The sequence below is a fragment of the Rhipicephalus sanguineus genome, chromosome 8 (genome assembly GCF_013339695.2).
Source record: "Rhipicephalus sanguineus isolate Rsan-2018 chromosome 8, BIME_Rsan_1.4, whole genome shotgun sequence".
NCBI classification, from domain to species: Eukaryota; Metazoa; Arthropoda; class Arachnida; order Ixodida; family Ixodidae; genus Rhipicephalus; species Rhipicephalus sanguineus.
In genome coordinates, this window is record NC_051183.1 from 83,801,591 (window position 1) to 83,873,679 (window position 72,089).

The 72,089-nt window shown below is 44.7% G+C and overlaps 1 long non-coding RNA gene across 1 annotated transcript; it reads right to left on the minus strand.

Annotated features, from left to right (window-relative positions):
• Window positions 1-14,483: 14,483 nt before the first annotated feature.
• Window positions 14,484-31,455, minus strand: LOC119402862 (uncharacterized). The gene is made up of 5 exons (XR_005185973.2): window positions 31,350-31,455; window positions 27,217-27,320; window positions 22,953-23,021; window positions 17,272-17,328; window positions 14,484-15,023 (listed from the first exon to the last, which is right to left on the minus strand). It is a non-coding gene; the product is annotated as an uncharacterized LOC119402862 (long non-coding RNA).
• Window positions 31,456-72,089: the final 40,634 nt, after the last annotated feature.

The window sequence follows — 72,089 nt, forward strand, 5'->3', positions numbered from 1 at the left end:
TGCTGAAGATACGTGCTTAGTATTTATTAGAACCTTTGAGTTGATTTCATCTACACCTGAAGAAGTACACAGTTTGCTTTTTTCAATGATTGACAGTATACCATCAGTAGAAAAGATAACGGGTGGCATCTGCGATGTTGTGTTAGTGAGCATCAGAACGAGTGGGGTGTTAGTTTCTTTCGTAAATACAGAAAAAAAATGCTGCATTGAAGATATCGGCACACTCGGCATCCGACGCTGTTGCGCCTTCTGTATTAGTTAAACTGATAGACCGGGTTTCCTGGGGATTTAAAACGCGCCAGAACTGCCGAGGATTACGAGTAAGTAGCTGGGGCAAGTCAATGTTAAAAAATGTTTTTTTAGCAGTTCGAACGGCAGTCAAGTAATTGTCATCCGCCATGTAGTAGTTTGACCATGCCTCGGTGCTTCCAAGACGCGTGGCTAAACAGAAGCGACGCTTCTTTTTATTTTCAAGAGTCTAACAAATATAACACATATACAAATATATATATAACACATATAACAAATATAACAAAATATCAAATATTTCACTGCTGTAGCCACCGACGTATGTTGTGTATAGAATTACCGCATGAATAAAATGTAAAAAAATCTCCGTATCTCATGCACGTGAAAAGTGAACACGAAACGTGTTAGTTCTCTAAGAAGTACGTGCTGATAGCAGGTATTTTGTTGAATGTCCTTCCGACATGTCCTCGTAAATAAGACGATACGCCAAGCACATTCGCGTTCACATGGTCGCTCTCGGGGCCTGCTGGCGCCTTACAATTTAAGCCTGTTTAAGCAAGACAATTTTGCGTCGTCGACTGAATGCTTGCGAAAACACTTCAGCGCGTTGGCGCGCTAACGGTCGAATGTGATGCATTTCCCGGAACAGCATTTTTTCCAGCTTCATATGTAAAGTGCCACGCACTTGATGCACAATCGAAAATAAAGTACAAACAACACGTTCCAGCGCAATAGATTCATTCGCTGAGAATTAATGACGCCCACCAGCTACATGTCTAACATGTAATTTTTATCGCAATGTAATAGACAAAGTAATGTTGTCTACAGCAGTGCAGATATGCGGGAGTAGCCGCAATGAAGCTTTGTTTCTCGTACACAGAGGCGGTTTGTTCGTGCCTGCAAGCACACAGAGCGAAAACACTTTCGTTCCGGCAAGACCTGAAAAAGTTATCTCTGATGAGTGGCGATATTGACATGACCTGCATCTATTCAACATGGCGAACGCAAACACGGCGTTAGTCATAGGCAGTTACCGGGGCACCGGAAAGATACTGGTCCTCGTCAGCCGCGAGGAAATATAATAACATCGAGTTTAGTTTTTAGCAAACCTTTTTTCAGCCTCCCGATTTCCTCAGTCTGCTCAGCACCACGGCACACGAAAATATGTTGGCACTGCCGTTCCCATCAGCCGGCACATGTTTATACGTTTGCTCCGTGTGTGCACATCTGTTTTCCGAACGCCATTAGCAACCATGCATCGCGGAGAAGCTGCGACTTGGGCTAATTTTTGTATTTCTATACGCCGCCACTGCAGCAAATTGGATTGACATCAGACATCGACAGTTAAATTAATCACCAGTCTTCGACATGCCAAACATGTCGATCGGTGAAATGGCAGGCATGTCGCCTGTAAGAACGGAGAGCGGCTTCGCCGCATAACTGTCGTTGCTTGCCAGACCGATGCGCAACTCTGCTTCCCAAAGGTAGCATATACAGTAACTCTACATAAGGTATGTTCGTACAGCTTGCCGTCATTGCAACCGCAACATTAAAGCAATAGTAAGCGTAAGCAAACAGTCCTTTGTGAAGTCCTCTTAGAAAAAGAATTTCAAGCAGGGACAACGTCCATAAGTTGGTGTGCCCCAAAACTTAAACGTCATTATCGTTCTCCAAGGGTGTACTACAATGGCGTAGTGTGTCGTCTTCGCAGCACACCAATGGGATAACGGTGGTCACTCTCGCAACGACGTCCCCAGAAGGGCGCTACCATTCACCGGTGTGCTCGGCACGCAAAATTTAAATCTGCAGAGCAAAACTTTCTGCAGTTTTAGAGCGCAGGCCTTGGGAGCACGTTCCTGCGTTTAGCGCAGTTGCCGTCGCCGTTGCCGTTGCCGTCGGTGGCGTCGAAAAGAAAATGAGGAAACATTACCAAGGATCAAATGGGATTTGTACACAGGACGCTCTGCGTGACAGTCAAGTATTCTACCGCAGAGCCACGTTGGTGCTAGGAACTCTATTGCAAAAGGAACCTATACAGGCGTCATGCCGGGCAAGGAGTCAAGTTAACCTATGCAATATAGCAGGACAGAAGAGTAAAATAACCACCAGTCATCGCATGATGCTAATTGGGCAAGCTGTGTGTGATTCAGTGCTTCCTACCCACTGCAAAGTGCTCAGCCGCAATTCATCATCGTCTTCAGCCAGATGCAGCATCAAATAAAGAACACAATACCTTACAGATGTGTAGCGCGCACATCGCTTATCCGCAGAAAGACCAATAATGGCGTAGTGGGTGCTGTACTACTTCAGAAAAATTGCGATTCATGGCGTAGTCGATACCTTGCGAAAAGCCGACACTTCATAAACAGTTGGCCTTGCCCCAACACGAAACTGTGCTCAGAATATACAATAGGCAGTATCGTAATCGCCGGTGAACTTTTGAGTAATATAGTCACATAACACAAATGAAAGTAAAACTGTTTGGAATATATAACAATTAAACACATTGGGATGCATTGTTGCAATAAATAAGCTGCATCTGCGTCACTTGGGCTTGCACAATTCATATCGTAGAAGAGCGACCCGAATATTCTGCATGCTTACTATTTTGATTGCCAAAGGATTAAAAAGCACGTGCTATGCATTGCATGCATATGCATGGCTGCCTACCTACCCCACTTGAAGTTATGCGGCGAAACACACGGTGGCGTCCAGAAAGATAACGTTAACAGCATCGGGTGAGTTGCACGACCACCCCTCACCTGCATCAGCCAACAGAGTAGTCGCATGGTTATGGACAGAAAAAATATAACGCTGAATGGCGACTGCTGCTGCGTTTTTCAGAGATTTTACTCCTGAAAGAGGCACCAAAGCGCTGGAATGCAGCTAAATGCAGCGCGATGTATTCTGGGTGTAGGATGTATCCTATGCGAATAAGCCCGTAATTCCAATCGGAGTGCAAAAATTAGAATTCATCAGGCTTACGGAAACACCGAGTCTTCCAGGCACCCGGAAAAATTCGCTGACGCGTTGAAACAGACGGCAGCAATCAACGAGTTCTACCCGTTCACCCGAGATCAACGCGGCAACTACACCTACTGATTTCGGTGGCTTTGGAGCTCCGCTTACCATAAATTACTTCAGGGTGCAGCCACAGATGACGACACAGTAGTACGGTGTGCTCTGGCACCGCATTAGGGAGAGAACTACAGCGCAAATAAAGTAACTAACAATGTTGAAAAAAAGCAAATCTGCTTGCTCATTTGAACTCCTGCCACAACGGTGCTCCGCGATTTCGCGTGACGTTGATTCTCGGCAGAAGCAATAATGAACATGCCCGGCTTGCCTTGGAAGCATACCACATTAATAAAAAGAGAGGTGATTGCATCAGTGATACCTCCATTTCTTTGTACTCCTCAGAATATGAATTTATGCATGATCATCTTGGTTAGAAATCTGCATTTACGTGTGCGATACGTCTTGATACATGTGCGCATGCAAGAATTGTGGTTGCGGCATATAAATGCGGTGCTGAGAGAAGAATAAAGCAGTTATTAGTAAGCGCCAGTGCTCGTCTCTTTTGTTCTTTGTGGTCCGTCTTGATTTGCGCCGAAGTTCTATCCTTAAATGTTATCTACCAACTAGGCCTAACAAAAGTTTTACTGAAGTTCTCTGGCACCGCTGGGTGTCATCGCAAAAAGCGCCATGTTTTCGCCGCCAGACTACACACTGCCATATTCTAGTACACAAAAGTTCTGCTTCAATACTGGCATAGCAACTATATGGGTAAACCAGGCGCATTATTGCCCTCTTCGTCAGTGCGCCTTGAGGTATGATGTAAAGTCCGAGGTGGGCGACAGCGCCTCACGCGTAGTATGTTCCGTTGCAAGTAAAAGTAAGCGAGGGCAGCAGACTTTTACGACTCGACGGTTGAGTAAACGCGGCGGACAAACATTTACAAAATGAAGAGCATCTCGTACGGAGCAAAATACAGGCTAGCTGCCTAATGGTTCTCTTGGCACTGCTTACTCGTAGATGATGGAGAAACTACCTTTGGTCACATACAAATGTAGTCCACAGTTTAAAGATCATGAAGTCTGACAAAGCATGAAATTTCTCAGCAATTTTTTACTGGTATCACTTCTACTACGCGAAAAAATATATTTTTACGCGTTTCAGAAGGAGCCGGAAATATAGGTTGAAGGCTGCCTGCTGAAACAGATAGAATATTCATTTTTCTTTTTCTTAAATCTTCCGCTCAAATTTGTAACGCTAACTGTAAGCAAATATTTTCCCTATTCCCTAAATTTCAGCAGCAAGGCTTAAGCCTACTTAAGGCAGATATAGACGTATGAAAAAAACGTTTTGAGTGGAAGAAGACGTCTTTCGAGCCATCTCGACACATTCACTATTTTCTTCCGCGGATTCTTCTTTGCTGAGCATGTGTTTCTTCAGTGTACCGTTCGCATTATCGCAAATTGTCGATATTGTTAGCAGTGAGCGCCGATATACCAAGGAGTAACACATCATCTAAAAGCGCTGCCATAACGTCGATTCTATGGCATTCTCATTGAGCTGAGTGAGCTACTCGACACGGTTGTCTTGGAATTGTGGTGCTCGACGACCCGGAGGTAGCGGGATCGAATCTCGGCTGCGGCGGCAGCATTTCAAAGAGGCAAAATGCTAGAGGCCCGTGTACTTAGATTCATGTGCACACTAAATAACCTCAAGTAGTGGAGATTTCCAAGCCCAACACTATATAAGGGGCCCCTTTATAATAATATAGTCATTTTGGGACGGAAAACCTCAGCAATTACTAATAGCTGAGCTAGTTCGGCCCAGCGAAAACGCTCCCCACTTTCGCACATTCACTGACCATGATCCACAGGTTAGATAAGAAAATCGTGCGCGAGCACAGAAGGCCATATTTATAACATCGGGAAAATGTTCCTGGTTGGTGCCCGCGCTTTCGTTGGCAGTGATATCAGTTTCACATCAGGTAAAGTTGGATAGAAAGAGAACGCAATATTTGTACGTTTTACGGCCAATGAAGTCTGAAAGGGCCCTTCAGCAGCCTCTGAAAATAAAAACAATGAACGCGTTATTCTCTCCTGGCGTTTCACGTCTTTCTGGCGCACTTCATGGCACAAGAACGGTGATTCACGTGGCGTCATTACGAGGGTACCCTCCATTCGTCCATATATGCAAAATATCAGTTGGGAATAGTATCCTTCACTGCTTTGCCATGCAGCCGCCTACCCATTATTCCTTCTCTTGCAAGACTATCGTGCACGATCAACTAATATCACTTCATTTTGTGTGATTCCGAATGCGCAAGCGGGGATAATAGCATGTAGAACACAAGCATGAAATCCTGACAGGCTAAACATTTAGTGCTAACAGTTTACACGTGTATTTAAAAAATAAGCGACAACGAGGAGATATTGTCTTCCTATTCTTTGAACGCGGGGTGGCTAGGGGCCATTTAAACATTGCGGTCAGGTCACGCTATCCTGTGTTCTTAAGGGGAAATGCTACTCGAAGACACTTTTTTTTTAATATTCAGCCTAGTGAAGTGAAACTTGAGCAGTTTGTGGACATTTTTATGGTGGTTTCAAGTATTTATTTAGTTGTGTTGTAGGTTGCATACTTTTTGTTCTGCACTATGACATATGTGAAAAACACAGGCCTTGTAGCCCCCCTTTTCGACCCTTAAACTTCTATAATTTTGAAAATTGATGGCTCAGATATTGCTCCAGCAACTGCAGAGTACGGAAAACTATCCAGGAAGTGCACACAAAATATTTACTAGAGGTGAAAAATTCAAACATGGCAAGTCCATATTACCCATACCCCAGTAATAATTTACTTGCAAACATTCTAATATACATAACCAATATTGCGATTTGGAGTAGACAACTGCACTTCTCGCACCTTAGAAAAAGTTTGGGCAAAATTGCATGCTAATCTGAGCATTACAAGTGCTAAAAACTATAGGGCTAGGCCCAAAGAGTTGTCATAAAGTGTGTTTCGAGAAAAACGAAATTTCAAGATAAAAGTGAATGCTTATTTATGAAATAGGTCAGGAAATGCGACCAAAATTGTACGCAAGAGAGGCAAATTGTTCTTCTAGTAGCCGCTGCCATTGAAATCAGCCGGAGCCATAAGTTTCTCCCTCACAGATCTTTCGAGCAGGCTCCTCTACGAGAGATTTCCTTTCAGCGTACGCAGTTGTACTCTTGTGAGGATGGTAAAGTCAATGAACGATTAATCGATTAATCGAATAAAAGCACGCCGCAAATTGTTTATTCGTAATTGATTTTCGCCTTTCTGTTCTTCAAATTATTCGATTAAAGCTGTTCTATTATTCGATTACGGCCCCTCTTCGCACCCCCACCCCCAACGCCACCCCTTGGCCGGAGCGCATGATTGCGAAGCGAGCGTTGCCGAGACGCAGAAGTCGAGTGCATTTCATCCTTTTGACTACAGCTCGTATTTGTAGGCTAGGATAATGAGCCTGGAGCCAGCGGTGGACCCAATAGATAGAAATGAACTCGCCCTGATCTCCGTCGCCCAAGGCGTTCACCTCCAAGCCCTCCCCAAGGCTTCAAGCCCGGGCAGGAGGCGGCCCCAACCGGACGAGGGGCAGAAATGCGCTTGTCCGCTTCTCCGCTCACAGCCTACTGCCTTCACCTCGTCATGCCCTCTTTCTTCTATCGTGTGCTGGTTAACAGTCGGCAAAGTGCATGTGGGGTTTGTGTGCTTTATTGCGTTATTAATACATTTTGGTGAATATACTAGCTGTTTCCTTAGTCATGTCATAATGGCGAGCAATCGCTAAAGGAGCGAGGTGTGGAAGTTGTTCGCATAAGATTCGAAAACGAAGACTGCGAAGTGGGATAAATTTCGTAAGCAGTACTTGAAGCTGGCGACGGAAACTCCTAAGATATCACCTGCTGCACGTTCACTTTTTAAAGGTGTCAAATAGTCATCCTCCAAAGAAAGGTGGTCATGACGAAAATGACTATGTTGAAGGCCCATTTCCTGAAGGCACGAATCCGCCTCTTCAGGTAACTTATCAGTATCTCACTATTTAGCCAAACGCTATCCACATTGGTGTAATTCATCTGGAAAATGACGTGGCTTTTCAATTACGTAAGTCATGCTCATTTCAAAATGGTGGATTGTGGATAATTCATATTCGTTGAAAAAGCTGGGTCCTCTTCACAGGGACCTCTTCTTTGGTGCCTGTTTTTTCGTCGCTATGGCTTCATTGAACGAAAGCAGCAAGGCGGTGCGTCAACAGTCAACAATAAAGTTGGTCCTTTTCTGTGAATTTCAGACGTGCGAGCGCATCGTGTTGTTGCTTTGTTTGTTCGTGTTCGTTCTTAGCGCAGTGCTGTTTCATCGTGCTGCCGCACAAACTCAGCTCTTCTTGTCTTTATTGAACCAACGGTTTTCGTCGCCTACATTTTCTATTGCAACATTTTTGTCATTCTATTTAACCCTGATATTTTACTTTTTCTATGTGTGTGTGTAACTGCACTATATAGTGGTCCAAGATGTCGCACATTGTAATATGCGTTGATTATTTCTTGTCTGGTTCCCAGGGCCGTTAACTTCTACTCCTTAGAAAATGAAAGATAATTGCTTATCAATGACAGAAAGAGAAAAAAAACGCCAGCCCTGCGCGGAAAGCACAGCACAGTCACAGCAAAAGTTGGAAGACCGGCATTTCTAGAGCCCGTTATAAACTCCCTTGGGGCGAGTACATTAGCAACGTACCCACTACGCCACAAATAACAATTTTTGTGAAGTTGGGAAGCACCCACTGCGTCATTATTCGTCATTCTGCGGAGAACCGCGGTGCCATCTGGAAAGCATTATGTGCACTTTCTTGATGCGATGGCTGATGAAAATGAAGAATAATGGCTGAGTCCTTTGTAATGGCTTGGAAGCTTTAAACGACCCACTAGTTCCGTAATCATCATTGTGTGACGCCCGGTCCTTATTTTCCTGTCCCACAACGCTATATAACATAAGTTAACGTGAGAAAGAATTAAAAATAGAGGGAAAGAACTTTATTGAGACCCTGAGGAAATGTATCACGGGTGCCTTATTGGCACCCCTTGGTAACCAATAGAATGCACTTGCGAGACGCTAGGAAAAATCATAATTTTTGTAAATTAGAGAAGCAGCCACCATGCCATTTTTCGTCATTCTGCGGAGAACCATGGTACCCATTAAAGGGACTGTCTACCGTCTTTCATCGTTTTCTGCTTTGTACCGCAATAGAAGCGTAGCGTCTGAAGTGTCCAACTTTGCAGTGGTTTCTCTGGAAAGTGAGTAGAAATTTTTATAACAGAATTTTTCGATCTGCGTTCGGTCTTCTTCCATTGGCGTGAAACATGCCTACAACACTGGTTGGTGGATGCGATGACGATTGTAGTGGCAGTAAAAATTAAAACCGAAAGCACATGTGATTTCTGTAGGATTACTTTATTTTCGCTGAACACTATTGTAATAAATGTAACAGTCGTTTTCAGCGCGCTAGCGGTTAAATGAAGCCTTAATATACGGTTACGGAACACTTGTATTGCTGTAAGCGCAGTCTATGTGTTTATTTAGCACTGCTGCCGTAATCCAAGCCAAGTCGCTTCATCAAAAAGAGATTGGAAATGCGCGCCTTCACATCGTAGCAAATGTGAGACATCCTAACAGCAATACAGCGGTACAGTACGACCAACGCAGAGACCCGCATGGCATAGCGCATGAGTTGAAGCAGATGAAATCAAAGACGGCGCCGCAAGCAGCGCCACCGGGCGCCTTTTTGGATGCGTTAGAAAAAAGAAAGCAAAAAAAATTACTGTCTGAAGCAACCGAAACGTTGCTCAAGTGCGTAAAATGGAATTTCAAGTAATACTTGTTTGTTTTTAAGCAAAATGAGTCTACCTGCGAGGCTTTCCTGTCATACCAGTAGATTGAACCACATCGCCGTTGGGTGACGCTGCGGTCATCTTTCACGATTTTCAACATCAAATTAAATATATAATGCCTTTTTCATGGGGCAAAAGCATGCTCGTTGCCGCCGGTGTGACGAACGATCTTATTTTCAGCACAATCTAAAAATTTATCGAAGCGGTGGACAGTCCTTTTAAACAAATGTAAGGCATGATGTGTTGTTTGTTGATAATGTGGCTGATGGCGATGAAGAATTATGGCAGATCCCTTTGTAATGGGTTGAGCGCATTCAACAACCCACTCGTTGCGCAATTCGCATTGTGCGACACCTATATGTTATTCAATCCTTTTACCACGCTACACTACATAGGCTAATATGGTCGCCTCCAACATGCAGCCTGTATAGGGTCTTTTATGCAAAGCAGTGACAAGCACCGGCATGGCCCTGAGGTAGACTACTGGGCTACAAAGCAAAGGGCCCAGGTTAGAACCCCATTCCTTCCTGGAAACTATCGTGCGATAGCGGTTACAGATACCGGCGGCGGCAGCGGACAACTACGGCACCAAAAACGGCCCTTTTTGTGATCTCATAAAAGTTTTCGCTATCAAATTCGGCAGATCCCAAGCCTTGCTGGAATTGGTTTCATGCGAAGCAGTCAGCGAGTTGTTCTAAGCTAATTCTAAGCCAAGCGTTACGAGGTGGATCGATGTATTTTTGTAAGTGTAGTAGTTGTGGGCACATCGTGGGCTTACCAGGCACGTCGTCAGCACTGACGTTTAAAGGGTAACTTATGGTCTGGCGATATATCAGCGCTCACGTTTGATCGCATACGTCAGTATTATCGAACCGAAGAGCACTTTATGGTGCGATGATATGAATTTTACAAGTAACTTTCGTTAGCCTATTTCTCCGGGGCCGAGCAATGCTTGAATATAGATTGCTGAATCATAGGAATACGAATGTAATGTTTATTAGACTGCTATAAAAGTGTAGCCAACATGTACAGGAACCATAATTGACGTTAACCCGACATAACGCCTCTTTCGTAGGAGTACACATTAAGTGCTTATTGCTTTGTTATAAAATTAGATAGCCAGCATTACCACCACAACTGACGTTGCAGTGGTATTACAGCAGCAAAGGGTGTTTTTCCAAAGCAGTCTGTAGATGTGACGTGGTTCTGTGGTAGAATAGCTGACTGCTCCGCAGAATGCTTGGGTTTGGGTCCTGCTGGGATCCTATTTTTATTCTTTGCATTCATCAGTTCAAAGCTGCCGATTTCTGTTTTTCTTAACGATCTCGCATTTAAGTTACTAATGTGTGTTCTCGCCGTTCCTGGATAGATATAAGCTGTCAATCACCTGTGGCGTATACCCGTATACCGCGGCCCGTGGTAAGCAGATATGTGGCACACGGGTCTAGAGGAAAGGTTTCGACGACGTACGTGACAGGATTTTCACGTTATTCATGTTATGACCCAACAGCCATATTCGTCAAGCCGTCTAACTTTCCCATGCTAGTTTTGGTCTACATGAAATTAAGGCGGGGATTTCACGAAATCACCCAGACGTAGGCGGATAGATAGATAGATAGATAGATAGATAGATAGATAGATAGATAGATAGATAGATAGATAGATAGATAGATAGATAGATAGATAGATAGATAGATAGATAGATAGATAGATAGATAGATAGATAGATAGATAGATAGATAGATAGATAGATAAACACGTCCGAAGTGCCTTGGGTTCGCTAAGAACTGCTACATCTGTCTACATGAAATTAAGGCGGGGATTTCACGAAATCACCCAGACGTAGGCGGATAGATAGATAGATAGATAGATAGATAGATAGATAGATAGATAGATAGATAGACAGACAGACAGACAGACAGACAGACAGACAGACAGACAGACAGACAGACAGACAGACAGATAGACAGACAGACAGACAGACAGACAGACAGACAGACAGACAGACAGACAGACAGACAGACAGACAGACAGATAGATAGATAGATAGATAGATAGATAGATAGATAGATAGATAGATAGATAGATAGATAGATAGATAGATAGATAGATAGATAGATAGATAGATAGATAGATAAACACGTCCGAAGTGTCTTGGGTTCGCTAAGAACTGCTTCGTATTTAATATATTGGAAAGTAGAGAGGGTGGCCAGAGCTACTATGCCCCAGCCTGCTGCTGGGCACTGGGGTAAACGCAACGGTGGAAAGAAAGTGATGAATATTGTGATGGTGAGAGGAATAAGTGATTTGATTCGTCTAGAAAAAGTGCCCGTTGCATTTTCCTATCCTTGTTTCCCCATATTTTTGTCTTTGTCCCTCACTTGCATTTAATTTATTTCATTTCTCTTTGATTCACGTCCGACTTCAAGGTGACGTGGTTAAACCCTTTGCAAATAATAGTCCCTGTGTGCCCTGTATTTGATTATAGAGAAAGCATGCATTTTTCTGTGACAAGGTTTCACTTGGCACAACTCCTGCCTTGTCCCTTCATTACACTCCGCATTGGTTGTCTGACATGGTCTGTCGTTGAATAAGTCTTAAAATCCAAGAAATCCATCAACGCTATCTCAACCGCTTTTCATACAAAAAGACGGCAATAATACCAACGCGCATTCAGAAAAAGAACCCACATTTCCCCGAAGGGGAGTATGAGGAAGTGCGAAGCACGGGGTGATGCTATGAGGGGGCGCGCGCGACTAAACTGCAGAGCCGAGCGAAGGAGACGGCAGCGACAGAGCACGCGCCAGCCGACCCACGGAGGTCTGGCCGTTTTTAAGTGCAAAGCACTTTTACTGATGATGATGATCTGTCTTCCCAACTCGTTCCAAAGAACCCGCAACGCGTTCAACTTGTTGGCGGCGTTGCGCACGCCCGAGATGGGGCTCAGGTTGTTGTCGAACCACAGTCGATCGCACACCGCGCAGCTATATCCGAAGCTGCGGTCCAGGAAGTCTCGCTTGAAGCGCGCGTCCGGCCGATCGAATTCGAGGGCCCGCGCTCCCTCACGCATCGCGCGTCCCCGCGCCAGATCGGCTTCGGGGTGCTCGGCTCGCTTCGCACGCTTTCGTTCGGCGTCTCGCCGCCGGCCTTCATCACCACAGGCAATGCGCTGGGCGCGCGCAGCCACGGAGCGGGGGGCGGAGCGCGCGCAGTCACGTGGGGCGTGACGTCGCTGCGCCGTTGCTACAGACGCTCCTCTCCGCTCCTGGCGCCGTTGCTATGGGACGGCGGATTCAGGGTCGCTTATAAAGTGCATTCGCACTTAATATCGTGTGATCATCTGTCAACAAACCTCAATGAAATATCAAACGATTTAACCATTTCTTATAGGAACATGTCTGAAATAAAAAATTGTATTACCTAAAGTACAACAATCATGACAAGGTGCAGTTAAATTTAATTCCCCGAGAAGAGACCAGAAGAGGAATGCCATCACGAATTTGCCGACTTTTCCTCAATTTTAACACTGCTGTATTATTTAGCACAACTCGGACTGTGAACACCTTGAAGGGCGTAGTGTCCGGGAATGACCTAGTGGAGCTGTGTGAAGAATTCTAGGGTGAAGGGAGAAAAAAGTGAAACCCATGTGCAACGCATCACAATCAAATGTGATGGTACTAAAATCACGACAGAACCTTGAAAACTCACAACTCGCTGTACCACTCAACCCAATACCTTAAAAATCGAAATGACTTCTTTTGGGGTGAGTTGCTGCTTACCTTCCGTATGCTTGACTTCGGCACGAAATACATTTTATAGCGCTTCACTTTTTTCTCTTCCCTGCCACCAGTTTTCAAGAAATGCATAGTTTGCCACAGACAAGCATACCCAAGCAACTTAAAAACCAGCTACATTACAATTCATGTAACACGTCAAATCCCCAATTACCCACGTAATCAATGCACTGCGCGTTCTAAGACGCATATTGAATTTCCGTGAACAATCATACAGGCCCGTAAAATATCCTTCTGTACTTTATTTTTCTCTTCTCTTCATAACTGTGCAACATCTTTTTTTTTGAGTTTGTGAGGCTTTAAGTTCCAGAATCATCAGATGAATCTGAGGCACGCAGTACTGGAAGACGTTGGGAATTTAAACCATGTGATGTTCTTCATCGTGCCCTGACAACGCACAGTACACGGGCCTCTAGCCGAACTCCACAACCAGTGTACCGCAGCGGTGGAAGCCGTGATATCAGTACATGTCTCGTTCTACGCCAGCTTCCTGACTCTTACGGAGCTTATCAGCAATTCGCGGGCACCATTTAGGGTCGAACGCTTTTAGTGCCAGTTTTCAGTGACATTTAAGTCATCTTGAGCCAAATTTAAGGTCTTTTATAAGGGTACTCACACAATGCATTCTGGCAACCAGTCAAAAGTTAGGAAAATGTGGTATCTGGCCCCCAATTCTTTGTACAGGACTACATATCATGCGCTATTTAGTGCCCTTAACAAGCTACGAAGAATATTGGATCGTGTTCTTCTTAATTTTTGGTCACAATATTCCTCAAGCGTTAATTCATAATAGGTTAAAGTTTTATTAGTGATTTCCAATAGTGACGCTCAAAAGGCTGACGCAGGGCAGCATACAATGAAACCCCAACTTTTGGGCCCAAACACAAGGCTGTCTCTGCTCTTTACAACGCTAACGGCCCATGACTTATGCGGAACCGGTTGTGCGTAGCTTCCGTCGGGAACTGCCTGGCCATGCAGGCAGCGTCCGGCTCGCTGCGTGTGGTGTTTAGCTTGGACAATACTTGTGACGAGGTTCAGCCCAATACAATTTAATTGAGGCATAGTAAGAATGCATGGGTGCAACGCGTAAAGACAGCCTATTAAATGCATCACCTCCAACAAATCTGCTTTACCGGTAGTGCATTATGCGTCATTATTCGTTCAATGTATGCTTTGTAGACCTGTCTCTCGGACAAGCCACCAGCCATCGGGTGGTGGCTTGATTACTCGCCATTGCAGAGAATCGGTGAACACGGCAAAACTCGGTTCTTATAACTGGACCCTGTACCTTTGCATTCGTGATGTACTCTGTTAGTTTTAAGACTTTATATCGATACACTCCGAGCCCTGGTGCTTAAACACTACGTCAAGTTGCACCACCCCACATTATTTGGCAGAATGTAAATAAAGGTGTCTAATGAAGTTAAATGTCTTTGATAATCATGTCCAGTGTTTATGTACTATGTAACAGTACGAAGGAAGGTAGCAGTGGAGAAAATAGTTTTCTTCGGACAATTTATTAGGCCCTTCATGACAAGGAACAGACAAGCAGTTTTAACAGTGTGCCGAAGCAACGATGTGCATATTGTACTTGCACGAGCGCTTATTCAGGCTCAAAGAATTCGCGAATATTGTACAAAGCGTAGAAAAACTAAGACATCTCCCAGGCGTATTTTGTCGTTGTCACTTCAATGCACCCACCTATGCATTAGTTTGGCTAGACTATCTTTTTTTCGTTTCGTCTAACTGACAGTGTCTCCACAAGCGCGCTCTTAATTGTCGAATTGAACCACGTTCACCAGCAGCCAAATTAATGCCTGGACACCAACCCCTGGCAAGCCTTGTCGACGAGTGCTAGCACGGTTTCTATTAGGTTAACTTCTCTGGTGCTCTTATGGCTTCTGAGCTAGAAGGCATATAATGGCACTAGGTGCACCCGGCGGATTGTCGCACCATCTGGTCCTTGCTATCAGCAACTGTCCAACTTGCTCTCAGTTCCACAGGAGACTGGTATGACTTTGTCGCCAGCGCTATTACCCTGTCCCTAAAATAAAAAAAGGCAGACAGCAATGAGTAGAGAGATTCTCGTGTAAAGAGATTGGCAAATACTGTTTTCAACCTAACAGGAAAACTGTAAAATGTTACATCTACCGCGCTGCAATATAAAATGTTTTCCTAACGAATGCTGTCCGCTTTCTTTTGCATAGAACCTAGCATGCTTTAGTGATTCTCGCGAGTACATAACCCAATCTCATCCTATAGAACCTCGAGTGAGGTGTTTCTTGGATTAAAAACGCGAACACGTATTATTCGATAACGAATACTTTTTAAATATGACCGGTAACATACTTTCAAAATAAATTTTGTCACGAATTAAAAATAACTCTCAGATTATCAAACTCAACTGCCTTCAACAGCAGATGGAGACCTCGTGACCTAGAACCTACACTGCATCTGAATGTGAAAAAAATCAAAATAGTTTATTATTTGCGATCATTTGTTCGTCTAAAATGTAGAAGGAACACATTGAATTTTCAGCATCTGTTTCAGTTAAAGAAATTGGCTTATTTCTTGTAGATGGTCACCTTAACAATCGGATCGATTTTCTATATTGTTCCGACCCGTTTAGAATACGCAACCAGCAGGCACTAGTTCAGATTTTGATATTATGAAATTCCGGCTGTTTAATTTCGTTTATGGTCAACGTTAAATACATTTATTCGTCATCATCATCACCACCACATTTGCCTTCTCATTTCTTTACCACTTCCAGTGCCTCGCTACCTATCGCAAAGCGTTGGTCTCTTCCGAAATATTTGAACATATGTTTAGTTTTACCCATAATAATTTTCAGACCTATCGGATTGGTTTCCCTGTGTAAGTTAGCGATCGTGACTTTTAGTAGTATGTACCCAACGAGCAATTGTGCAATAATGAACATGTTAAAGAAAAAGTGTGGGTGATAGTATTCATGAAAAATAGTGTTGGAAATGACTGCATGGAAATCATTTCCTCGCTAATAAGATCTATGCTTGTTAGATGGAGATGTCTTACCCTGCTAAAATCAGGAATTTCCGTTGTCTCTAAACATCTCCTTACAGATTTAAATTTTGCGTTAGAGAGAATGATAAAAGTTAGAGAGTGCGTTAGGTGAGTGCTATGACATTTCGTTATATGAGTAGCTATTTATTTGTTGTGGTATGTTGCAAGTGTATTAGTTTAAATTACGTGGGAGGGGTTCAAGTTTACTAAATTGTATCCCAGTGATGTAATACCAAAACTGGCTACTATCTTGGTGCTTCAGAAAAACGGTGTGTCTTGGTGCATTTACAATTTTTCGCGCTTGAAAGCTCCTTCACACCGAAAATTAAGAGGAATACTCGCAATACATATTTTAAAAAATAAACATATTTTTTTTTCATTCATGGAGATGAGCATTATTGTAGCGATGAGAGTGGTGTAAGAAAATTTGTGAAACTACAAATGTGCATGTCTTTGGGGCTGTATGCAGTATATGGAAATTATTTGTTCTCATGAATAGGGATACCACTTATCCGAACAATCCGCTCGAGCTCAATGCGACGTTTTAAATAAAAGCAAGCGCAAAGCCTTCTTGTGCATGGTGAATGTAGTCTTAGACCTGCCAGACTTACAAATATCTTCCATGCTATTTGATCTCTATGGACTAAAACAAAACTCTGGCCCAATGATCATTTTTGTAGCTTAGACACCATACCTAAATAGAACAAAATAGAAATTCACAGTCAAAGACTTCAAGGGACAAATTCATGTATGTTATGTATCATGCGTCATGTGTATCAATTTCATATCTGTTAGTGACATATAAAGAAAATAGGCCAGGCATCACGTGCACATGACACAATAAGAAGATTCAACGTTGTCTACAAGTTATGCGGGAATTCGGGCGGCTGGCACAACACAACGATGGTGAATCTGAAGTGAATGGGCGTAGTGTGTAGCAAAAGTAAATTGACTTCATGTAACGTGCAACGGCTCTCAGTAGTACACATTGGGAAGTTAGCATGAAAGTTTTTTCACCATTTGCACCTTTGCTCTGGAATACAGTATTTTCGGCATTTGTACAGAAACAATGTAACGTGCAGCTGACTGATGAAACCGCCTGCATAATAAATGTCACAGATCTTTAGGGACACCAAGGCGGCTTAAACGAGCTTCGTTGCTTTTAGCTTTCACGCATCATCTTGCGAACGAAGTAAATTTACCAAGAGACGTAGCTTTTATAAAGACTCGTATGTGAGCCAGATACCTACTCCGATATATCAGAGGGAACATAACTTTCGGTGGTCCTTGACCTGGCTTCCTTGTTCCTGAGAGAGAATGAGTTGGTCATATAATGTTGCAATACATGCAATTTATAATTCACGAAGTGCCGCGGCACCGCGTCCGAAACAGGAAATACGAGAAACGGTACAAACAAAACCAAATACCTGGACACGAATGAAAAATAGGTCTCGCATTACGAAGCAGCTTCCTATATTATTTCTGAGGCTTTGCAAGGATATACACTCTAATGCGGATCGGAGACGTGCGAGCGAAGCTTCATAATGTGGTGCATGCTTACGCTGAAGGATGAGGAACAGAAATTCTTTATTATACCGCGTTGTAGCCACTTTTCGGGGTAGAAGATGACCAATAGCGTTTACAAAGGGGGGGGGGGGGGGGCTAATATCAGCTAATGGCTTGGCGCAGCAATGCAATGTATAGTGGTTGGTCACTTGGAAAGGTGGTAACATCTAATCATATTTACACAGTACACCGTGTTCACAGCTAAAATGCCGAACAAGTTATTGCCGAACTATACAGGCTACGTTATTGTGAGATAAGCATTATATTATTAGTGATTATGAGCCTAGATCTCTATGCACATATAAGCATAGGTATAGTCAGCAATGTCAGCAATGAAGGGCCGCATCACGTTCTAATATCTGTTCAAATGATACGTAATAAGCGACTCTGGAGTTCCTCAATACGACGCGAGCACAGATGGTGTCATGAGGACAGAGAGGAGAAAAAACATGGCTGATCCCTCCGTCATAGGAATCGGTATAACACGAAAGTGAAACGCGTCTTCACAGAAGTAGTGCTTATTGTGTACCGATATATGAGAACTTGTACAATGTCTATTCGTGTTTGGTAGCTATAGCACCGTTTGACGTGAATGCACCCATGTTGACGGCATGTCTCTATCGCGACTACTAACGCCCATGATCATGATTAAACCGTTGTGGTAGCTGACGGTGTGAACATATATTTGGACACAGCGAATCGTGAATCCCGCGTACGGATGATATCAACAAGCTCATAATCAACACTGGTACCCGGTATGCACTTCTTCAAAGCGTCGTCATATAAGGAGAGAAACGGCACGGTGTGCGCTTTCTAGTAATGGGTAGCCGACGCCTGTGCTGATGCATACATAACACACACTGTGCTTCAGCAACACGGGAGGTAGAGGTTCGTAGCCTGAGCCGCAACCCGTGCGTCCCGCTGGCCTCTGTCTCGCAGGCGCTGCTCTCGCTCCACCAAGGCACGACATTCGCCCGTCGAAATCGCGTCCTTTCTGCAACGCATATTGCAGCAGTTTTGTTAGTCGGTGCTCTCGCAATTGAAGCAGTCGGCGGCGGAGAAATCCCGTTGGTGCACGTGGAAGCTGCCCTACTCCGATGAGCCGACGCATGCTAACACGAAGCCAAAGGCAAAGAACGTAACTGCGTCAAGGGTGCCTTAACCATGACTTCCGATATCGCCCGCAATCTCGGAGTAAGCGCTAGTAAGTGTCGATCGTGAAGCAGTACTTCTTTTCACATCTCACAGACGGCGGCACCGCCCCGCTCCGCCCGCCGCGAAAGAGAATGTGTGAAAGATATAAGGCGCGTTCGCGCTGTATCTATCGCTTCTCGAGTTAGCTTAGTCGGTAGAGCGTCGGGCGCTTGCCGTCGCGGCCGCACCGTCGTGGGTTCGATTCCCAGCCGGGTATCTTTTTCTTGGTTTTTTTCTTTCTCACTCGTTGGCGTCCATTTTATCAACGTCATATCCGTGACGGATGTACTTGGTGGACCCCGGCATAAAACACTTTCGTGTTAAAAAACGGAAGGACAGGGAGGTTAACCAGTTCTCAGAGCAGCTGGCTACCATGTGCTGAAATTCCCTTAGCCGATGGACAAGAACAAAGTGCGGTGATTTCTTGGCGTGTGTGCCCACTACCAACGCATCTTGCCAAAGAATTCTGTCATCATCACGCCTAGCGCAGTATCGACGACATCGGACGCCGGTTTCAACTGGAAAATGGTGCATTTTGAAGCATCTCGTTACCTAAGGCGAGGCCTGCACACGCTGCTGGTTCTTTCGCATTTCAACGCACAAGCCGATAACGAAATTCCCACTGAATCTTGCAGCGTTACAGGCGGGATAACGCTCGTACTCTAAAAATGATATTGAAAATATTTAATGAGGCTAGCTAGTCCTTAGCAAATCTAAATGAAACTTTTCATTGATGAAAAAGGAATAATGTGTAGTTAATTCAGCAGCGTTGAACTTTAGCACTTTTCCTTTCATGCAGCCATTTTCAAGGATAAAGTGACCACAACGTCTTGTGTTAGCTTGCAAACCTCCAGTGCCTTTCACGTGGGCACGCGCGGTGGAGAATTATACTCCACAGATTTGGGATCACCATGGTGTAAAAGTCCTGATTAAAACAGCATGACGCTCACTGACCCGCAATTGCAAGGTGAGCAGGATCAACACGCCATTCTGGGAAGTCTAATGGCAGCCAATTTCGTCTAACACCAGCGGACCTACATAGATCTGCGATGCCTTGTGGAGTACTTAGAAGGCACGCAATAATTTTCCCTAAATTTCCCAGGCAGGGATTGCTTGTGATGCTTAAAAAAAGGCGTCCTTATAAGGCAAACTCGCCAGTGCCACCCAACTCCCTTTATGACCTCAGTACTGCATCCAGAATATCTTCAAGCCCTTGCGTGACGAAGCAACCGCTGGTCATTTTGGTTTGTGACATGCTCTCTCTAGGATTCAAGAGAAGTGTTACTCTCCGTGGGCGAACGATGACGTCGCTCAATACGTAGAAAAAGTTCAGGATTGTAAGCGATGCAAGACACCACTGACAAAGCACGAGTAATTCCTTAATCAAGTCTTACTGGTGCCCTGTCCAAAGTTATCATTCGGCGCTATTTCATAGTCGTGGCTACAGGCTACTTGACGGGCTACAACCGATAGAACCATCTTTGCAAGAAGCGCAAAACTACACACAGGGACAGCAAGAAAGCGCTTGTGTTGTGTCTTTCTTTCTTGCTGTCCCTGTGTGTAGTTGTGCGCTTCTTACAAATATGGATCTATACCAACTAGCCCGGTACACTTGTTTAATAAATAAACCGATAGAAGACCCGTTCAATGGTAGTGCAGCCGAGGTAGCCAATTGTGTTAAAAACATACTGCTACGACATGGTGTAACGGAGGGCACGTTTCCTTCGCACCGACGGGGTTTATGGTGGAGCTAACTCAAGCCATTGTGCGATGCAAGAGAAGCCTTCACAAGACGACCAGTCACAACACACGAAAGGACGACTTTAAAACATTTGCTGATATGATAACACACGTATCATTTGAACAGAAGTCTTGGGGTTGTATTACCGTGTATGCAACTTCACGTATATACCAAACGGCACAGAAAAAAAAAACACCGACGATGTCATGCAATCTTATTTAGGGAACGCGGCAACTATTCTTGTCGACATGCTTCTAGCCGTCACCAACGAAGACACACTCTTCATCGTCGTTGTTTATCTGCAGTGCACTGCAAAGGAAAGGTCAACTCATCCGTCCGCGCAATAATAAGCAGCAAAGAACGAAGTCCTCTATACAGCTTTCGCTAACGCATTGTGGAACACCAACGGGACGACCATGTTTTGGTCTGGACAGCGATACGCCTATGTGGCCATAGCTACAGGCGTCTGCGAGGACACTTATGGCATTACAAGACAATTCGACGCTGCGGTGCATTATAATATGATGTTTCACATGATGGCATGGCACAACCACTGTGGTTATGTGCATGAACTGGAGATGTAGGAATATTGCACCGTAAAGGAACATTGAACACTACCGTGAGTAATTTTATGATCATAGGTTTCTGTAAGACGATGAAACACAGGTTAGGATTTCCCTTCTAAAATTCCCTCCAGAGAAACCACACGTGATTTTCAGTGTGACGGCTCGAATATTAAAACATTTGTTTTCGTACTCTTGCCACATTGCGTCAACAATATATATTGATGTTGGTTGTCGGACCGCTTAGATGAAAAACTGTTTAGTTTTTGCTGGTTGAGTACGATGTAGGCTCTGAGAGACGTCAGCGAAATCTGCTGACGTCTCTCAGACGTCAGCAGATTTCGTAAAGGTAGCGTCGCCCTCTTTTTTTTGCGTTTTTTTTTTCACTTACCAGAAGTCCTGTAGCGGTCGATAAAGCGGCGAGCCTGATTTTTTACAAGGATTTTTTACTAATGCGACAAAATTCACATTTCTCTCTAGTGCATCTAAAGAATTTTACGTGTGCCTACGACGACTTGGAGCATTAGCTCTGGCATGTTTTTCGTTTTAAATATGCTCCGCTGAAATGACCTAATTTCTGGTGACCGAAAAAATATATTAGGACGAAGATGATTCCAATACTTTCGTTGTGTGTGCAGACAAAATGTTTTATTTGTGTGAGCTGCAACCGTATATATATATATATATATATATATATATATATATATATATATATATATATATATATATATATATATATATATATATATATATATATTATATATTGCCCGGCTGAGGTTTTCAAACGGTTGCAGCTATATATATATATATATATATATATATATATATATATATATGTGTGTGTGTGTATGTATATATATATATATATATTTACAGTCCTTAAGACGGTGTTGGAATATTTACGTATGCGCTGCTCAAGTCCCACTGACAAAGTGCGGTGATTTTACAGCGTAAAAATATGCGTTTTTTTTTCCATATTTGTTCCGCGCTAAACCCTAAGTTGCGGTAATGTTCTCTAATTCTGAGGTTAAATGTTATAAACGCCACTTTTTTTCTGGAATTAGTAAATTTGCAATAATTTCAAACTATATAACACTTGGCTAAAATTAGAAGCACGCATCATACAGTCACTTTATGTAAGCTTTCCTGTTAAATAGAGTGCTTATTTGAAATGGTCGTTGAAATTTGAATTGACTTCCTTACTCACATGAATCGCTGCAGGGGTGCCCGAGCTAATGCTAGGAGAATTGCTGATTGGGCGTGTTCGTTCAGCATATTTTCAAGTGCAAGCTGCGGCTACGACTTAGGACAAAGCGAGATTCCTAAGCACGCACCTAGCGCCGTGCGTGTGCATCTCTGTCCCTTTGTTCGTTACACTTAAGATATACTAAAGCTGCTAAGTTATATCAACAAGGTATGGAACCCCGATACTCATTACTGGCAGTTTTATTCCATAGCCCGTATCGCCCCTGTGTCGTATGGCAAAAATTCTGCTTTATAAGATGGCTATATGAGAAATGAGAATTTTGACCACGCTGGAGAACGTGATTGTCGCTGCCTTACAGTAAAGCTTACAGTAATGCTTGAAACTTTACAGCGTATGGCTCCCGAGTTTATATTTACTGTGCAGTTGCGAAGTCATAAGTATTTCGCAGTGACCTAGAATTAATCTAGCAAGCCGTCGTCTTTCTTTTTTATTCTGTCAAATACAATATAGGGGACTTCACACACGTAAAAAGATATTAGTGTCGAATAGTAATCTAAATCGTTTGCTTATCTCAGCGTAACCCTTCGAGTAAGGGTTACTTTGATTACGATGCTTTTGGCTGCGGTGTTATTTTAGCAAGGGCAGGGATTCAATACCTACCAGAGTTTCCGGGGCGAGGAGTGCCGCTATTTGGTTTTTGCGGACCACCTTTAGAACCCTGGCCGCGCACTGAAAATAAAACGACGGATATTATTATTTGCCTTAAAAACCTAAGCCTACTGTTAAAATGACCCAAATTTACAGTAGGAGGATCCCGAGGGCTTAGATATGTAAGGAACACGGAAGTTAAAGGCAAAATTTTAGTGTACATCAAAGTAAAACCACACCTAAATGTGGCCTGAGAAATTCTAGAACCTAATGGTGATTTTTGTCGTCACCATATGTTCATTCACAGGAGCGAAACGCGCAAAGTTATGTGTCGTCTCAAAAGTTCATGTATGGTCATCAGTGCAATATCTCTGATTTACGAGTGCTCCGAGCGGAGCTTCTGTGAGTTACATATATTGGCGGTGGCGGCCTAATTCGCGATAAACCCGGCGCTGGCAAGTGTACGGAAATGTCGGCGTGCACAAATAGGCGCCTGAAGGTGCGCTGGTCACATGAGTATTTTTATGCGGCGTTGTCCAACAAGTGCTGCTCTCTCTATCGTGAACATGTGGGCGATCAGCCGTTTATGATATGCAAATCTGATGTTTTATTGCGGTCACTTGTCAATTCGCGTTGCCGCATTTTTTCATGGCGGTAACAAATACATGACACTCTCGATGTGTTTTTGTTGTCACTGTCACCGTCATGTTCCTTATAAAGTCCAAATCGATAACATCCCCCCGCACGCGTGCGGCGGCGGTGAACGCGGCTGAAGCAGATTCGAAACGAACCGACCCAACTCCTTCGCGCGGAGTGGGCATGCGATAACACCAACCCGCGTGCGATGCTTGCCGTCGATTGCTGCTCAAGTAGACAAGAAACGCCCGGCCCGTCTTGCAGGAGAACGCGGGATGGGGAGGAGGGTTGTGTTTCTCGAGCAGCAATTGTGAACGTTGATTATAAGGGCGCAGTCGCGAACTCTGGCGCGCGCGAACTCAGCAGGCATCAACAGACGCTTCGTATACCCTTCTACATGCTGTGCTCTCAGCACAAAGAGACTGTGGAAAACCGCTTCTCTCCCTCGAGCGGCCGTATTCTCTGACACCATCCATTTGTGAGCCACGCAACAGCGGACCCAAAAGAGTTAGCTGCCATCCTTACATCGAAAAACATTGCAATTTGTTCATATCGCATATTGCTTCGCCCTTGCGATGAACCTTTTTTATGTTGTATTTTACTGTTTCACGCGTAACCGTTCATTTTGCCTTCACCAACAGAAATGCTGCGCTGCTACGCACGTGGGTGAAATTGCAATTTCCGACAGAAAAAGTTCCTGTAAGTTGCCACGTTGAATTTCTTCGTGTTTTTATAAACGTAACCTTGTATTTTCACTACTCATCGAATCCGCGAATGGCCTGCTTGCGACAGGTTCTGTCTGATGGTGCTCAAGAACATCCCCATTAGCGATACGATTCACAAGAATGCCACCTTTCTGAGCCAGCTGAAAGCGATGAGAACCTCAAAACATAATACGTTTTGCCAATTCGTTGTTATGTTAGGAAGAGAGCAATTCGTGTTAGGAAGAGAGCAGAGTGGGTCAGGGAACAAACGGGGGTTAAGGATATCATAGTTGAAATTAAGAAGAAGAAATGGATATGGGCCGGCCACGTAGCACGTCGGCAGGATAACCGGTGGTCATTAAGGGTAACTGACTGGATTCCAAGAGAGGGCAAACGCGTGAGGGGAAGACAGAAAATGAGGTGGGCAGATGAGATTAAGAAGTTTGCAGGTATAACGTGGCAACAGAAAGCACAGGACCGGGTTGATTGGCGGAACATGGGAGAGGCCTTTGCCCTGCAGTGGGCGTAGACAGGCTGATGATGATGATGATGATGATGATGTTATGTCACACACTATAAGAAAAAATCGAGCATTTAGGAAGTATTTCTGCCACACAACTATACCTATCATCCACCTAGCGCATTTTCCTAGCTTATCACCGCGATCCCGGCACTTTCCGATAACGAACGGCGCGCGAGTTGTCAGCATGACATAGCATTCTTGATAGGATAGGGGCGAGAGCCGGGTTTTCAAGAATGGAAACGCGAGCAATCCAGATGAGGATTATTGTTGTGTGGCAGAAATACTCCCCAAATCCTCGATTTAGAGTGCATGTCACGAGATTTTCTTCTAGCACTCTCAGCATGATAACTTGACCACCTGTTTATTGACGCCAAAGCAGCATCACAATCGACTTTAATGACAGTATTCACTTTGTCTCGGACCATGATCTATTTGATGCCGGTCTTAGTTTGTCTTCGCCTGACACGCTTTGCTCAACCTTACTATCTACCTCCTTTTCACTCCATTCCTATTATATGCGGCTGGAGAGCGAAACACGTCGCAATGGCGCAACCATGAAAGCAGCTGCATGTTATCATATTCGGGGCATCGGTCATCGGTTACTGCCGCAGCCGCTGGGCTAGTCGACCCGCAGTTCTTTTGCCGACCAGGACAGTCCGTATACTTCGTAATGTCAATTCGCTTCCTGTTAGCCTAATTGACATGGTCTTCTAGCACCCCTCCATCAAGAGCTCGCTACGCCTGGTTATTTTTATCGACGCGCAGCGATTGTATTTGACTCTCTCACAGCGCGCTTCTACCCTGATGTATTTACGGCGTTCCTGGCGTCAAACTAAGCAAAGCGGCTTGTGGCAGTTGAACTGCATTAGAGACGTCGTTGAGAAACCCTCACTTGACATTACCCACTGCGTGAATCTCTCGGACATCTTTAACACGAAAGTGTTCCGGGGTGCCGAATACTTCACTAACATCATCACCGTCACGGGTGTGGCGTCTGTAAAATGCACAGCAAGAGATGGCAAAAACAAGCGAGGCGCAGTGGTTTCGTTCATTTTGATGACCTGGAAATCTCACTCACGACCTCTCCGTCGGCGATGATAATAGCTGGGCGCTTCACCCACTGCGCTACCGACGCTCATGCATCAGCCTTTACAAACGCGCCTTATATCTTTCGCACCTTGACCGTTTCACAGTGACCAATGTTGGCGTGGCGCGATGTCACCGTCTTGGAGAAGTGAACCGAAGTACTGCGTCATGACCCTAACGAGCGCTGACAGGAGACACTTCCGTAGCCTCAGCGGAGCGAAAGCTGCCGTCCCGATTTCCGTCCATTTCGCTTCAATACAGCATGAGTGAGTCCTTTGTTTCGGTGAGAGACACGTCAGCGGGCAGCTGGACGCCTGCGCGCGCTCACGGCTCAAGCTACGAGCTCTGCCTCACGCGTTCCTGAAGTGCTGAGCGTAGTGTACGCTTGACCGGAAGTGTAGGTAACCCAATTCCTGGAGAGCGCACACCATGCCGTTTCTCTCCTCAAATGACGACGCTTTCCATTAGCGTATATCGAGTACTAGTGGGTGTGTGCACGTTGTTGCATCTTTGTGGGGGATTCCTCATAAGCTGTGTCCGAGTTTATGTTAACTACTTCAGCTACCACAATAGTTTATTCATGATCATTGAGGTTAGTCGTTAGGATGGACATGCGACACCAGGATCAACGTACGTGCATCCACGTCAAACGGCGCTGTAGCCAACAAACAACAGGCATTGTGCCGGAGCTCATTTTTCAATGTACAAAGAACACCGAACGATTTTCCAAACACGCGTTTCACTTTTGTGTTATACCAATTCCTATGACGGAGGGGTCAACAACTTTTGTTTTCAAATCCTTTATCAATTTCTTTTGTGTGTGTGTGTGGCAATGTTCGTCTTAGTGGCTTGACTGACACCGGGAGTGTGCGTCAAATTCCAGTTCGGCTGTTCACTGTCGCTCTTGAAAGCTCTTGCGCTTGCACCGAAACCGCGCCGTACGGGTCGCAGACGTAGGGCATGTCGCTCTTGGTGCCACGCATTCTTCCCGAGTCATCAACACTGATAGAAACTCCGTCTTTCATTTCACCGTTATCGAGCGTTGACCCGGCGAGCACAATTGTGTTTATTTTCAAGGCACTCATTCTGCTTCCACTGAATCTTCGATTGGCTTTCGTCGCTTTACTTCCTTCTCGTTTCGCACGCTATTGACACACCTCAAAACCGTCTAAGCTCCGTTCCTTATATTTGCCTCCCTACTCAATCTGTGAGAAACATTTGCTTGTTATGCTGTTATGACGTAGTTATGCTGTTATGACGATTTTACCTGTACATTGTGCTTCAACTTACGACTGCGGTGTTACCATGTAAACAACAAGCTACCTACCCATTTGACCTTGCACACACGTTGGTTCCAACGTGAAAAGGAGGAAGGATAAGGCCAGCGTCAATAAAATGCCTTGGCGTAAAAACTCCATCCTCGTATTTCACCTGAAAAGCAAGCCACCATAGTTATACTTATTCAGTCGGTAGCTCCAATATGTCTGCCTAGAAAAACGTGAAACGGCGGTAGATTTCACATCCTCAATACATCTTCGTTGCTTCGCATTCCCTATGCTTTCATTCCTCTGATTACTCAATGACAATGCAATTGTTAACCAGTTGATGGCTTTCAACTGTTGTGCCGGGCTGGAAAACGATGAAGTATCCCTCGATAAAATGATCAGGCATAATATACAGTTAACCCAGCAATGTTTCGCGCCTTTGTAAGTTGTTGCTGCAATTTCGCGGAATATTATGCTAGATCTTGAAGTTGTTATGCCAACATACGCTATTTAATCCAAGCAAATGTCATTTATCTTGGGCTGCGCTCTCTAGCGCCTCTACGGGGGCGTCCTCTTTGGTTTGTCCTGAAAAAACGCCGCTCGCGCTGAGAGTCCGCGCTTTGCCTTGACTGCCGCAACTGCGTATTGTCGCTGAGTGCCGTCAAATAAACACCTTAACACTTTCAATAAATTCAAATATTCTATGAACCAGTATGTAATAAATAAATTAAAATGGCAACATTCGCATCTAGGTGAACAAAGCGTTCTCCATAAGCTTCCGTATAGCCCGCATACCTGGCCACAACCCTAGCAAAGCAATAACAACCTTATGCAGAAGCACTTTTTGCTATATGTTGTTATTAACATTTGAAAGCGAAGACTACAGTTACGCGCCGATGTACTACGTGGACAAAAGACTTGGTTCTAAACTATTTGCGTCGTAAAGGTGGTTATTTGTTGTTTTCACAGGATTATAAGTGCAGCACAACAGACCCAAGGTGATGATACTTTTTACGTGACTCATCTATCAGTTCCGTCGGCATTAGCGCTTCAGTTTTTAAGCCACATCTAACATAAATACATTGCACTGTTGTTTACGTATTTCTAACATACCATGAACATGACTAACTTGGTGACTTGAATACATTTGTGTAGTAAATGGACACTGCATATACCGCCGTTGTATTACCAACCTTAGTAGCGCTATTTCAATTAGCACTGAGCACTGAGCTTCACTTTCAGTCTCATGTGCATAGTTCGGGGTCACATTTTAAGGAAAAAGGCTATATGTCTCATGATTGGATGCAGAAAAACTGAGTGAGAAACCTTGTCAAAGGTCATATGAGCTCTGCTCAACAAGACGTGACAAATTGCCAGATCTTGTGGCGACATCAGGATGATTCCGAAGGCAGTGCAGCAGCACGTGAGCTGCAGAAAGCTTCAGCGTGCGGAAGAGATCGACACAATGCACTAAGGAGAAAGGGAAAAACAGTATGATGCATTTCGCCTACGAGTCGTGTTAGGCCAATGTATAAGTCACTGTGTGACTTGTTATGAAAACATCAAGTGGCAGAGTGAGCCAGAATGTTTGCATGTTCGCAGGTGGTTAAATAAGTTTGTCGACTGATAGCTTCGTGTTGCTTGCTTTTGGAAAGGACGAGGCCGTTGGTTTGCAAAAATGCAAGTTTATTGAATGTCTTCGTTTCGATGAAGACAAGGAGAACTCTACGCGCCTCAACTACATGCCGCAAGGCATAAATGTGTTGCGATTCAAGAGAACACATAGACGCAGCTCTGTGACGTGAACGCAGTTGGCGTGAACGCGCAGTGATCGTAAATGCAGACTGCGCCTTTGGAGGTGGCGGCACGAAAGACTCACCTTAAGCTGTGGCCTCCGCGCTTAGCATCGGCAACCTGCGCTAATCGCGGAGGCCACGCTTGAGCAGCTGTTATTTTGCGTTAACGCGCCACACGTGTGTTTCTCTGAAGCTCCTTCACCGGCGTTGATCTTTCTCTGAGCTTGAAGCTCAAGTTCACAGAACGAGGCATTTTCTGGGTTTACACCGGGATAAGTAGAGGTAGCGTTCTAAAAGCCGGCGTCTGTCCCAGTAAAACGGCACCTCCATTCTCTTTGGCTTAGACATCACGGTACAACAAAGCATAACATCAAAGCAGACATCAAAGCTGAGTTGCAGAAATGAAACACTTGCTGGTGTACCAGCACCCGAATTTGAATTGTGAATACGCACGCAGTAGTTGCGCAGCGGAGAGGGCGTCGCCGCTACACCACGTCGTCTTCGCTAAGGCAAGTCTGCGTTATTCGCACGTTCCTTCTCCACGCAATTTTTTTGGCGTCGCTCTAAGTTTCCCTGTGTAATTGCCATTAGGATATGTTTGCATAAAAGCAATCAATCCGGAAGAAAACACACTGTCCATAAGCCCACTCCTAACACTCACAAGTTTAGTGTATTAGGCGCAGGGCTGAACAAGGTACTCCTAGACAACAAGCCTCACACTGGTTGCTGGCATCATCCTTCTTGAAATAAAATATTGAAGTCACCGCTTTCGTGAGGCCACGCAGGCCGATGCAAATTTTTTTAACACGAAAGTGTTTTATGCCGGGGTCCACCAAGACTTCAGTGACGTATTTCCGTCACGGAAATGACGTCGAAAAAATATACTCAATTACATGGCAAAGAAAAAAAGGTACCGTCAACGGGCATCGAACTCACGACCGCTCGGTCCGCAACATCAGATGCCGGGCACGCTATCCACTGCGCCACGGTCACAGACTCTGTAGGCTTTACGAGCGCGCCTTTTATATCTACCACTCTCCCGGTCGGCTGGGTGGTGTTCACCTCTGGGAGTGGTAAGGTAAAGTAATTCGTCATTGCTGTGGCCTCCGCGAAAAGCACCTGCAACACGTTTACGCGTCCGTCCCATTCGGCGCGTTTTCAATAGAAGTTGAATTTTGTCAATGCCTTAACACACCGCGAGGTGGCGACCTTTGCCCAAGCGTCGCAAAAGCGTCGGCATCGCTCAGCACACGCTAATACAAACTACAAATAGCTCTGAGACGCGCGCCAGCCTCACCTCGCTGTAACACCGCGTTCCATGCTCACGCGCTCTCCCCGAGAAAAGTCGCGGCCGGGCTACCGGGGCGGCACGACGCGCTTTGCGTTTCCCTCTAGTCCGGCCGTGGTGTTCAATGACATTTTAACATGAAGCGGGATGGCAACCAAGTTCTGCGTCCAATATGCGACGCTCTTCTAGCTATCACACCTCGTTCTATGAGTACGCTTTCACCGTTAACTACTACAGCTACCACAAGCGTTTGTTTAATCATTTAAGATGGACGTTAGTCGTCGGGATGGAGATGTACCACCAATCATCAAAGTGGTTGCACACACGTTAAACGGCGCCATTAGCTGCCAGACATAAATATACGTTGTGCAAACTCTCTTATATCAATGTACAGTATGCATTCAGTTACGTCTGTAAGGGAACGCTTCACTTTCGTGTTATTCCGATTCCTATGACGGAGGGATCAACCATGTTTTTGTGAAAGTCGCATGATGCCCTGATGCAGTGTGTGCAGGCTTGTTATATTGAAGCAGGCTTCGCGCGCGGCAGTAACACTCTTTTATTTTTAGGCTTCTTGGACAAGTGAGCAAAGAGCGATCGAATGCAGGTCGCATGCTTGTCAGAATGTAATCACGCATTCCTGTTAATTAAACTCCAGGTCATCGCACACTCGAAGCACAACCAGAGCATACGCTGACGTAGCAGCCTTCTTAGGGGTCATTGCAATCTTCGGAGACCTACTGCACGAACATCTGCGAAGTACTGACTTTGCCATAAGTTTTATCGATTGCTTTAGCGCTGCTTTCAATAGTGTTGCAGCTTTAGGCATTCTAAGTACTAAGGTACCAGTGCATCTATATTGAATATCCTTTCCCTTGAGGCGAGAAACTTGCCACATTTTAAAGCTTTTTTTCTTAAATATGTTCAAGCTGCAAAACCTTAAAGGTCACCTGGCCTAGCATTATGGTGTGACCACATTCGTGAACTGTGATGAAAGCTCCAAGAAGGGCCACCATTCAGCCATCTTTAAAATGTTGCATACAAGTATCTAACAAACAATAGTCTACTGATATTGATGAGTTGCCATTGGGAGAATCTTAGTTAAACTTACTCCTTGATCAAACACTCTCAGGAATCAAGCAAGTAATCTGAATTCAGAAGAAGAAATACAGCAGCCACCTGGATGGGAGAACTGGAATGTTCAAGTGAGATCTGCAATATATATCAAATATTGTGGGCGCGGTGCGGAGATCGCAGTGATGGAGGATGTGCAGTACAGACAATAATAGCATGACACTTTCTACAGAAGAATATTTCTTTTTTTCTGTGAACCATCATTATGTCAAGTAATGCAGCTATCCATCTGTGAAGTCAGATTCAGCTCATATTATATGGTGGCTATTAGGCGTGCGGCAGTGTCATTAGTGCATTTATCATATGAAGTCTCACAGGCAGTAAGCCACGTATGATTCGGAGGGTATAGATGTATGCAACCTGAGAAATTATATCATCCATGATAGGAAGAATGACAAGAATTCAACACGTCATTTAATGGTCTTCGGTAAGCGTGCTGTAATGTAATTAGACGGGCTGCACCAACCACAACACGGTCCATCCAACTGCGCTATAGCGCGATTTCTGCATTACGTGTAGTAACGTAGTTTTGTAGTATTTTGTTGCATTGTGTATCAAACTTAGAAATATATTCCAGTAAGGCTCAATAATCTCCTTCGCATTGATTTTAGCGAGTATAACGGAGCCATCTAAAGTTACGGGGATTTCGCAAACCGCATTGCGTTTTCGGTGAAAAACATGGTTGATCCCTCCGTCATAGGAATCGGAATAACACGAAAGTGAAGCGTTCCCTTACAGACGTAACTGAATGCATACTGTACATTGATATAAGAGAGTTTGCACAACGTATATTTATGTCTGGCAGCTAATGGCGCCGTTTAACGTGTGTGCAACCACTTTGATGATTGGTGGTACATCTCCATCCCGACGACTAACGTCCATCTTAAATGATTAAACAAACGCTTGTGGTAGCTGTAGTAGTTAACGGTGAAAGCGTACTCATAGAACGAGGTGTGATAGCTAGAAGAGCGTCGCATATTGGACGCAGAACTTGGTTGCCATCCCGCTTCATGTTAAAATGTCATTGAACACCACGGCCGGACTAGAGGGAAACGCAAAGCGCGTCGTGCCGCCCCGGTAGCCCGGCCGCGACTTTTCTCGGGGAGAGCGCGTGAGCATGGAACGCGGTGTTACAGCGAGGTGAGGCTGGCGCGCGTCTCAGAGCTATTTGTAGTTTGTATTAGCGTGTGCTGAGCGATGCCGACGCTTTTGCGACGCTTGGGCAAAGGTCGCCACCTCGCGGTGTGTTAAGGCATTGACAAAATTCAACTTCTATTGAAAACGCGCCGAATGGGACGGACGCGTAAACGTGTTGCAGGTGCTTTTCGCGGAGGCCACAGCAATGACGAATTACTTTACCTTACCACTCCCAGAGGTGAACACCACCCAGCCGACCGGGAGAGTGGTAGATATAAAAGGCGCGCTCGTAAAGCCTACAGAGTCTGTGACCGTGGCGCAGTGGATAGCGTGCCCGGCATCTGATGTTGCGGACCGAGCGGTCGTGAGTTCGATGCCCGTTGACGGTACCTTTTTTTCTTTGCCATCTAATTGAGTATATTTTTTCGACGTCATTTCCGTGACGGAAATACGTCACTGAAGTCTTGGTGGACCCCGGCATAAAACACTTTCGTGTTAAAAATGGCACAAACGTTATTCAGGGGCACTCCGACATTCTACATTAGAACCTTGTAAATCAATATATTAATAATGATATGCAAAGAGCAGTCGACATTACCTAATAGAAGCTAATAAAACGCCAGGCCTGCGCGGAAAGCGCAGCACAGTCACAGCGAAAGCTGGAACAGAGGCATTTCTAGAGCCCGTTATAAACTCTCTTCTGGCTACTAATACACGTACATTACCAACGTACCCACTACGCCACAAATCATAATTTTTGGGAAGTTGGGAAGCACCCAGGACGACATTATTAGTTATTCTGTGGAGAAGGGAGGTACCATCTGTGAGGCATTATGTGCACTTTGTTATTGCGGTGGTTGATGGCGATGAAGAATTATGGCTGAGCCCATTGTAAAGGGTTGGAAGCTTTAAACGAGCCACTAGTTACGTAATTCATATTGTGACGCCCGGTGGTTATTTAATTGTCCCACCACGCTCTATAACATACGTTAACCGGAGAAACAGGGAGCGAGAGAGAGAAGGAATTAACTTTATTGAGATCCTGAGGAAATGGATCATGTGGGCCTTATGGGCTTCCTTGGCATCCGATAGAAGTGCACTTGCCAGGAACCCACAACGCTATAAATCATAATAATTTTTGTGAAGTAGGGAAGCAGCCCATATGCAATTTTTCGTCATTCTGCGGAGAACCGTGGTACTAGCTAAACACCTGTAAGGCATTATGTGCACTTTGTTGATGCTGGGGATGATGACGATGAAGAATTACCGTAGAGGCCTTTGTAATGGGTTGGAAGCACTCAACAACCCACTCGTTGCGCAATTTGCATTGTGTGACGCCTGGTTGTTATTTTACTCTTCTACCACACAGCAATACACATCTTAATGTGGTTCCTTCCCGACATGAAGGCTGTATAGGGTCTTTTTGCAACGCAGTTTCAAGCACCGGCATGGCCCCGGGGTAGAACACTGGGCTCCCACGCAGAGGGCCCAGGTTCGAACCTCGTTCCATCCTGGAAATTTTTTCTTACTTCCATTTTTTACTTATTTCGTGCGATAGTGGTTACGGACACCGGCGGCGGCGGCGACGGCGGCGGACAACTACGGCGCCAAAAACGGCCGTTGAAATGATCTCATAACAGCTTTTGCTGTAATACTAGCCTCCATTAAGCCTATACTACCTACAAATTGGGTATATCACGAGGGATTCCCCTTGAGTTGCATATGGGGGACACCCCTTGCAAGTATGTCCCTTGAAATTTTTCTTGCCAGCCTCATACTTGATTTTTTGTTCGTAGATAAGGATAGTGTGCCATCCATAAAAACAAGTGTGAAATGTGAAGCTTTTCCATGGAGTTGAAAGTAAGAGAAAGCTCCTTGTCGTTTCAAAATGCACTGTAGAGCAAGGAAGGTTCCTGAATGGCTACGGGATACTTGACGTGCCGCTAACATTTGTTATACTGGGCTTCGAGATCCAGCGTATATAAAGTATCCCCAATTGTCCTGCAGTTACTGCAGTTATTTACGTGAACGGTTCTTGGAACATTCATAGTGAAGTATAAATGCGATTGCCGAACTATTACTGGTTATTTAAAAAAATCACTGGTGAACTTACAAATGCGTTAAAAGAAAGTTGCCAGGGGTGAAAAGTGGGAATCTACGTGAAACACGTATGCACATTGGTGGAATGCGGCTAAACTTAAAGAAAAAAACTGTTTAAGCGTTATCACAAAAAAGGCTAGCCTTTGGCGTCACAGTTTACCCCAAATGACACAGCTGTCGCACGAAGGTATTTTAAGGCGACAGCCTTAGATGCCTCATCTATCACAGAAATTGACTGTCGGCGTCCCGCGGCGTGGGCGTCCACACGAGTGATGTAACAAAAATCGTGACGTAATGACGTCACGACACGACGTAATCATGTCACATATCGGCAAAATTTATGCTGTCATCATGACGTCATTATAACGTCATATCTCCTGACGTCACATGATACTGTCGCTTTTTAACACGAAAGTGTTTTATGCCGGGGTCCACCAAGACATCAGTGACGTATTTCCGTCACGGAAATGACGTCAAAAAATATGCACGAGCAGATGGCAAAGAAAAAACGTTCCGTCAACGAGCATCGAACCAACGACCACTCCGTACACAACACCAGATGCCGGGCACGCTATCCACTGCGCTACGATCACAGATTCTAGAGGCTTTACAAAAGCGCCTTTTATATCTACCACTCTCCCGGTCGGCGGGGTGGTGTTGCCCTCTGGGAGCGGCAAAGTAAAGTAATTCGTCATTACTCTGGCCTCCGCGATTAGCACCTGCAACGCGTTACACGTCCCTCCCATTCGGCGCGTTTTCAATAGAAGTTCAATTTTGTCAATGTCTTAACACGCCGCGAGGTGGCGACCTTAGCCAAGCGTCGTAAAAGCGTCGGCCTTGCTCATAGCTCTGCGACGCGCGCCTGCCTCACCTGGCTGTAACACCGCGTTCGCCGATCACGCGCTCACCCCTAGAAAAATCGCAGCCTGGCTACCGGGGCGGCATGACGCGCTTTGCGTTTCCCTCTAGTCCGGCCGTGGTGTTCAATCACATTTTATCATGCCGCGGGATGGCGACAAAGTTCTGCGTCCAATATGCGACGCTCTTCTGGCTGTCACACCTCGTTCTCTGATTACGCTTTCACCGTTAACTACTATAGCTACCACAAGGGTTTGTTGAATCATTTAGCATGGACGTTAGCCATCGGGATGGAGATGTACCACCAATCATCAAATTGGGTGCATACACGTTAAACGGTGCCATAGCTGCCAGACACCACATTACATTGTTCAAACTCTCTTATATCAATGTACAGTAAACATTGAGTTACTTCTGTAAGGGCACGCTTTACTTTCGTGTTATTCCGATTCCTATGACGGAGGGATCAACCATGTTTTTTTCAAAAGTGGGGCGATCACAGAAGCAGTAAAAAGCCAGATGAGGTGCAGAAAGCTTGCAATGCCTTCAGGTTTGAGGCATAGGTGCGGAAAGATTTCGGAGGTGGGCAGAGGAGGGTCAATACTCCGACAAAGAAAAAAAAAGAAGACTGCGTTCGCCTTCGAGTCGTCTTTTGTGAATGCATGAGGGACCCTGTAATTTTGGGGGGATTTTTTTGCATCGCAGTCAGGTATTTTAATAAAGAGCTACGCCGGCTTTGGCCATCCATTTGTATAGCAATGTAATAAACATCACATAGGAAGTTCTATAGCTCCGAAAATTAAACTCAGACGTTGCCCGATCCCGAAAGGATATGCTGACGACCACTACTTTGATATGCACGTAATCGCACCGTAGCGTGCACTTCGTCGCAACAAAATTGACGTCTCATCTCTAAATTGAGTGCCGTCGGTACGTCAAACCGCGCTCCGCTCTTGGACGTGCAAATCTCGGAGATCGTGCAATAACTAATTACGTTCTCGCAATTAGCCCAGGAGTTACGTTTTAGAGGGTTTCCATTTAACGAACGTTCGCGATTAGGTAATGGCTTGACGTTCATTGAAGAAACTGAGCACGTTTTGATGACGTCAGGCCGAAGTGGACCTGTCCGTTAGACAGACAGTTGAAGATTAGCTCTCCAGGGGAGCTATCCTCATTTCGGCCGCTGCTGATTGGATGGAGCTCGGCAAGTGGCGCTCAGTTTCCGATTGTTCTTCGGCAACGCTATTGTTGCGTCACGGAGCTTTGACGTCTCTCGACACGGACTAGAGGGACAGAAGGAGCTTAAACGCCACGAACGCAACCTGCAGAGATCCGCCTGCCGCGGCACGAATATCAGAGACTATGCATTAACTCGGAATATTTGATTGTGTTAGCACTCGAATCAAGTTTGAGGCGGCTCTCGTTTAACGCGCCTGTGCGAAAAAGAAATTGATTGAGGCTTTTTACAGCAACTGCAAGCTATCTCATGACGATAGGCCGAAGTGGACATCTCCGTTATTTTGACACTTCCAGAATACCAGTGAACTCTCTTTTCTGACTTCACCCTTCTCGGATGTAAAAAAAAAATTAAGTGACCGCATTTGCAATGACAGGCAAGCGACTGAAAATTTCTATGTAGTATGTTGTCGGTGAGCAGCGTGCGCAGCACTACTTCATCGGAGGCGGTTAATCTGAATGAATACTGCACTGTTTTCAGCAAACTTGGCATTGCTTGCAGTATCTTCTTTTCTGTCGCACCCACTGCGTTTAGCGCCTGCCCGTGGTGCTCCCTCTCCCTCGATCTCTCGGCAAGCAGGGCGGCGGTGGCGTGGGGTGTTGGCACCGCAGTCTGCGCCTGGTTGCTAGCTACTCAACAGAGAAATTTGGGCTAGTTTCTTGCAGGAGACTTGTACAACTTAACTGCGCAAACATGTGCACAGAATGCACGTAAGCTGGACGGGCACTAAAACAGTAACCGTCTTCTTTACATGGCTCTCTCTTGTGGGACTCGTTCTTTACGCTGTTAAGATGTATACGTTCTGATTGCTGACTCGGACTTCATTAAACTACAGTGGCTTTGCATGCACAATTCATAAGAACTGCTTAGGTGTCAAATAATTCTTTATCAGAACACATGGCACATCATTTGATTATAGCACCCCGCTATTATGTTATACGCATGGAATCCAAAAATTGCGGTGCAGCACTCGAGAACCCGGACACGATGGCCAATCTACCCAACCATTGTGGTGGGTTGGGCCATCACTCCACCAAGTTGAGCGTACGACCACATTTTTGGACTTGCCACTGCAGGCTCCGAACGAGCCAAAAGTCGTCTTGTGTTTCATTTTACCACAAATAAGAAAGCAAGGCTATGGATTTCGATCACTTGCACACTAGGAAAACCTTGCCTAGACGTACTTCTTCATAAAGCACTACCGGTAAGTAATCAAGCGTTCTGCACTCCGTATAAGCACTACAGCAGCCACCCGGATGGGAGCACTGGACTGCTTAAGGAGAAGCGGTATTATATAGTAAATACTGTGGTTAGGGTAATAAAGTCACAGTAAAGGAGCACATGAAGTGCATTTCAATACAGCGTGACAATGTGTTATCTAAAACATATATTCTGTTCCTATGATGCATCCAAATGAGCCATGTAATGCATTTATTTCATAGCCATGTCGGTGTCATCTAAGATTATCGGTAACTAAGGAACTAATCATTCGACCTTCAGTGTCATTGATGGCTTTCAGATTTGAATTCTCACAGGCAGAGGTGCATTTCTGACTCATACAGTATACTTCATGTCTGTGAACTAACAAATTACAAGAGCCATATTATGAAAAAAAAAAATATTTCGAGACTGCCGCACATCATTGAGGTATATTGTCGCTTTATATTTTATTTTTTGAAACATATCCTCACAAAGCTCGATCACCTCATTTTAGATTAATAAAAATTTAGATTGATTTTATAACACGGATGGTGTTTTAAGTGAAACTCTGAGAGAAATATTTTTCAGGAGCTTCTGCCAATTGAGCCACAATGGTAGGCGCTTTTCCGTACACTTCGTTTGTATTTCTCCAAGTGTACTTCATGAGAGTGTGAGCCAGCGCCACTCGTCTTGAAGGCAGCGAGTGTGGCACACTTCTTTTTGCCAGAGGGCGTCACGTAGCACGTGCACCTCGCACGAAGCGGTAGCTTGGCAATTAACCCTCCCATGCTTACCTAGACCAACTAATGAGCCAGAATTTTTTTTCGGGCGGCTCTTGTATTTTTTCGACACCACCAAGTCAATTCAACATGCAATTAGGCCAAGGAAAATATAGGGAACCTTAATTGCTTTCTTTAACTGTGGTCTAGTAATATTGGCGTAATTTGAGATGAATTAAAGTAGGCTTTCTCTCGGACAAATCCAGCTGTCAGTGATCGCACTGACGGTTTTTCTGTCAGAGTCAACGTCGCTAACGGCGAATGGCGACGAAAACACCCGACAAGAGTGTCCATATAATTGCTATCGCAAAAATAAGACAGTGAGATCTTATATACGCAAGTGATAGAATGATAGTATACAAAAATACTTGTGTATAAAACAGAACGCAGAAGCAGAGCGCTGGATATCTAACAGCTGGAAGTCAAATGTCCACCTAAGCTGATGAAGAATAGAATGAAGACCATGATGAGATTGCAGAAATTTAGCGGCCATAATTTAACCCACTTTAGCCTGTTCACAGAGTACAATAAATTAGATGCCAATACATATTCTAGCTGTGAGGGAAACATATTAGGTAGGGAAATTTTAGTACAAGAGAATTGGGTTGACACATTACAATTCAAGGAGGCAAGCCTTTTGTATGCTTCGCACAAATGTCCCTTCTATGCGCCTGGCAGGAGAGCGGGTAAGTTGCACTGTTGCATTTATTCTTAAAGTGGTGTAAGTTTGAATACAAGTTCTCATTCAGTTATTTATAGACTGAACGAAGTTAGATGTAATGGGCTTGCAACTGTCGTAAGCTACTTCACTTTTAGCTCTGTGGCGAAGAATGGGCAACGTATTGCATCAGAATGTAATAGCATTATGATTGCATTGAAGGGTAATGTTGTCCTTAGCGCCTTTACTAGCAGAGTACTAAAGGCAGCTATCGTCTATTGGGTTCGTACTGAAGGTAGTGTTAGTGGAAATACCACTGATATGAAGCAAAATATTTCACGTGCTTAGACGCTACCATCGTATGTTCCGTCACTGAAGCGAGAAGAAATATTCACAAAAGTGAACTGAAACAATATGAGGAGACGTCTACTCCAACGCAACACTAAACAGTCAACAGGCTAGTGTCCTAGGTACTCAAACCTTTTTTATATAATCTGAAATGATACAGAGTTGTAAGATAAGCATTCCCTTGGTAACCGCGGAGCGTCATTAACTCAAATATTTATCTATCACATGATAACATTACTTATCAATGCGTTGCACGTTATTGCTCGGATTTTTCACAATATTTTCTGAGAGTGACAGCGAATTGTTTTGCAGCATCAGTGCTGGTTACTGAAAAAAAATCACAGCATATCCACGGAGTGAATGATGATGAGTGGGCGAAGCTGCGGAGGTTCATCGGTAAACCGTGAATCTTCCGTGAATTCTGCCCAGTACATCATCACCGACGTGAGATCGGGCGCGTTTATACTAAAGGTTCGATGAGTTATGACGACTTGCAGCGCACTTTAATTTTACATGTACGCTGTGAATTTTTATTGTTTAGAAAACCATTGCTTAGAAAACATCTGGCGTCTTTCGTTAAGCAGCAGGCGTCTTTTTGTTTTGCTTTAGAAACATCTGGCGTCTTTTGTTGGTTTATTTCATCAATCAACGGCGTTTTGAACAAAATTTTTATTGTTTAATCACGCACAGGAGAAATCTCACCAGGCACTACCTTGGAGGTAAAGAATGGCTGCTAATGGGAATGAGAGACAGAAGAAGTCGGCTTTTAGCTAACGCTGCGAATTTTTTATTGTTCATCAACGCACAGGAAAAATCTCCCACCGGCACCACCTTGCAGGTCAAAGCGTAAGACTGGTTACATACTACGCTACGAGGGACGAACGGGTGCCGCTATAAGAAGCTTCGCCCCTAAAATAAATAGAATCATGGTATGAGTTCATGTCTGAAGAAAGATTGTGTTGAAACGTTACCAGCTTGTACGCGACAGTGAAATAGAAAGCTAATTTTCAGCCGCATGTAGCCTTCCACTTTCAAATACCGATATAATCCTAACAGTATTCGAACCTACCACTTATTCTTTCGTTCATAATACTGCCTAATATCTGACCATAATATCTGGGTATAAATAAAAGGTGCGTTTCGAATGTTTTTGAACATCCCTAAAGTATATCACTTAATCTAAAAAGCATTAGTTATGAACCTAGACGCTATGCTTTCTAGTTATATGAATCTTGTTTCTATGAATACGCATCGAACACACGTGGCGCACAGGAATGCTCATCGGGCCTTTAAAAAGGTCAGAACGTGAACTCAGTTTTGACGCATCGTCCTAACTAAAAACGACGTTACATGATTGCGTTGTAAGAAAACACTGCGATCCACATCATTCTTCTTGAGAGCCATTTAGCATATGACTTTAGAAATGAAAGTACATGACGCGTTTGGTATATATTTCCAGCTTTTTTTATAGTCTTGAAGCACGTTTTGATTATATTGACTATATTTGCCCGTGAATAAAAGGCTTTTAAAGGTTTTACCTCATTGTAATGTTATTTTTGTTCTTAATTGTCTTATTTTTATTAAAGCAAGGGATGGTTTGATAAATAAATATTTTATTCTCGGGAACCTATATTACGAGCGAACTCAAGATTTTGTTTTAGAGCACACCTTAATTTTCAGTGCGAGCGAAATGAAACTGTGAGGATTACCCGGATTGTTGTCGCCTCTAACTCGGCATTTATTTTGTTAAGGTGCGCCATGTAATTGACAGACTTTATTTGTGAAAGAACTAATGACGATGTTAAGATAGAGCGGCAGCATGATGTCATCACTATTCACCTACATATGAAATCGGTGCCACGGTGTCAGAACATTATTTACTTGGTGTAATGAGAATGCTGGAACGCGAATAGGTATGTTAACAACTTGAAAACATATTTTAATCGAAGGCTTGAAAGATGGCACCTTCTGCATAGAGTCCGATGCAGCAAGTAGGTTCCATTCGTAATGCTAGGGATAAACGTTCTCGAGGGCGTAATGGAACGATGATAGTCAATAGTCTAAGGTATGGTTTCTCCAAAGTATTTAGCCATCAGTGAGGTGAACTCTGACGGAAAATTTCACGTATATAACACTGTGATGGTGAGAAATTATCAACACATGAACCCGATCACTCTGTGTGCAGAATTAGTGCTAACAACAACGAAATATTTTCCTATAAACTACAAATAAACATAGAACGGGTGCTTGTTTCACGTCGATTTCTTGGGTAAGTAGTGCATGTTTAGTTGTCTTAAAAAGGTTATTTCTAAATATTTTCCTATATAGCAAAAATACGGCAAGCGAACTATTGTCAGAAGAACCATACTTTAGAAAGGGACAGTGCAGACCACGTTGAGGCAGAAAAGTGCTTACGCTATTATATATTAAAGAAAGCTGTTGAGCAAAACTTGATGAATGTGAATTCAGGCTGCTGTGAAGGCATGCCTTTTATGTAGATATGTGGGATACGACACGCATTTCTTAGATTCATCAAAGCATTCATAAAGTTTTTCCAAATAAATAGTATTTTAACATATAGCTCGAAAGGTTTTTTCATCACGCTTCGAAATTCAGCAATTTTTCTCTCGCGTCACGTGTCGATCGAGAAGAATTACCGTGAACTCAGAAATTTGTTCATTTCTGCTGTGCGCAGCGGTCCGTACGTAATATGTATCTTTAGAAAAGACGAAATTCTCTATGATGTACTATTGTGATGATTCGCGATTACTCTGTAGACACGTTGAAACTTGATACCATGAGAGCTAAGCTGAGTTTTCCGCAGCAGAGGCTAAGTGCTTGTTAGCCCTTTGCGGCATATTATTCAGTGTCACACTGTTGAAAATTGTTCGATTCTTCTAACAGTGGTTAGGCAACACAGGCCGACAACGCAACCCGCACTAAACAATACTAGCCAAGTTACAGCTAGCATAAATCAACATTACCCAGCAGTGGCTAACATTGTCAACGAGAGCTAGCACTTAGGAAATATTTCAACATGAAAGTGTTCTATGCCGGGGCCCACCAAGATTTCAGTGACGTATTTCCGTCACGAATGTAACGTCGAAAAAATTTACACAATCAGATGGCAAAGAAAAAAATTTCCGTCAACGGGCATGGAACCCACGACCGCTCGGTCAGCAACAACAGATCCCGGGCACGCTATCCACTGCGCCACGGTCACAGACTCTAAAGGCTTTACAAAGGCGCCTATTATATCTACCACTTTCCCGGTCGGCAGGGTGGTGTTGCCCTCTGGGCGCGGTAGAGTAAAGGAATTTGTCAATACTGTGGCCTCCGCGATTAGTACCTGCAACGCCTTACATGTCCGTGCCATTCGGCTCGTTTTCCATATAAGTTAATTTTTTTCAATTCCTTAACACACCGCAGGTGGCGATCTTGGCCCAAGCGTCGTTAAAGCGTCGGAGTCGCTCATAGCATGACGGTAATCCAAACAAAAAATTCATGTTGAAACTTTTTAGCGCGCACAAAAGACGGGGGACACAGAAAGAAGGTACAAATTCATACCAACTCGCCGAGCTCCCAGTTTTACTCCAAACAAAAAAATAGCTCTGCGATGCGCGCCTGCCTCACCTGGCTGTAACACCGCGTTCACCGCTCACGCGCTCGCCCCGAGAAAAATCGCGGCCGGGCTACCGGGGCGGCGCGACGCACTTTGCGTTTCCCTCTAGTCCGGCTGTGGTGCTCAATGACATTTTAACATGCCGCGGAATGGCGACCAAGTTCTGCGTCCAATGCGACGCTGTTCTGGGTATCACACGTTGTTCTCTGATTACGCTTTCAACGCTAACTACTACAGCTACCACAAGGCTTTGTTTAATATTTTAAGATGGACGTTAGTCGTCGGCATGGAGATGTACCACCAATCATCCAAATGGGCGAATCCACGTTGAACGGTGCTACTAGCTGCCAGACATCAATATACATTGTGCAAGCTCTCTTATATCAATGCACAGTAAACATTCAGTAACTTCTGTAAGGGCACGCTTTACTTTCGTGTTATTCCTATTCCTATGACGGAGGGATCAACCATCTTTTGACTTTAATAAACAGTTATCTAACGCAACCCTATTAAAATGTGTGCATCATTTACTACCATAATCCACCATAATATTAGAATCTCCTCTCGCTACAGCTGACTACCCTTAGGGAGAACTGAAAGACAGCAGTTAATATAATCTAGAGATGCGCACGGCAGGCGTCTCCTCCGGCAGAGTAAATGCGCTTAACGTATGCAGCTGTTGCTGTGACTTGCGGCTTTCTTTCTGCTGTCAGGATAGTTAACTGCACGACGAGATTCCTTAGAGTTGGCGTTCGATGGAGGCTGCCAAGTCAGGGTGCATTGCTTTCTCAACTATTCGCACATATGGCGTAAGGTGATGACTTCCGAAACGGTGTGTACATTACTGATTCGGAGCATCTGGAAGGCACCATAAACAACCTGAGGATGCACTTAATAAACTCGGGCTTGGAGATGGCGGCGTTCACACCTTTACCATTATCGACCACGTCTTCAATATACCTTACGAACCTTTCGGGTGTCTGTTGTGCCTGGACGCGCGCGCACTGTTTAGCGTGCTGATTGCGGACAGCGGTTTGCCCACACTTCAGAGAAGGACATCTGAATACAAATGATGTCGCGATATCGCTCTTGTCACTGTGCTACCTCAGTTGGGCAATGCAAGCAAATGAATATATGACGTGAGTCAACTTGGGTGAGTAATCCCACTTGGTATGTGCGTTAACCAGTATGCAGTTGGTAAACCAGCCGTACACGTTTGTCTCATCTGAACCGCTGGTGACCTTTGGGTCCTATTGCCGAGGAACTCTAGTGACTGTGGCGGAGTGGATTGAAGAGGCGTCTGCGCTGGTTTCCATGATGGACGGAAGTATACTGGCTCGAACTCCAGTTTCAGGCGAAAGCGGATTTTAGCACCCTCTACCAACTGAAGAAATATGTATTGGGGGGGGGGGGGGCGTTCATTCGATGACGTTGAGAGTAAACACCGCAAATCAGCGCAGAGAATTGCCCATGAAAGACGACAGCGAACAGCAGCGCGAACAAAGCGAAGTGAGGGTTAGCGATGCTACCGGAGACGCGTCTTTTTTGTGTGTTTCACTGTCTAGCCTCGCACTAGAATGTGACCACATGACGTGTGTCTGCGTGTCACAAACGAGCGCTTAATAAAGCGCGCGCGAGGCCGCTTTCAAACGGCTGTGAGACAGAAAGGCGTGAGCCGCTCGCCGAAGAAGCGCGAACGACGAAAAAAACAAGTATCAAAAGACGCCGGCGCGCCGCATCCTCCTCACCCACTGGAGCCAGACGCAGACAACGCGATCAAACGCCCGGCAAATCCTTTATGTTTCTAGAAGGAAGGGGGGACGCATTACGGAGCGACGCCGCCGCGAGTAGAACCGGCGAGAGAATTCTCGAACTATCCTTAGCCTTGTCTGTACTGCACGCCGAAGAACCCTCCCAATGCTTCTAGAAACCGGGGGAGAAGGGATAAAAGCGTGCAAACGATGACGAATCAGTCAGTCGAGTCGAGACAGGAGTGAGTCAGTCGGCCCGGCTATGGTGAATTAAGCTGAGTGTGGCTCCGTTAGCCGAAGAAGACGTGTTCATGATGGTGTGCGGTCAGTCGATCGTCGATCTGGAAGAATCCGATGACGATGCCGTGTGAGCCGTGACAAGTCACGACGACGGTTGAGCTACGACGATCAACGCTGGAGCTGGCGTGAGTGTTTCCTTGAAGAGAAGCATTCCATTACCGTCCAAAATTCGTGGAATGGATACGCCATTGTATATTAAAGACTTTGACTGTCCATGAATAGTTATAATGCATGTGATATCGTGTGATCTGTTTGTTTAGCTCCCGTTGTGTAAACACCATCTAACTTATATTGTGAAGCTGTAACTGGTAGCAGCCGAGTGTGCATGTGTTTGTGATATTTGTATTGCCTTAACTGAGAATATATTTCATTTTCGTTTGTGTTATCGACTCTCGGCTCTGACTCGGTCTTTGGACCACAACCAGCGTTCGCTGGCGCATCAAAGGACCAACTATAAATTGTCCGCGCTTTCGTGGTGCTTTTCGGAGGGCCCTGACGCCAGGCCATAGAATCCGCCCGGCGATTGCCATCCCGATTAACGAGATTAGTGACACTGCGACAAACATGAATGACAAGTCATAGCATATATACCATGTCTTTCTTCATGACATTGTTGGCACTAGATACTTGATGCATATGTCCTGACGCCATCACGTGTTCATAATCACGCTGTGCTATCGCGCCATGTGCTCTGACGTCCGTCCGTCTACCTCGGTAACCTTTCCGTGAACGTAAAATACGCGGCATAGCCAACTTATGGCCATATATGCTTCGCATAACATTAATCCCCTCAGTACGTTTGACCTGCGGCAATAGTTTCTCCATTTACCTTTACTCATTAGCTTGTTTTGCTAATGAGTAGATTGTGGTCCGCTAAAACGCTCTTGGTAGTGAGGCGTTCAAGTGCGGAACACTTTAACGCATTGAATTTGCTGTGAAAATTGGTCTTTAGTGATAATTTCGAGGGGCGCTGATGAGCCGTAAAGAGACTGACAACCCCAGAGGCCGGTTCAAAAAGGTAGTAAATGAACAACAGAAGCGTGAAAAGCTGGGCCGGTTGGTTCATGTTTAGGTGCGAGGAAACCAGTGAAAACTCAAAAACAAGGACGAAGAAGAATTGACATTCAAGCCCACACCATTTTGCAAGTCCGGCGATGGTGTGTGCTTGAATGTGCCTTCTTCTTCGTCTTCGTTTTTGAGTTTTCGCTGGTTTCCTCGCACCTAAAAATGAATAACAGATGGATAACACAGCCGATGGAAGTAGATTACCGAAATGCTAAATGATTTTGAGATAGCAAGCGTAACAGGCCTGTCACTGGTTAGTACACCGGTTAACTGGCGACGCCTAGTAAGAAATAGTGTTAAATTTCTCTAATGAAAAATTAGTACTTCAAATATACAAAATGAGGCGAAACTTGTTACAATAAATCATCGACTTACCCTTTATTCAGCACGAGTCCTGGTTTTCATTAGAATTTTAAAATAAACAATGAACCGCCCAAGATACAATGTGTTAATGCATAATTATTTCTGTTGTACCAATTTGCTACACCACTGTGCTTTCAAATTGTTTCATTTTATTCTGCTGCACAAACTGGGAACCAGTAAGTAGACACAGCCAATGCACAAGAAATGTAGGTTATTTATTTTACTGAAGAACACATACTTTCGTTACATTTTCTATCGCGGTAATGGGCGTACAGTTGATGCAGGTTAATAGAATTGCATCCAGTCTTCAAGCTGTGGCTTCCAGGTCTCAGGGTCTCTTAAAATATGTATACTTCACTCTTTTTTGCAAATATGTATTTATGCGACCTAGATCTGGTAAATGAAACACAAGCGAAAATCAAATATAGATACCAATTTTTCTTAATCAAGTAAGTCAATCATTCTATCGCACGTGTTAATTTAACTATAAAATGTTCATTAAAATGTCAAATAAAAAACGCACTTGTAGCTGGCCAATAAAATCATAGCATGGTCGTAGACAAAGCATTAAAATTTTCCCTCTTCAGTTGTATTTTGCGATTATGAAGCCAGCACGAGACCAAAGGGCAAGGTCTATAAGAAATGAATTTCAAGTTAACTGGCTTTGCTTTGTTGCCATTATTTACTATACCTACGGGAAACGGATAAGTGCTGCCTATGTAAGTGCCTATGCCTAAATGTTTAGCCTTTGCTGCACATGTATAAATGTCTAGCCCCAAAACTTGTGTAAAATTTGAAAGAAAGTGTCCTTGAGTAGACAATGCCGCTAAACTCAGTTTTCACACGCTTATTTGTGGAAACGTTGCTTCCAGTGACATTCCGTATTCGAGAATTTTTTCACCACTGATTTAGCTTGAAAGACAAACCACTCAGACCGAGGGTAAAGTTCTAATGAAGAAAAAAATTCAAGTGAGGTTCTTGATGTCATCGACGGTGTATATGCAGTAATCGTCCGCTTACTAGTTAAATGACCACGCATGATCCTATATCTACAAGCATATCTAAAACATATCCCTTGACGAGAGCAAGCACCCACTGTCACAACGCTGCCGTTATGAACAGCACCGACGGAGGTAAGCATAACCTCAACCATGTGTCTTACTTAAATGCATCTTTAAGCCTTCTTCCTAAACGAACCTCCTACAATATGCACGTGAAGAGACAGCGCAAACTAATCAGTCATCGATCGTGGCAGGCCGAGCCTCTGTTACACTGCATATTTACGTGCAAGATGTAGCAAGCCATAGCGTAGTATTGCTCGTCCGTGCAGGAGTACGCCGCGGAACGCTGCTTACACTTCGTTGCAATAAAAGTGACGTCTATGTTACAACGTGAGTGCCACCGTTACATGAGACAATGAACTCGCGTTTTGCAGCCAGTGCAGTCAACGTGCCTTCTAAGAACCTAGCACAAAAATACTCAAATTACGCAGTGACGTCGATCCGATTAGTAAGCATTGGGTCAAAGTGCAGTATTGAAAGAAAGTCGCAGACTGCTTCGTATGGAATCGGTTCCTTCAATGCATGGGATCCGCTGAAATTTTAGGACAGTATCCGGTGACATTACCTAAGGGGCAAGACGGACATAATATTGCAAGCGATTAAATCATGAAAGCGTTTAAGCGTATATTGCTCGCAATAAATACTAAGGCAATTCAATGTATCGCATTACAAAAAAACAAAACAAAAACGCTAATTGCTGTCCGAGAGCTCAGGCACTAATCAGCAGGACCATCGCGTCATAATCATTCTCGACTAATCTATACTTGACACAAAACTGACACAAAGCTTGATACGAGCCTTCTGCCGTCGACAGCATTGCACTGGCCAGGCGTTTGGCCAGAACAAATGGAACGAAATTGAAGGCATAGGAAGGAAAATAGAAAGAGCAAGAAAGAGAAAGATAAATAGAAATGAACACAGAAAAGAAGACTGAAAAGACGGAAAATGAGAAAAAGAAAGCGAGGATGAAATAAACAGAAAACCACAGAAAAAAAGGAAGGCTGCCCAGCTCCGCACTTCCTTCACGCTTGGAACTCCCACTGCGAAACTGCCTTAGGTTTTCTTAAGGTATGACGTTGGCATAAGCAATTCATCAAGGAGAAGTTGGTTTCACGCCTTGGTGTATCCATGATTTCTTGCAACTTTGGAACAGGGAACAACTACTAGCACAGGCGAAATAAGTTCAGGTCCGATGAGTTATACGCTCCATATAGACTGCCGAATGTCCTGCAATGACACAATTTACGGACCACACTGTTTGCTGGCAGCTGCAATCACCGTGCATCGCAATCGAGATTCACATCTTATCGCTTGCCACAGCCTATCGAAATCATATCATCGACATTTAGATCCGACATTACTCTTCCCGTAGGTTGACAGAGAAAAATCCACCATAATTACCTTCACGGAGGGTAGGTGAAGGTGGAGGTGGCGATGGTGGGCGAGGTGGAGATGGCGGCCGTGGTGGCATCGCAGGAACTGGTTCAGAGAAATACCAAAAGAAATGGCAAACGTTAAGAATATTCAGCGTTGAGATATGGGTGGTATTCCGTGGTCATCTATGCATCAAATGAGTAATGGTTCAACACAGAATGTTCAACAGAGAATTCGACAACTGGGCTTGCCTTCTCAAAGGTATCAACTGCCTTCATTTGCAGCATGTTTGCGTACGCTTTACCGGCTCTACCCACGCTAAAACTTGAAGGAGGAGAGGAGAAAGGAAGTGCGCAAAGGTGAAAGAAGAAAGGAAAATAAAGCAGCTGTTGAGATAGTTGCGCGAGCCTAATGGCGAGGTAATGAAAAAAAGAGAAGGAAGGGAATGGAGTTGTGCCCGAGTTGTATACCAGTTTTCTCGCACAAAAATTGCATATCAGAGCTGTTGAACTTCTTAGAGAAATAAATCGCATATGTGTGACTGGCCGTCGTTGTGTCTTTACTATATGAGAATTCAAGAGGTTCTTTGGAACGTTTATACATTTTGCTTGGAATGTATTGCACTTTCCAGTCAGATGCCGTTCTATATTTTCTCTCTTTCGGAGACCAGAAGTTTGATAGAAGTACGTAGCAGACTTGTTCACTTAATCTGTTAACTCATTAAAATCATTTATCAGTGCTTTGGAAAATTTCTTTTCTGTGTCCGTGCGATGCCTGTTTATTAAAACATTAATTATTCGTCCTATCTTACCAATGCATTGCTTTTAACAAAGTGTATATCGCTATCACCTATCCAGGCTCTCAACTCATATTTTCTGTGCACAACACAAGAGTGATAACGAGGATACATTGCCTTAGAGACACCTATTGCTCAGTATTAAGGACGAGTATTGTAAAGACTGAACAAATAAAAAAATCCAGTATTTCAATAACGATGTGTTGAATAGGGTCAGGGGAGCTTAAACAGGTGAAAAATACCCCACCATCTCCCACTAAAGGGAACCATGAGGGGATGCGAAGCATCATAGGTGGCGTACACCAAGTTTCCGTTTACATTTATTCGGCGTTTCCGTTAGTGTGTGCGGTTTGTATTTAGTCTTTGTGTTATCATTACGTAGCGAGCCCTGCGCTGCTGGTGCTCCGCGACGATATCGATCTCGGCAGAGGTTGGAGTGCTGCTGGAACTGGCGCCGACGTTGAAGTTACAACTCACCTGAACCAGAGCGATGCGAGAAAGACGCCGACGTTGACGTTACAACTCATCTGAACGGGAGCAAAGCGAGAATGACGGAAGCGGATCGAGCGCATGCGCTTATGGCCACATCAAATGAGGGAGAGAGAGGAAAGAGCGGGTTACAGGCTGTATTTGGCTACTGCGTGGCTGCATCACGTGGGAGGAGAGGCTGCGCCGCGGCTACAGCGCGGGGGAGGAGAGGAGAGGAGGCGACCGAACAGCTGCGTAAAGGTGGAGAGTTGGAGAAAAGTAGATGCATGCCCAGTGGAGCGCGGACGCCACCGGATAAGATCGCCTATGAGATTCTTCGCATATAAAAATGTACTATGAAAGTAAATTTGCACAGTATAAGAATAAGCCCAATAACCAGCGGCAGCTACTAAACTATTTTCTTAATAGGTTTTCTGGTGGTGCCGACATAACCAAAATAATTTACACTACTCTAACTCTTTCAGAGCAGTAATAAATCTCGAATGCTTTCTCGGAACACTTTTCTTTCGTTTATTCTTATAAAAACCTATATGCGCAGTTGCGTAGCACTTTACGCCCTATGACACAGTCATTTTTTTTTACCTGTCACAGCATATGAACTGTTTTCCACAATTACTAATATTAAAAATACAGGGCCTCGTTTAAGAAAAATATCTGTGAAACAATTAAAACAGCTTGCCCATTTTACCTCAGACACGCTCTTTACATTATTAACCTGCTGTTTAATCACGGCTAATTTTCTTCTTTCTTGAAAAACGTTACGATTATTCCTGTTTTTGAAAAGGGTGACAAACAAATAATTACTAATTACCGACCAATTGCAATTCTTTCCTGCCTTAGTAAACTCATTGAGGAATATTGTTTAGCGTCTTATTAACTACTTAATAAAGTTCCATTTGCTAAAGAATAACCGATTTGGATTTGGCCCGGGAAGTGCCACTAATGCTGCAGTGCTGTCTTTAGCTGACTACATTAAAATGCATCAATTTAGGAAATTTCGTACGACCTGTATTTTTAGACCTCACTAAAGCTTTTGACACAATTACATATAGTGCTGTTTAATAAACTTGAGTGTTATGTTATAACCAGTCATGCGCTAACATTCTTCAAAAACTACTTACTTGACCGGTAACACTCAGTACAAGTAGCAAACACAATCTTGGTAACTAAATGCTTTTCGTTTCATACATTACCGATCTGCCGGGATTTCTGAAATCCTGCTTTAACGATCATTGCGTTTATACGAAGATGGCACTACGATATGACACTACGAATTGCTGTAGCCACAATTACTTAGTTCTTAACTCTCCTAAAAATGAATATATGTTGTTTAAGACTGCTCAAAAGGCCCTTAGCATTTATTCCTGAACTAAAAATTGGGACTCATTCTATACCCGCTTGCGATTCTGTTACTTTTTTGAGGGCATGCATCTTTACCAGCACCTTACATTTTGCTGTCACTTCCACCATCTCAAGCAGAAGTCCTCATTTGACATCCACGCGTTAATCAAAGCTCGCTCTTTTTTCTCTCGTGAGGCTCTGCTAGCGTTGCACTTTGCTTTCATTCATAGTCACATTTCCTATGGTACTGGTTCACGCTTCTATTCATGTCATATGATTTATTGCAGAATAAAAATGCAGCAAGATTTGCAGTTAATAACACTTTTTTGTTACCTATGGCTTATACTAATTGCTCTCATTGATAATATCTCGGGTTTTACGTCCCAAAACCACGATAGGATTGTGAGAGACGCCGTAGTGGAGGGCTCCGGAAATTGGGATCATTTGGTGTTCTTTAACGTGCACCTAAATCTAAGCACACGCGCCTCTATCATTTCGCCTCCATCGAAATGCGACCGCCGCAACCGGGATTGAACCCGCGACCTTCGGGTCAGCCGCCGAGCACCGTAGCCACTATACCACCAAGGCGGACTCTCAGAGGTGTTTCAGAGTGGCAAAATCACAGATAAATATTCTTTAGTAAATAGCAGTCACTGGAGCAGTTTCGCAGCGAAGCAAGCAACTGTCTGAGAAACACCCGTGAAGCGGTGCGTCGTCTCGAGCAGGAGCAGCGAATGCGTACGTTGCTTATAATGGCGCTGTCGCGAGCTCATGCGCTCACTCAACAGACATCTCTCGAAGGCTCGTATGAGTGTTGTGCTCTGAAAGCTTTCATCGCTTTGAGACTACAGGCAGCACAAAAAGCATTTCGCTCATCGTATCGACCTGACTCGCGTAAATGAGCGTTTTGTATAGTTACGTGAGATGGAATTCAAAAGAGTTTACTAGGAACATTTCTTCGTATACCATTCCAATACGCTGATATCGCATTTGTTGCTTCCCCTTTTCGGAGGAAGTGTGATTTTTTGCATCGATAACGCAGCTTGTTTTCTCGACCAATGGGGACGAGGGGGTGGGAGGCGGCTGCTGCCCACTGCGCTAACGGTCTGACTCGAAGAAATACACCTCACTGATTGCCTGCAGAAAACATAAATAATGCTGCTGAAGAAAGCAACGAAGTCTAGGGCATCTTTTTTTTTCTGTATCGTGGCCGTGTGCGCGGCACGAAGCATACACTACAAGCAAATTTTTGTTGCTACAGCCTTTCACTTACAGCTTCTATTTCTTAGTTTTACAGTGTATGTCGCAGAAAAACAGGCCAATACGTACCCCGATGAACTTGTGGTGAACGCCGGGACGGTGCACCCGGATTATACAGTGGATTACTTATTCCTGGAGGTATGTGCCGCCTTCCTGTGAGCATATGTGTAGCAGTATGTTGTAAGGTGAAGAAAATATGACCTATGACCTACAGAACTGAACCGCATAAGCCCTGAAGTTGCTGAGTCATTCGCTATCTCAAAAGCCATCGAGAATTTATTTCAATTTTCAAGTATCATATATTCTTTTTGACAGTACCCACCCATTCTTTTGTACTTTTGTGTGGTTGCATCTATTAATCTATGCGCCTCTTGCGCTTCTTTTAACCAATATGCAAAGCCATTCAGCACTGGTTTTAGTGAAAGCCACGTACTTCCTTGTATGAGTTCGGCTCCAGAAATAACCGCACACGATAACTGTTCTTTTTAGGCACTTCAAATATTATACTTTCAAGACTAAGATTGCGTCACTGCAACGGTGATATTCAGAAAACCCTTCATCAATGAAGATATTAGAAAACTCCTCGAGGAGAGGCATATGGTAAGCTGTGAGCCTCTACCTGCAAAACTAACCCTACTTACATTTGCACTAAAAATATGAACTAACGTGTTACTCTAGGGTAGCCGCACAGAAAGCTGTACCATAAATGCCTGGAAATCAGAAAGTCAAAACGCTGTGTATTCCTCCAGCTATGGAGCTCCCGACCAAGGATTCCAAAAATTGGATATACCCAGTCTTTATCTTGCGTTTTTCGTACATAATCGGCAGAGCATTTAGAAGTTTTATGGTAACTTGCACATTAACTTCAGAAACAATTATAAATGAAACAGTCCTGCAATCAGACTAAAACATGTTAATAGGTTAGTAGAATTTATTATTATTATTATTTATTATGTTTCTATCTACCACAATGTTATCCCTACCGAAACATAGCCATCCGGGTGATATTGGCATAACTTTTCCGGTTTTATATCTTGGGACATAGTGGTTGCAGCTATGAAACTTTTTTTCTGGACGGTATGCGGTATTCAACATCAAAAAATTATCTCTTGTTATAGGTGGGCCTATATCATATCACCACCATTTTTTTTCTACAGGGTAATTCATTGAGAACTGTCCTATTTCATTGGGCTGCACTTTTGTTATAAATTATCCGATTTTCATACGGTCTGCGGCAAAAGGTTTAGGAAAGAAAAAAACATCCATTTCCATCAATGCTTCTTGATATGCAATGCAGATAACAAAGAATGAAGAAGGATTACGGAGAACTGCCACATTCCGGGAAATGCCATACAATGAGGAACTGCATACTGTTGAAGTCAGAACACTTTGACGTTTCCGGGGGTCATTTCAACATCTTCTGTAGAATAAGTGAATTTAAACCTGTATAACCTTTACAGACATTTACTAGTCACGTTTGGCATGCCGCATTGCACTCAGGCTTTAACATTTTATACGCCAAGCCATCGCTTCTTTTATAGCATTTCTCCTGGTTTCCGTGATTTTTTTTTCTTTGCGTCGGACATCAAAAAACCGGAAAGTCCATTAAATTTTCGTCCTTCCTGAATGTTTTGCCGCAAACCGCATTAAAATCGGATACTTTGTAGCAGAACTCCAGCCCAATGAAATAGGTCAGTTCTAAAAGAAACACCCTGTAGCTTATTTATGCTGTGTCATTTTCATATGTGCAATATAACATGAACTAGCACTACAATGTATTGTAGTGATAGTTCATGCCATAATTATTGTAGTGCTAGTTCGCGCCCTAATTAAAATGAAGTTCAATGTGTCCGAGGGGTTGTACAATACGGCCTTGTACTGGCTATGGTCTGTGTTGCAAAATCTATGCAGCTTTGGGAACTGATATTTTCATACTGCTACAAATATAAATTTGGAACTTTAAAGCAAGAAACTATATACTTGATTGATGGTTTCCAGCAAGTACGCAGGTAGGAACTTGTGGCAATATAAACAGAAGAAATATACCCGACGAGAATAGAAGGTCTCGACGAAAAACACTCATCCTTTTTTGTTACCTGAAAACAACCAGGCATATTAGTGTCCTCACGCGCTCTAATATTGATGTCCAGACAAGGTATGATAGAACCATAGGTTGAACATTTTTATTAGATCGTGATTTTGTTTTTCGCGTTCGATTAGCGTTTTATTCTTGCCGTCCCGCAAGTAGAGTTTTAATTGTTGATGAGCCCGATAATTACCTTGCTATTTCAGTCTGAAGAATCTATGACCTATTTATCGCTAGCAGCTGCCCCATAATCTGTAGCTAAAGAAAAGTATTCATTCTGCGTAAAGCGTTCCCGGCAGCCTGTTGTGTGATATTGAAGTATTTCAAATCATTGAAGCAAATAAATAGTGCCTAATTGCAATGAACGCTTGTTGTTATTGTAAGCAAAACCAATCGATAAACCAGTGGATTATATTGCTAATAATCGAATATTCATTTTGCGGGTTATCTAACACGATGTTCTTCTGGTGGGAGCGTTACATGTAGCGTTCTACCTAGCCACAACCACATTTGTTAAGGAATATCAATCGCAGGCACACACTTTTTTCTAAAAGCTTGTGAATAAAGTTTTTTAAGTGAGGCCAACCATAAAAGATTGGTGTACTCCAACGCCGAAATCATTAATCCAGCATCATTTACGTGAAAAGAAGTATCTTTTTTGAAGTTTGCACTGAAATTTATATGCAGTACGGTAGACTCAAGACTTGGTTTTCTTTGTCAAACATCTTTCTTTTCAGTGAGGATAACACTTCAATCACACAAAAGCATGTAACATAAAAAGATCGCTGGCTTGCGCGGAACACGCGGCAAAGTGAAAGCCACAGCCGCAGGGGTGGGCTTTCTAGAGCCGATTGTTAACTTTCTTGGGGTGACTACTACAAGTACGGTTACACGGTACCAACCATGCCGTACACAAACATGATTTTCCGAAGTATAGAAGTACCCACTATACCATATTTGATCAATCTGCGCAGGAACGATCTACCCGCTACACATCTGTAACACATTAAGTGCACTTTGTTCATGTTGTGGCTGATGATGATGAGGAATTATGGCTGAGCCACTTGTAATGGATGGCAAGATTTAAACCACCTACACTTTACGAAATTCGTATTGTGTGATGCCTGGAGTTATTTTAAATCTTCTAACACGCTATATCGTATCCTTTAGCCTGGTTCCTTGCCCGGGATGACCCCAGCATAGACTGTTTTCATGAAGGAGTTTCAAGCCCCGGCATGGCTCGGTGGTAGATTACTCGACTGTCATTCCGAGGGCCTGAATTCGAAGCGCGCTCGTAAGTGATTTTTTTTGCTTTGCGTAATAGCCGTTATAGGTACCAACAGTGCGAGGTAGGCAACTACGCGACCAATATCAGCTGTTGTGATCTCACGACATGCCTTGATACCTAACTGAATGCACTATTATCACTTATATAAAGCTAACCATACTATGAGCTTCAATATATATGAGCACTAAGAAGGAGTCGCCCAATCCTCCATGTGTCACGTGACGGATGTCATAATTGTTTCCCAAGCCTTAATGACGCCATCGAATTGAATAGTTGTTTCTCGTTTTCTGCCTTGGAGGCGCATTTTATACGAAAGTGTTTTATGGCTCATTGAGGTTAAAGAGCAGGGTCTGTGGGGCCATTACGTTGTCTGAATTCCTTTGAGCTGTGATGCCAATTCTTGTGCGTGCCTACGCGCAGCTGACTCATGAAGGAGAAACTCCAGCACTCACATTGGCTGATCTTTCACGTGCGCAGCTCCATAGGCGCTGCTACAGCACGCTCACTTCCAACCACTCAGCTTCTTTAAAAAATAGTAGGTGCACGGTAAAAAGCAGACATCAAGTCGCCATACTTGTCCGCAATACCGTGGAATGATTTCGCTCTCTCTTTATTTATGAACACTCAGAACGCTCTCCACCAGTATTCAAAATGTCATATGCCGTGCTCACAGTGCTTCCTGTCTCTTGATGCAATGAAACCAGCGAAAACGGTAAACGCAGTTTGACAGCTTATGGACGATTGCGTACAATGTAAGAGAATAATGTGTTTGTGGCACTGCGTATTCTGCGATATTAGTATTTCACTAGTGGGCAGATACAGTTCTCCTACGCTAAATTGGCCTCTCTATAACGTGGCCTCACGACACCAAGAAAACACAGGACGTCGAAATGACGCTTAAACAGTAACAGCGCATTTTTATGCCGAAAAATTTTAAACACTTAAGGGAAGAGCGGTACAGTCTTTTTCTGTAGACGTACCTGCTCGAAATAATTCTTGCGTATATTTACCATTAGTAGTGGGCATATACTCCTTACAAGCCCTCTCTTCGAAGCAGTATACTACTGTTCTTTCGTGTTTCTTCTGGGGAGAACAATACCAAAAAGGGGCAATGACGAAACTCAGATTAAGCTGTCTCGTGTTTGTGTAGGGAAGCAGGACCGAACAAAAGCTTTCTCCCCTTCCGTGCGCTTATTGATTGATGCCTGCGGCGGAGAGAAGGAAATGTTGCCATAAGTGGAAATGCTATTCTCTTTCAACATCAGCACAAGCAATTCCTTTGGGCAGAAAAGCACTCAAGAGAGTTGATTGTCCGTTTCAGGAAGATTATCTGGTTATCGCCAGTGTTTTCGTTGGCAGTAGCATACGTTTGACACGACGCAAAACCTAATAGAAATAAAGTGGCAAAGCTATGCTTTCTACGACCCATGGAGTCTTAAACATGGCAATAATTTAGTGCTTTTGGGTTATGCAATTAAATATTGCGCTCGCGAAAGACAAACGCATAGCCCCTGAAGTTTGTCGTTGTAACCAAGATTAATTCTTCGTTGAGAGGCGAGTTGGTGCCTAGACGAATACCAAAACTTGTGTTGAGTAATATTGAGACATTCACTCGTCCGGTTCCCAGCTCACATGGGACGGATAGAGGCAGCCCCGCCAAATCTCAACGATTCGGCCCACATACCTTTGTGAGGATTAGTATGCCGCGTAGCAACACGGGGGCGCGGCGCTGAGGTCTTGGAGAATCAGAAACTTCCCGCCTCGTATAATTAACTCACAAAATACATTTACCTGGGGCGGAGACAGTAACCTCCACCGCACAGAACATCAGCAGACCACAGACTATGATACTCAGGCTGCTTAGGATCGGGGCGAACCCTTACTCCTCACTATTGCAGAAGATTTATCCGAAAATATAGCCAACGAAGGCACGTCCATTATACGCGAATAGAGCCAACCTAGAACATCTGCTCTGGCAATCCCTCGCGTTACGTGGCGTCGAAGTCATGACGTAGTCCAAATGGCAGGATGCTTTGACCAGCTTCGCACTAAAAGTACATCTATGGGCAGTCCAACAGACCCGCGACGCAACATAGAGGCGTGGTCTTTCTCTTCCGACAAGGCAGCGAACCGCAGCGTGCTAGAGCGCGTTCCGAGGGACCAAATGCGCTAATGTGGCAGTTTATGCCGTTTTCCAACCCCTTGAACTTATCGTTTGGAAACACGAAGTTGATAGTAGTGACAATGTTAAAGAGGGTGTTTTACGCTAAGTTTATGTTAGAACGACTCAGTAGAGCCGAGCGGCACGTGCTGCATCTTATTTCGATTAAAAAAGTGCCGTTCCTAATAACACTGCATTTCTGTCCGTTATATCAGGACACCACTGTACCGAAAATCAGTTTTCTTTAAATGTCCCTTTAAGCCAAGGGACTCGCTGAGCAGATTTCTTACATTTAAACAGAAGATCCCGTTTTCTCGCGTTTCAATGGGACCAGAGTTGTCGACAGTGGTTTCGCGCTCCATGATGGCCAGCATTTCACCGTCTTTATAATGTTTTCATAAATTTGGAAGTGAAATAAAACGATGACTGATGATTTGCTCATTTTCTATTATTAAGCCCTTAGACTTACTCCGTGGTTCAGTGCTGCCAGAAACCAAGAATTCAGTAGAAGTAGTACAGTAACTGCCTTGTTGGGAGTACTAAAAAGCGGTAGACAGAGCGGCAATATATATATGATGTGATGGTAGTGGGGTACTGCGATCACAATAATACAGGATATAATGTACAATAAGTTAAAGCAAATTTCCTTAGCCAGGCAGTTTATTATGTTTTCTACGTTGCAACGCGATGATGGATGTCATGGATTTATTCCATGATGAAATTGCTATGAGCTAAGATGATCTGGTGATATTTCTTTGCACAAAATTTGTATTCCTGCATTTAACATGTGATGCCGCGCATGCAGCAAGAAACTGAAGATTCTCAAGCATGCGTCACGCACACAGGTGCCGTTTTTATAACACTAAAATTGCGACAGGCATAGAATGAATAGGACAACCAGTCACCGGCATATCATTTCCTCTTTTTAGGTGCTTTAGGCTTTTTACTTCAAGCTCTCACATGAGGCCTCAATGATCTTTTTCTGGTCTCATTTTATTGAGTTTCCTGTAACCAGTGGAATAGTAAGGTGATTTTTGAAGCCACCTTGCGTCCTAAATAAAAATGTTGAACAGGCAGGCGTAACAAGCATTGCTTGTTACTCGATCACCTAACCAACATGTCGTAATAATATTTGACATGACCAAAATACGAAGTTACCAGCTATCATCTAGGCAGAACTGTTCACGCGCGAGATAGTTATTAGGCAACGTAAATGATAATTTACCAGAACTGGACCCACATTCAGGTACCCATGCTGGCCACGGTTAATCAGCATGAGCCTACACGAAAAACTGTTGGCAACTAATCGCAGACATTACACATTATTTGGGCAACACTAGTCAACCATTATGCGCGTTTGAGCACAGGTTGTAGCACACGAGTAGGAGCTATGGAGTGGTGCCCTTGGAGTGGTGCCCTCACGCGTGTGACGTCAGAGTGGGGACTCCGCTCTCAACCGCGCTGCAGCAGCCGCTGCTCCTGTATGCAGATCGTCTACTTCAGATGGGAACATTGTCGAACGAACAGCCTCGCGACGGTCAACTAACGCCTGCAATAAATGCTTTCGAGTGTAATTTTGAACTTGTTTTAGTTGCGGCACAATCGACAGGGCCAAGAAATCCCCCGGATTGCCGACGAGTGCGCGATGCCACCGACCGTATTGCTGGTTAAAAAGTGAAACTATGTGTGAGTGTTCTCGCTCGTTATCTTGTTCCCGCCGTGCGATACTCATTAGTTTGGGCGTTTCTTCCGATATTTCAGTGAGGGTGCCATTCTCCAGCATCTACAAGTATGTAGATAAAGCTTGTGAAAGGTCGCGGTGCCTCATCGAGGGCGAGGCGGTGTACGACGCAGGCCACGTTGTTGAATGCGCGGTCGAGGCCGTCAACGGAGATCGCATCACCGTCGCAGCTCTCGTCCTGCAAGCAAGTGCGCAAGTGCCGTCTTGTTGCACATCCCCCTGCCGATGCCCATGATCGCAGTTTGTCCCGTGATGTGTGTTGAGTGAGAACGATATTACGTCGTAGTTCATAATAATACCGCACAGGGCCGTCGCATTAGTATTAGAATGTAACAAATAGCTAATCGCTGATTATACCATGCACAGGGCCACAGAGATTAACGTGGCAAAGGCAACCTGGGTCGAGTTTCACGCCACGCAGCATAAAGGGGTGGTGCCATCAAATTTTGAGGCTACAAGAAGCCTGTTGTGGGTTTCCTCTGCATGCAAGGACACTCCACACGAAGGGTCGGATACAGCAAACGTTTAGAATATATTTTAATTCACTTCCAAAGTGTACCTAAATGCCCATTCTCCCGATCGAAACCCATCGCTAACGCGCCAACACTGACGTAGCTCTATAGGAGGGGCAACGAAAGTTGTAGTGACGTCACACCAGATCTTCTGTAGTGACCTGAGTGACCTCCGGACCTCCGCAACGTACGTACCGGCTATAGTGAACTAGAATATATTCCAGTTCACAACAGTACCGGCAAAGGATCGGTTGCTACATCACTCGCCGAGTTTCGATCGCTTCCTGGCTAAGTGCGTCACAGTCTTGTGTGGTCAAGTGACTAAGCCCCCTACACTTCTACGTCACTGCCCAACTTCGGCGCCCAGAAACCAAAACCGAAAGTTGTCCACATCAAAAGGCGATATTACATTATTTAGCGAGAATACATGAATCTTGGTGCGTGTTTCATGCTTCCTGGAGCTATAGGAAACGCTTACAGCAGAGAACGCGCAAGCCAGAAATTTGGTGGTACCACCCCTCTAACGAAACGCTTAAAGAGCTCCGCTTTTTTAAAAAAAGTGTCGGCACTGCCTCAGGTGAAAACTTTTAGAGAATGTGCTCTAAGCAGCGGCAACAGGTTTCGTTTATGACTTTATAAGCACTCCGCTAGGCGCGCACTTTCCTTCATAAGTAAAATACGTATGTACACCATCCAAATGCAGCCGTAGTCTGAGATATTCTGCGCCGCTCAGCTGAGCTCACGAGGCGCGCTTACCTGCGAGGCGATTAAGAGGCCGCACCGTCGGCTCCTTGTGTAGGGGCTTTCGCGGCAGGTTGTGGGACGACACCATACCTGGTGCAAGTTGCCTATGCTTATAGCCTGCGTGCAATAAACGCCTTAAGTGTTGGCGAGGCTCTTAAACACGGTCGAGCCTACCTAAGGGTGGCATGTACGGTGGGTAGCAGAAGTCACTGTCCGCGAAGTGCTTGCTGCACACGGTCGATGAAGGCATGGCGGGCTTTCCCATTCTGAGCTTGACTATTCACTCCTTCTTCAGCTTTGGGTCCCTAGGAGAGTTGTGAAAGCTAACGCCTTTTTCACGAGCGGACGAAGTACAGTGAGGCACAGAGCAGTACTTCACCATTGCGCAGCACTCGCCGCGGAGACAAGCGGCCGCAGTTCAACGAAAGAAAGAGCTGTAGTTCTAAATGAACGTTAAAAGCTAACCCACGGTTGTTCGAACAGCGTCAGTAGCCACCATGCGCAAGATAACCAAATGAACTGCGTTTTTGTTTAGATTTACAAGAATAGTGGTTTCAGCACGGCGCTGGGCCTACGTAGCAGACGAAACCGCATGAATCCCCGCTCTGACGTCATACAGGCGCCGTTCGCAGCGCCGCCATCGGTCGCGCACCAGGCCAATATCCCAGGTGTTGGTATTGCACTGTTCAATGTGGTATGCCAGAAGAACTGTCACCGTGCCACTGGTGCTTCGCACTATACAGGCAGGTACCTTGACGTAGGCTCTCGCACATTGTATAGATACATCTTGTGAGGTTGCACTGTGCTGAACTCTTCATAGACGATCTCTATTATTGTTCGTAAGAGATGTTTTATCTATCCTGTGTTGTTTCTGCTGCGATATCTAGATTTCATTAGTAGATTCTCGGCAGGGCCAGCCCCGTCATCGATACGTTACAAGTGGAGGGACGCTCTTTTTTCAAGGAATGGGGCCCAGAAAATTCACACTTAAAGAAGGACATGCTCAGAGTTTCCTGTCCTTTACACAAGTAGTTTGGAATTGAAGCACTTGAGGTGCTTGATGTGCTTTTCATGTAAACAAGATATCATTAAATCCTCTGTGCATCACTTCCTCCATGAAATGGCTGCACGTGCTTGGGTTTCGACCGTTCTATGCAGGATATTGCACCCGTTGTTGTGTTTCACATTGATTCACTGATTTTTCGTCTACCTAAGTTTGGATCTATTTTGCCTCCGTCCGAAACGGCGTTAATGCCATTCGTTCTTTACTAGAGTACGCCGCATGTGAATCGAATCACGGCCACGTAACGCTCGCTAACAAGTTAGAGGCTATTCAAAACTGGTCGTCACTTTTCATTCTTTCCAACTGTCATCGAACATACAATTTAACTGCCATGATGCTTGCACTTAATCTCCCTCCGCTTGTCACGCGCAGAAAAATAGCTCGCCTTTGCGGTTTTTATAAAATATACTATCGCAATCACAATCTAAAATCGCGCTTAATACAGCCTGCATCTTTCATATCATTCCGCATAGATCACCCCAACAAAGAGCTTATCCCTCAAAGTAACACAATCACCTTTTCCCAATCTTTTCTTCCGAACACATGTCGTGACTGGAATCTTCTATCAGCGTCAATCGCCAGTATTACTAAGCCTGACGCATTCCGTCAGGCATTCACATCTTCCATGTTATAAGCATTGAACGCCGCTTATGTGATAGTGCCTCATTGTTTTCATGACTTGTGTTTCATAACGGCAGTTTTTGTCGTTTTTCTTATTAATGAATCGTTGGTTCTTTCGGTGCTTTGGTTAGTTTTCTTACATGTGTGTTCTGTTTTTGCCCCTCCCCTCTACAATGCTGTAAATCCCGGAGGGTAAAATAAAATAATAATAAATAATAACTCCAGTTACTGTCACACCAGCTGCGCCTGCTACTCATTTGTTCAAATCATTTTATAGCATAGAAGCCGTTTAGGCGTTTCCCTTTAGATTTGCGTCACATGAAAGGAGAGCAAGTCTGCATGTCGTAATGGCGACATGAGTTCGGCATCTGCAGGCTGAAAAACAAGATCGATGGTGAACGCCTCTAACATTACAAGGAAATCTGTTGTGTCTGTTGTGGTTAGCACAAACTCAAGCAGAAAACTGAAAATCGGGAATTGCCCGTGAAATACCTGCACTGGGTCAGCCTTGCACTGATATTGTGCGGTTTAACAATTAGAAGGCGATTCGCGCTGACAATGGTGATTCACGCGAAAACAGAACACACCAAAAAGTCTGAATTCCTCAGTTAGCAACTAAAGCAATGTCCTACGGGCATAAAGATTCGGTTAATTGCATGGCGGCTTTCCTATCCGATCACGTCCTGTTTACCGCACTCGCTAGCTGATGTTCAGGATACCCAAAGCGTACTCAAGCGTGTAACTCACAAGTCATTACAGAATTGACCAGTGGCTCAGGTTGTTTCTGCAGCTTAGCAATAGTTAAAGTCGTTACCAATGGGTTATTCTTCGAAGAAATCGGGCCATTCGAGCCAGCAGTGGCGATGTCCAGCCTGGCTTAATGATTTACAATATCACGCACGTGTGACTGGTTCAGAATATATCTTATTAAAGCATAACGAAGTATTAAATAGTTCACAGCTCGTGTTTCGCTCATTGGGCTGCCGACGCCAGTTGTAATCGTCAGGGCACGAGATGACACATCTTCACAAACACCAGAGTCGTCGTTACACAAGCGGCAATAAAACATAATGGTTCATTACTCCGTGTGAAATGGTTGATCAGCGAAGCTGTTCAGCACACGGCATGGCAGAGACCCCTTTAGTATCTAAGGACAAGTTGTGAACATGCCCATCAATGCTCAAATCAATGTGCAGAGTGTACTGCGACACATCGACGACGACACGCTATAGGCTCCGTGCAGACGTAACTCCGCTCGGCGTCCCTAGCGGCAAGAAGCGCAGATTTGGCGGGATGCTCTGACGCGCTCGCAAAGGGGTGAAGTCGAGGAATTATGCCTTTTACGATGACTATACTTTTCGTGCTTCTCGCGCTTGGCTAGTGACCAGAGCGACGGCACGTCCGCGTTATCAACGCCATCAGTCAGCCGCAGGTGGTGGACGATAAGAATAATATAGCATACAACATCGCTCCGCGATTGCACCCATGCTCGCTCCACGCTTCCGCTGTGACGGCGCGAGGTATTTTCGCGGGCAGTTCGTTTTGTGCCGGTTCCGCTGTTCGTAGGAATGCCGAACTCCAGGAATAATTGCTGCGTTGTTGGGCGCAATAACCCCTACAGGAATTCTCTGGGCACGCGTTTTTACCGGTTTTCATTTAGAGAATATGAACGGAATCGGCGTGAACGATGGATCGCACTCGTTCGACGACAAAAGTGAGTTTTGTAATTAAATGGTTTTTTTTTCTGGGATTGCATTTGCCCGTGATTGTTGATCTGCCGAGCAACACCTCTTCCACGACGGCGTGAACGTGCCCCGCTTCGAGGAGGTCCCTGCCCTTCTTCAGATTAGCTCCTCGGAGGAAACTATATCACGTAGCTCTCTGAATCCAAACGTAATAATAATTGGCACGGTTCGCAGTGCCATGGCAGCAAAACCCCAGCCGCGACGACGAACTCGGCTGCACTGGTTAAGTCGGTGCAGCGAATGCAGTGCCATGGCCGTTTGATGGAAACCGTTTTTTTTATTCAGCGGCCGTGACAGTGCAATTGCTGGTATCGCCAGTTTCAAGCTGCCGCTGAGTTCGCTGCCGCGTTAGCCCGAGGGTGATAAGCTGTGATTGTTTAGTGAGCGAGGCGGCCCGCGTTATACGTGCGCAGTTTCGCTCAACGGGCTCGTCACCTCCGTTGTCTTCCGCCAGCTCATGCATTTAATCTTGCCGCGTTCGCCTGAGGATACACGAGGTCTGGCGAAAAGAAGCACCCGCGCTAACGCTACGTTCTCGGACAGCTGCTAACAATTTGACGTCTTTTGGAAGCAAACGGGAAAGGAAACGCCTCAAGCGAAGCACCAAAGCACGGCGCAGTGGCTTGCCGCCGCCTGCGTTGTCCCGCCAGATCTGCTACCGTGGCCGCTTTGGCGCTGGAGGCAGCGCGCGTTTGTGGCGGCTCCTAACGTATGCACGATGCCCATTGACGTGAACATTCCCGTTTCTGTTCCCTTTGTCTTTCCTCGTAGGCATGGTGTTATTCGGGAGTCCAGACTATACGTGGCCGTACCATAGGCGCTGCACAAGATCGACTCGCTAGCAGCTGATTTCATTTATTTCACTGTGTCCCAGCATGAACCATTTCTCTTTCTTTATGACTAGGCTTCGCCACGACGCGCAGTGTGGACAACCAAGTTAAAATACAAAAGTTACACCAATCTCCTTAACGTCGGCTAGACCTGTAAACTCTAATGCTTTGCTGAGAAGAGATTCTTCCAGACGTAATATAGGCCGTTGTAGAGGCGCTCCCCGTAATTCATCTGTACCGGTGTTTTATGATTTTATTTTGTTATTCCTCAAGGCATATTTGTGTGTCATGCCAAAAGTCTCGTCTTGCTGCCCTCGTAGGCCCCACTTACCCCTTCATAAGCGTGCTCTCTGAAACAACTTCATGACCATGGCATCCGTCGTTGCGGCAAGTCGATGCCTTCAGGTAGCATGCCAGGGTTAATTATTCAACTGTCAGCTCGTAGAATGATCGTGTCGTATACGGAACATATCCATCGATCGATATGTTTCGCTCAAGGACAGCGCCGGTGACGCTGACGCCGGTTTTTCTGATAATGGGCTCCTGACACTATGAATGGAGGCAGCCTCTCCTGCTGGGTTACCCGATTCAAAAGCTTTGATGGCCGCTCAGTCTGTGAACACGTTGGTGCACGAGCGGTCGGTCATGGCCAGGGCTATGGCGACCTGTTCTGCAACTGCACTCGTAGCTAACCCTACTGAAACTGAGGCGCGTCATTCCCCGATGCCGTCGATGACTGCCAGTGCGAATGTGCTAGACTTGCCGTACTGAGCCGCGTCGACAAAGACAGTCGATTCTCGATATTCCCTGATGTTCTGTAATATCGCCCGTGCTCGGGCTTTTCGCCTCCCTACATTGTATTGCGAGTGCATATTCCGAGGGATTGCGCTGACCCCAAAGGTTTCCCTGTCCTCCCTGGATAAGGTGATTTCCCATTCAGCAAGCATTCTGGGAGCCATGCCAGCCTCGTCTAGGATGCGTCTCCCTGCCCTGGTTGACGACAGCCTGACGACCTGGGCGGTGACCTGCGCTTTGATCGCTTCATCAATGTCATTGTGCATACCGAGTTGTAATTTTTCAGAGCATGTGGTTGCTGGTAACCGCAGTGCCTTTTTGATGCTCTTACGGGTGAGAGTGTTTAGCTTATTTATTTCTGTTCTAGTCCACTTAAGGGCCGAGGCTACGTAGTTAATGTGGCGCATTAAGAAAGCATGAAGGATCCGGAGTAGGTGGGCTTCAACTAGCCCCTTTCTGCGTCCTGAGTGTCTAGCGACAAGTCTCAGCATCCTTTGGTTTTGCCGTGATGTGCGTAAGGTTTGTGGCGTTACATCCTTTCGCGTCAATCAGTAGTCCTAGGATTCGAATGGAATCTACTGGTGGAATGCGCTGTGGATTCCTTGTAAAAGGATCAATGAGAATTTGGTACAGGTGTGGAAGTCTCCTAACGCCTTGCCTTGCCAGCCTGTACAGTAACAGTTGTGATTTGTTTGGAGATAGTTGGAGGCCTGTGCCTTTTAGGTAGGACTCTGTTTCGTCTAGGGCTGATCGCAGCGCGTTTTCTACTTCTGCAAGTGATACTCCCGAGTACCAGATCGTGATATCGTCGGCGTAAAGCGACTGGCCTATATTGGGCAGGGATCTGAGCTTCTCCGATAAGCCCTTCATGACTATATTGAATAACAAGGGAGAGATGATCGTTCTTTGGGGAGTGCCTCTGGCTCCAAGGCGAATTCATTCAACAAAGGCCTTCTTAACTACGAAGAGTGCGCGCATCTAACAAAGAGTGCGCGGAAGCGCGATACGACTTAGTGATATATGATTCTGTGGCTGCACTGAGGTGCGCCAGACGACATCAAATATACAGACCTCATAAAATATGCTCCCGTCTATTACAACTAGCTTTGAAGCTGAAATACGCCCAAACGTACACGTTTTCTATTCAAGTATGTGTGTATATGTGTTTTGGTGCGTTCAAACTTTCCACGCAACTAAAACAGGCTTCGTATGTTCTGATGTCTTTGTGTTCAGATATCATGTCATCGAAGACATTGGAGTAGTCAGAATAATGCAAAATAAAACTGCGAATTTCGGATAATGGCGGTTAACGAACAATAAACTCTGAGAAACACTCTCTGAATTTCAAGAACAAATAAACTTCTAAAACACGGAGCCCTAGTTAAAGCTAAAGTGGATGCTTGCGCGATTTCGAACGACGCACTCCAAATTAATGCAGCGCAAGAGAGAGAGGACCAGTACAAGAGGGACATAGACAGCAGCACTGCTGTCTATGTCTTCTTTTTAGGAGTCATCTGTCTTTCGCGGTGTTCTTATTTCGAATAGCTTCATGACATCAAGGGCGCCCTTTAAGCATTTCGATTTATATGTGCGTCACACGATCCGAACAATAAGTCTAAATGTAGTAATGGTGACTTCGTTTAGGTAACTGCGCAAATCACAATGAGACCCATTTATGACATCACTGATACTAATAGTCTGATGCGTTTAATAAAAAAGCACGCAGGAAAATAAATATAAGGTATTTTGCGCGAAACACCGGCAATGGGTGAATTTTGCTTTGTCTTCGTCCTGTGTACAAATTACGAGGCTTCTGATCAGTCTGGCGGCGTAAAAATGTGCTGTTCATCTGAAGAATGATGATTCACACGAAAAAGAACAGCAGACCAGGTAATCAGAATTACGCTATCAGGAATAAAAGCGCAGTCATATGAACGTAAATGGTCGTTTAATCTTACGGCACAATTTCTGGCGAATCAAGGCTCCTTTATCAGACATGGTAATGTTGGTTCGATATAACGAGCGAATGAACACTTAACTGTTGTGCCCAGAGTTATTAGTTGGTTGTTGGCAACGTTATTTATAGTCCTGCAGAGCTTTCGACGACCGGGCCTTAGGTTTCCCACATGAGAACGTCGAGGTCTCGCCTCTCCACCACACTTCTCCCACGTGAGCCGGGCACTACTGTATTCTGGTGTGACGTTCCACCTACCGCGGAGTTTGCTATTGCGCAGGACTCGCGTCGCCGATCGCGAGTTCTATCTTTTGGCGAAGTTTCCGAGCGTTTGTCTCTAGTCGCAGAGGAACGTCGCGCAAGTCGGATACATGAGGGCAAGTGACACCACCATTTTCTCTGCTTTTTCTGCACACCTGCACCTGTATTTCCTATTATTCTCTTTTCGCCTTTCGAATCGACTTCGACGAAAAAAATATCCCGCCATTTCCACGTCGTGGAACCATCGAAGAGCGAAACTGCGGTGCTTTCATATGCCGTTACATTTTCCTCCAAATTTTCAGCAACTTTTTCACTGGGTTTTTTATATACCCCCTACGTAGCTCGTCATTAGCGTCTCTCCTCGTAAGCTCGTGTTGGCACTGGCGAAACGACTTCAGTAACGTTGCTAGCGACCGGTGCCATGGGCACGCCACTGCCGCTCAACGAACATGAAACGCCGGTGGAGAATGACCCTCGCCGGCGTGTGCGTGATTCGCTGCGAGAGGGTAAGGCGAGTGGCCCATGTGGCCATTCCCCTCTCGCATTCATACGTTACCCATCAATTTATGCTGGGCGAGCGGGAGTTTATAGCCAAGTGGTTATGACACTTCGCACCGTCAGGATCCGCGCTAAATTCCTGCCTCACCAAGAAAACATATTTCGTTCAATTTTTCTATTCACACCACCGATCAATTACACCTCCTATTTATGGTCGATCACCTCACCACTTTACCTTTCCCCCAGCTCATACAAACTTTTTAAACGAATGCTCGACAACACCGGCATATGGTCCGAAAAAAGAGCTTTGCTTTAAAGAAGAAGGCAATATGGTAAGTAGGCAGTGGTGATTCTCGGCTTTGAATAGGAGGGGAACACAACTACGCCGGCTAAGGCGTTTCCAATCATCTGGATAACGGTTCGTATCAGCATACCAGCTGCACTATTTCGAAGTCTATTATGAGGGCGATACGTCCAGGAAGCTCGTCGTATAGAACGTTGCAAGCACCAGCACTACCGCACGTAAACGGAGTTCGGGCAAATCGTCGATGGTGATGGAAATGGGGTGGTCTTTCATCGAAGCGCTTATCGTTGCAATATCCCTCGCGTTGACCTCATGTAGGTATTTCCGATATAGTTGATCACTACTTCGCATTGTGCGTTCCGCTGGAAACTTGGTTCGAAAGAGGCTGCCAAAAGACCTATCAGTCAGATGCAGTGGAATATCAGCATGACAGAGTGCGCGGCTAATCTGGCGCGTGGGGCAAAGCTTATATCGGGCAAACTGGCCGGTGTGATCATGTTCTTTGGATAAAGAACAGAAAAGTGTGATATTGGCCGCTAAAGATTAAGTTTATCGGATAAAGCGGAATTGCCAAAAATTTTACCGGCGAGTGTTTATTGGATTTTTTTGGATTTATTGGATAACACGGAGCGCTAGGTATAGGGTTCATGGAGTCTTAAGGATGGCGGTATTATTGTGCCTTCGGGTCCTGCTAATAAATGCCGCGCTTGAAAAACAAAAGCTTTTGATGTTCACGGCTGTTACCAAGATGGATTCGTCGTTCGGAGGCGAGGTGTTGCCAAGGCCAATACAGAAAAGTTGTGGCAATGAAAATCAGACATAAATGTGTTAAGGTTGCATTTTACACTGCCTTATAGTGCGCTGAAGTTATCGTTTCGTCTTTCGAGCTTGGCTCCTAGTGACAATATTAAACAGAAGACGTGCTACGTTACGAAGCTTTTATAACAGCTATTCAATGGAATCGCGCTTCATGAGTAGATGGATGGAAAGTTATTATTAACGTCCCTCAAGCGCGCTGTAGCAGGTAGAAGGCCACTCTCACGTAGAAACCGGAAGACCAACTCAATCTGCTGCGTGGCGGGCCGGTTGCACTGCCTATAGCTGTTCTTCGAGTCCGAGGCTGGGAATAGCAGCTTTTCATTTGGACGGCGTGAGGAATTCGCCGTCGCGTAACGCGGGGCGCCGCCGGAGCATATGTTCTAGGTTGGCCATGTGCGCGTAAATGAGCTTGCATTTGTTCTCTGCATTTTCGTATAAATCTTGAGCAATAGTTGAAGTTAGGGTACGCGCCAACCTGATGTAGCCTGAGTGTGCTCTGTCGCTTTGCAGTGCAGTTCTGACGTGACAGTACGCCGGCTCGAAACGTCGGGTCGGCGAAGCAGAAAACACGTTTCGTCTCTTGCGCAGAGGGGGTTGTCTGTTGAATCCCACTGACGTGTGATAAAAGTTATGTTATATACATCAGACGGGCAGATGCCTAAATGACCGGTTGCGCGAGCATCGGAATAATGTCTCTAGCACAGTGCAGGGGCATATTGGCATTCACTGTCGTGACTGTGGTTGCACACCCCGTTTCAATCATAGAATAGTAGTGGCGAGTCACATGGTTCAGCTAACTCGCGAAGTTATCACAGCTGAGTTGATAAATAAGCTGGGTGAAAAGTGTGCTAGCGCATATTCTACTACGCTTTCAAAATCAACAATTTGATTACCTAGCTCGGCTTTACGGCATAAGTGGTTGTACACTCGAAGCATGTCAGATGATGTGGTAATGATGTCAGCACCTTTTCTTTTCTTGTCTCGCACCCACTCTCTTGCCTTGTATATATGCACCCTTTTATCGAATAAAACTAGTTGAAAGTCAGCGCTCGTTGTCTCTTTTTGTCCCGTCGCTTTCCAAACGTTCTATGCGCTGTCAACATTTCGCAATGTGCCATTTTTTTATTCGTGTTCGCAACGCAGGGATCTCATGTGTTCGCCATGCACATTAGGAGACGGCCAGAAGAGTTCAGGCGTAGGCGGCTAGACAGACAGACAGACAGACAGACAGACAGACAGACAGACAGACAGACAGACAGACAGACAGACAGACAGACGGGCGGACGGACGGACGGATGAACGGACAGATGGACATACGGACAGATAGACAGGCAGATAGCCAGACAGATCGACAGATAGATAGATAGATAGATAGATAGATAGATAGATAGATAGATAGATAGATAGATAGATAGATAGATAGATAGATAGATAGATAGATAGATAGATAGATAGATAGATAGATAGATAGATAGATAGATAGATAGATAGATAGGCAGGCAGTCTCGCTGAGAAATGCTTCGAGTTTATTAGCACTGCATGTCTATAAAGGAAAC